Source organism: Aegilops tauschii, chromosome 7 (assembly GCF_002575655.3).
Source record: "Aegilops tauschii subsp. strangulata cultivar AL8/78 chromosome 7, Aet v6.0, whole genome shotgun sequence".
Lineage (NCBI taxonomy): Eukaryota > Viridiplantae > Streptophyta > Magnoliopsida > Poales > Poaceae > Aegilops > Aegilops tauschii.
The window spans coordinates 86317810-86389898 of NC_053041.3; the positions used below are offsets into that span (position 1 = coordinate 86317810).

General features: G+C 48.8%; 3 protein-coding genes across 17 annotated transcripts; 2 read left to right on the forward strand and 1 right to left on the reverse strand.

The window, feature by feature from the left end:
* Positions 1-24299: 24299 nt before the first annotated feature.
* On the reverse strand, positions 24300-25340 carry LOC141026865 (uncharacterized). The gene has a single exon (XM_073503738.1). It carries the CDS (start codon positions 25338-25340, stop codon positions 24300-24302), a length of 1041 nt encoding a protein of 346 aa, XP_073359839.1.
* Positions 25341-27409: 2069 nt separating this feature from the next.
* On the forward strand, positions 27410-32614 carry LOC109759006 (uncharacterized). 15 transcript variants are annotated; one of them, XR_005764438.3, is made up of 8 exons: positions 27410-28735; positions 29801-30021; positions 30187-30745; positions 30837-30911; positions 31064-31115; positions 31188-31243; positions 31501-31594; positions 32123-32614. XR_005764438.3 is itself a non-coding variant. In XM_020317882.4 (2 exons), exon 1 carries the CDS (start codon positions 27490-27492, stop codon positions 28714-28716), a length of 1227 nt encoding a protein of 408 aa, XP_020173471.1. In that variant the 5' UTR covers positions 27421-27489; the 3' UTR covers positions 28717-28735; positions 28945-29053. The 15 variants fall into 15 exon arrangements, 2 of the variants coding, with proteins under 2 accessions (XP_020173471.1, XP_020173465.1); XR_012190305.1 differs by lacking the exon at positions 31188-31243 and having other exon boundaries at positions 30187-30403; positions 30629-30745; XR_012190299.1 differs by having other exon boundaries at positions 29801-30745; positions 31001-31115.
* A 2545-nt stretch (positions 32615-35159) lies between these two features.
* Positions 35160-36584, forward strand: LOC109759044 (ethylene-responsive transcription factor RAP2-9). Its single transcript, XM_020317892.4, has one exon. The coding sequence runs from the start codon at positions 35555-35557 to the stop codon at positions 36092-36094; it is 540 nt and encodes a 179-aa protein (XP_020173481.1). The 5' UTR covers positions 35160-35554; the 3' UTR covers positions 36095-36584.
* The last annotated feature ends 35505 nt before the right edge of the window (positions 36585-72089 follow it).

A 72089-nucleotide genomic window follows, 5' to 3' on the forward strand; every position in this document is an offset into this window, starting at 1 on the left:
TCGCACGCAAGGAAGTGCCTGACAGTCGGGACCCACCTGGTCGAAGCGTACGTAGCGTTGTCATTCTTGTCGCGAACATGTACGTACATACTGGTCGATCGGTCTGTCTGCAGGCTGCAGCGATGAACCGTGGCCGTGCAAGGAAGGGCACGTGTCGTAGTAGAGGCGCGCACGTGTGGTAGTAGAGGCGCGCAGGTAGCATGTACACGTACGTACAGCGGCCAGGGTGCAAGAAAGTAAATATGGCCACGTACGTACATACGAGCGGGGTCTCGAACGCCTACTCGCGCATACGTATGGCCAGGGCTCGTGTACATGGCTGTGGCTGGGTCGGAACGAAGAAACTGCGTCGTCGTTGTGTTCATCAGGAGGCAACGGAATGCGTCGTGTTCATCGGGAGGCAACAGAACGCGTGCTGTTCATCGGGAGCCAACCGGCTTGGACGGAACAGGCGATGGAAACGAGGCCTGGCGTACCGCGGAACAGAGGAAACGGCCTTGTGTTCGACCGGCCACGGTGGAAACGGGATCCTGTTCATCGGGAGGGGTCTGGCGTACCGCAAAACGGAGGAAACGGACCTCCTACGGTCGAAACGGGATCCTGTTGATCGAGAGGGGTCTGGCGTTCCGCAAAACGGAGGAAACGGACTTGTGTTGGAGCGCTACGGTCGAAACGGGGGTCATGTTCATCGGGAGGGGTGTGGCGTACCGCAAAACGGGACTCCACGGGATACTGTTCATCTCCACCGTCGACCTCCTCCAGCCTCCACGGGCTACTGTTCATCCACCGTCGACCTCCTCCAGCATCCACCTGCGACTGTTCATCCACGGGCTCATGTTCATCCAGCCTCCACCGCGCGCTCCTCCACCGGCTACTGTTCAACCAGCCCTCTCCACGGGGGTCCTGTTCAACCACCCCACCACGGGCTACTGTTCATCCAAGCCTCCACCGGCTACTGTTTAACCAGCCCTCCACCGGCTACTCTTCAACCAACCCTCCACGGGGTCATGTTCATCCAGCCCTCCACAGGGTCCTATTCATCCACCGGCTTGATCGATCGGGGTGACGTTCATCCAGCGGCAACGGCCTCTACTACCACGGGTTCCTGTTCATCGAACCCCCACCGGAAACTGTTCATCCAAACCCCCCAACAACGCTCACTGTTCATCCAGAGGCAGCATCGATCGGCTTCAGTTAGCAGCAGTAGTGAAGGAATCGCTTGATCGGGTTCAGTTAACAGCCATCGATCGATCGCTAGGGTTCAGTAACGTTAGCCTGTAGTGCAATCGCTCCGGTTCAGTTAGAGCCTGACGCCTCGCACACACGCGCGTACGTATGAGAGAAACGCGCATCGCTCGACCCCCGACCAGCCACTGTAACCGGGAACTCCCCGATATTTTCCTCACCCTCGCTTCTACCACGGTTTTTCCGTCATGGACGGCCCAAAGAATGTCATGCAGCTGCGTCTCCGGCCCGCCCAGGACGAAAAGCCCATTTTCTGTCATGATTTTTTTTCATAGAAGTAGGACCCCACCATATCTATGATGATACCGGGTTTTGTCACAATTATTGTCATAGAAGTGTCATAAGTATGACAGAAATTTTTTTTGTTCGGCCCAAAATGTCACGGATGTGTCTTTTTTTTATAGTGTATGTTCATGATCATGCCTAGATATTCTCATAACTATGCGCTTTTCTATCAATTGCTCGACAGTAATTTGTTCACCCACCATAGAATTTGCTATCTTGAGAGAAGCCACTAGTGAAACCTATGGCCCCCGGGTCTATTTTCCATGATATTAATCTCCTTCCTACGTGCTATTTCTGTTGCCGTTTATTTTGCAATCTATACAACAAAAATACCAAAAATATTTATCTTATTATCTTTATCAGATCTCACTTTTGCAAGTGGCCGTGAAGGGATTGACAACCCCTTTATCGCGTTGGTTGCAAGGTTCTTGATTGTTTGTGTAGGTACTAGGGATTTGTGTGTAGTCTCTACTGGATTGATACCTTGGTTCTCAAAAACTGATAGAAATACTTACGCTACTTTGCTGCATCACCCTTTCCTCTTCAAGGTAAAACCAACGCATGGTCAAGAGGTAGCAAGAAGAATTTCTGGCGCCGTTGCTGGGGAGATTTGCGCCAAGTCAAGTCAAGATTTCATCTCCCGACAACTAGCCATTTCTGGCGCCATTGCCGGGGAGATCTACGCACAAGTCAAGACATACCAAGTACCTATCACAAACTCTTCTCCCTCGCATTACATTATTTGCCATTTGCCTCTCGTTTTCCTCTCCCCCACTTCACCCTTGTTGTTTTATTCGCCCTTTTTCGGTTCGTCTCTTTTTGCTTGTTTCTTGTGTGTCCTTGTGTTAGTTCGTTTGTTTCGCCGTCATGGCCAGTCCTTCTATCATTGTTAGTACTCCCGAAAATGAAGTTCTTAATTTTAAGCAAAGGGAGGGAGAAAATTTAAAAGATGCTTGGTATAGAATTTGCAATGCTCAGAAAAGATTCACCAGGAAGCAATCCACTTCCGTTCTTCTTCGCCATTTTTATGTAGGCATCACTCCTTGGAATAGATATATTCTTGATACCATTACCGGAGGAAATTTCTTGGGTAGCCATACTTTTGATTCTTATAATGCTATGATAGATTTATTTGGCCCACCACCTCTTTTGGTTAATGGAACTAATTTAACTTTGGAACATGTGATGCAAAGGCTTGAAATTATTGAAAATAAAGTTGCCACTGTAGAGATGATTGAGAATTTGAATAAAAAGATCTACAACCAAATTAGTCTGCCTTTTCTGCCATGAGAAACACTTCAAATCCTCCTACTACCAAAGTTGCCAAATTTATGTATGTTCCTAAAAATAAGGGTGAATCTTCTAGTAAGGAAAATGCGGATCTCAAATCAATAAGTGTTCACCCCAATTTTTTCGCTATCATTAAGGAACCTTTTGTTACAAATGAATTTCTTGATTTCTTGCCTAGGAGTTTGATCATCAATAAAAAGAAAGAAACTCCTAAAGGTTATAAGTGCTCAGTTGAAGAATTGCATACCAAAGATGACAATACCTAGACCTATTCTTGTTTTTGTGCCTAGCTAGGGACGTTAAACGATAGCGCTTGTTGGGAGGCAACCCAATTTTATTTTTGTTCCTTGCTTTTTGTTCATGCTTAGTATTAAATAATTCATCTAGCCTCTGGTTAGATGTGGTTTTATGTTTTAATTAGTGTTTGTGCCAAGTAAGACCTATAGGATCTTCTTGGATGATAATTATTTGATCTTGCTGAAAAAGACAGAAACTTTCTGCTCACGAAAACAATTGTTAAAAATCACCAGAAAGTTATAAAATACTGATTCCAATTGCAGTAGATCAATAATCAAATTATCCAGGTCTTCCTATTTTGGCAGATTTTTATGAGTTACAGAAGTTTGCGTTTGATACAGATTACTACAGACTGTTCTGTTTTTGACAGATTCTGTTTTTCGTGTGTTGTTTGCTTATTTTGGTGAATCTATGGCTAGTATCGGGGGGTATGAACCATAGAGAAGTTGGAATACAGTAGTTTTAACACCAATATAAATAAATAATGAGTTTATTACAGTACCTTAATGTGGTGATTTGTTTTCTTACACTAACAGAGCTCAAGAGATTTTCTGTTGAGTTTTGTGTTGTGAAGTTTTCAAGTTTTGGGTAAAGATTTGATGGATTATGGAATAAGGAGTGGCAAGAGCCTAAGCTTGGGAATGCCCAAGGCACCCCAAGGTAAAATTCAAGGACAAACAAAAGCCTAAGCTTGGGGATGCCCCGGAAGGCATCCCTCTTTCGTCTTCGTCTATCGGTAACTTTACTTGAGGCTATATTTTTATTCACCATATGATATGTGTTTTGCTTGGAGTGTCTCGTATGATTTGAGTCTTTGATTTTTAGTTTACCACAATCATCCTTGCTGTACACACCTCTTGGAGAGGCACACATGAACCGGAATTTATTAGAATACTCTATGTGCTTCACTTATATCTTTTGAGCTAGATAAATTTTGCTCTAGTGCTTCGCTTATATCTTTTAGAGCACGGTGGTGGTTTTATTTTATAGAAATTTTTGATCTCTCATGATTCACTTATATTATTTTGAGAGTCCTTTAGAACAGCATGGTAATTTGCTTTGGCTATATAATTAGTCCTAATATGATAGGCATCCAAGATGGGTATAATAAAAACTTTCATATAAAAGCGCATTGAATACTATGAGAAGTTTGATACTTGATGATTGTTTTGAGATATGAAGATGGTGATATTAGAGTTGTGCTAGTTGAGTAATTGTGAATTTGAGAAATACTTGTGTTGAAGTTTGCAAGTCCAGTGGCATGCACGTATGGTAACCGTTGTGTGACAAATTTGAAACATGAGGTGTTCTTTGATTGTCATCCTTATGAGTGGCGGTCGGGGACAAGCGATGGTCTTTTCCTACTAATCTATCCCCCTAGGAGCATGCGCATAATGCTTGGTTTTTGATGACTTGTAGATTTTTGCAATAAGTATGTGAGTTATTTATGACTAATGTTGAGTCCATGGATTATACGCACTCTCACCTTTCCATCATTGCTAGCCTCTTCGGTACCGTGCATTGCCCTTTCTCGCCTTGAGAGTTGGTGAAAACTTCGCCGGTGCATCCAAACCCCGTGATATGATACGCTCTATCACACATAAACCTCCTTATATCTTCCTCAAAACAGCCACCATACCTACCTATTATGGCATTTCCATAGCCATTCCGAGATATATTGCCATGCAACTTTCCAACATTTCATTTATTATGACACGCTTCATCATTGTCATATTGCCTTGCATGATCATGTAGTTGACATCGTATTTGTGGCAAGGCCACCATGCATAATTTTTCATACATGTCACTCTTGTTTCATTGCCCATCCCGGTACACCGCCGGAGGCACTCATATAGAGTCATATTTTGTTCTAGTATCGAGTTGTAATCATTGAGTTGTAAATAAATAGAAGTGTGATGATCATTAATAGAGCATTGTCCCATGAAAAAAAGGCCAAAAAAAGGGAAGGCCAAATAAAAAGAAAAAAGAAAAAAGGAAGGCCCAAAAAAAGGAAAAGAAGGGACAATGCTACTATCCTTTCTCCACACTTGTGCTTCAAAGTAGCACCATGATCTTTATGATAGAGAGTCTCTTATTTTGTCACTTTCATATACTAGTGGGAATTTTTCATTTTAGAACTTGGCTTGTATATTCCAACAATGGGCTTCCTCAAATGCCCTAGGTCTTCGTGAGCAGGCAAGTTGGATGCACACCCACTTAGTTTCTTTTGTTGAGCTTCCATACATTTATAGCTCTAGTGCATCTGTTGCATGGCAATCCCTACTCCTTGCATTGACATCATTTGATGGGCATCTCCCTAGCCCATTGATTAGCCGCGTCAATGTGGACTTTCTCCTTTTTTATCTTCTCCACACAACCCCCATCATTATATTCTATTCCACCCATAGTGCTATGTCCATGGCTCACGCTCATGTATTGCGTGAAAGTTGAAAAAGTTTGAGAAATACTAAAGTGTGAAACAATTGCTTGGCTTGTCATCGGGGTTGTGCATGATGAGAGCATTTTTGTGTGACGAAAATGAAGCATGGACAAACTATATGATTTTGTAGGGATGAGCTTTCTTTGGCTATGTTATTTTGAGAAGACATAACTGCTTAGTTAGTGTGCTTGAAGTATTATTATTTTTATGTCAATATTAAAATTTTATCTTGAATCTTTCAGATCTGAACATTCATGCCACAATAAACAAAATTACATTGAAAATTATGTTAGGTAGCATTCCACATCAAAAATTCTGTTTTTATCATTTACCTACTCGAGGGCAAGCAGGAATTAAGCTTGGGGATGCTTGATATGTCTCCAACGTATCTATAATTTTTGATTGTTCCATGCTATTATATTATCTGTTTTGGATGTTTAATGGGCTTTAATATGCCTTTTTATATTATTTTTGGGACTAACCTATTAACCGAAGGCCCAGTGCAAATTGCTGTTTTTTTGCCTATTTCAGTGTTTCGAAGAAAAGGAATATCAAATGGAATCCAAACGGAATGAAACCTTCGCGAGGATCGTTTTTGGAACAAACGCAACCCAGGAGACTTGGAGTGGACGTCAAGGAAGCAACGAGGTGGCCACGAGGCAGGGAGGCGCGCCCCCCACCCACCTGGGCCTCTCGTAGCTCCACCGACCTACTTCTTTCGCCTATATATACTCTTATACGCTGACAACATCCAGGGGAGCCACGAAACCTATTTTCCACCGCCGCAACCTTCTGTATCCGTGAGATCCCATCTTGGGGCCTTTTCTGGCGCTCCGCCGGAGGGGGAATAGATCACGGAGGGCTTCTACATCAACACCATAGCCTCTCCGATGATTTGTGAGTAGTTTACCGCAGACCTTCGGGTTCGTAGTTATTAGCTAGATGGCTTCTTCTCTCTCTTTGGATCTCAATACAAAGTTCTCCTCGATCTTCTTGGAGATTTATTCGATGTAATACTTTTTGCGGTGTGTTTCTCGAGATCCGATGAGTTGTGGGTTTATGATCAAGATTATCTATGAACAATATTTGATTCTTCTCTGAATTCTTATATGCCTGATTTGATATCTTTGCAAGTCTCTTCGAATTATCAGTTTGGTTTGGCCTACTAGATTTATCTTTCTTGCAATGGGAGAAGTGCTTAGCTTTGGGTTCAATCTTGCGGTGTCCTTTCCCAGTGACAGCAGGGGCAGTAAGGCACGTATTGTATTGTTGCCATCGAGGATAAAAAGATGGGGTTTATATCATATTGCTTGAGTTTATCCCTCTACATCATGTCATCTTACCTAATGCGTTACTCTGTTCTTATGAACATAATACTCTAGATGCATGCTGGATAGCGGTCGATGTGTGGAGTAATAGTAATAGATGCAGAATCGTTTCGGTCTACTTGTCACAGATGTGATGCCTATGTTCATGATCATGCCTAGATATTCTCATTACTATGCGCTTTTCTACCAATTGCTCGACAGTAATTTGTTCACCCACCGTAGAATTTGCTATCTTGAGAGAAGTCACTAGTGAAACATATGGCCCCCGGGTCTATTTTCCATCATATTAATCTCCTACCTACGTGCTATTTCTGTTGCCGTTTATTTTGCAATCTTTACTTTTCAATCTATACAACAAAAATACCAAAAATATTTATCTTATTATCTTTATCAGATCTCACTTTTGCAAGTGGCCGTGAAGGGATTGACAACCCCTTTATCGCGTTGGTTGCAAGGTTCTTGATTGTTTGTGCAGGTACTAGGGATTTGCGTGTAGTCTCCTACTGGATTGATACCTTGGTTCTCAAAAACGGAGGGAAATACTTACGCTACTTTGCTGCATCACCCTTTCCTCTTCAAGCGAAAACCAACGCATGTCTCAAGAGGTAGCAAGGGCCAGAACCTGGGTAAACCAAAGCATGCTCAAGAGGTAGCTCTGGTCCTCGATCCAGTTATCCGCGGATTCCATCTCACGCGAGTCCTCATGGACAGCCACAGTAGCCTCAATTTACTCTACCAAGGCACTGTCCGCAAAATGAGCATTGACCCCTCAAGGATCAAGCCCACCACAACTACCTTCAAGGGAGTCATACCTGGCGCAGAAGCTCATGGCACAGGCTCAATCTCACTAGAAGTCGTCTTCGGTTCACCGGAAAACTTCCGACGCGAAGACTTGATCTTCGATATTGTCCCATTCCGCATTGGCTACCACGCACTGCTCAGGCGGACCGCTTTTGCTCATTTCAATGCGGTCCCAAACTACACCTATCTAAAGCTTAAGATGCCCGGTCCACGTGGCACCATAACGATCACCGGCAAAATGGAGCGCTCCCTCCGCTCTGAGGGGCACACTGTGCCAATCATAGCTGAAGTACAAAGCGACCTCCTCATGCCGCATATCTCATCGGTCATTAAACCGTCTGCCTCTATTACACAGGACTGGTCAATTTTCGAGCTGGATTAGCAGCTCCGCCTCCGTCGTTCGCCTCTTATACCCGCGAAGTTTGCACCGCGCATACATAATTATGCACTCAAAATACCTTGGTCATCGACGGAGGCACGATACTGACAGGCCTACGAAGCGGTTCGTCCGAACTCTAGCCTTTTCTCTTTTCTAACTATTCTCTTATCTTTTTGCCACAGGTGAATCAATACTTGTCCGCCCTATGGACCTGAAAGGACTCTTTATGAGCCCGGATTTCCTACAAATAACCGGGGATTGCTCCTTTTAAGGAAGCCTTTTCGCGGAAGCACGGGCAGCGCAGACGTGCGACAGGAGGTCTAAAAGATTTTTCACAGACCAAAAACTATATTGGAAACCTGTACAGAGCCTTTTTCCTCAGCCCTCGAGCCCTGGCACGTAAAATGGCCCGGGTGGTGGTGTCATAATCTGTAAGATTACGTTCAACGTATCATCAGATTTTAGTGAACATAATCCGTCTCCAGTATTTGATTTTTCGCATACAAACATACCTTGCTTCTTCGGTTGTTTCACGCAGACACCTCGGCACAAATTGCCAGGGGCTTGATACGTCAACATATGGGTTGCCGAAAAAGTCCGAACAACTCTATAGCATACTTCGACGTCACGAGTTTGGCATTATATGCATCAGCTCCGAATCATGTCTTTGGTCAATTGTTGGGTTGCCCGGCTCCTGTGCTTGCTACCCTACGTTCCGTCCTATCGGCTAGGGTAGTAAAGGGTGAACTACTGCGATTGTGTTTCCGGTTCACCTGGTCAAACACCTCAGTAGAGAAAGCCGAAAACTGACTGTCATGATGAGGCGAGAGCTGGTCAACCACTCAGTGACTTATCACAATCTTTTGTGATTTCTTCCGTATTACATGAAGGACCGTTTTTCTGGTCACCTATTTAACGCAACCGTATTCGGATAACTGCGTACATACCAGGGGCTATATCGTAGACCCACCGTAAAACTCCTATGGCTAAGGTGCTTGGTCGACGCTACGTACTGTATGTATAGAGAGGACTCGACACGCTAGCTAGTAAGCAAAAATGAAGGAAACAGAAGATTGTCATGAACATATGCATACAGAGAGAAGTGATATCGACCTCTCCTTCTCCGAGAGATTGGTCGAACAACAAGTTTTCGTATATCTATCCGACGCTACTGGCTACATATATACAATATAATATCTCTTACAATATAATCCCCTAATTATATATGAATTCAGGGTCCACATGGTATTCTCCATCTTTATCGATCACGTGGTCAAGAAAGAATGCCGCCAATTCTTCTTGAATTGCTCGCACGCGATCTGGTGCTAGGAGTTCATCCCGCATCCAAACATCTAATTTGAAGAAGGGGTCAATACATATATATGAATGAATGAAACTCAACACAAATGATGGTAATAAAATAAAATTGTGAATATTATTGCTTACGCACTTCATATTGTTTTTTAGTGTAGCCCCGCTCACAGGTCATGTGGCGGATGGACTCGCAAACGTAGTATCCATAGTAATTATTCCCGGCTTCCTGCCACAACCACTTTACAAGAAATAGAGGTCAATCAAATTGATAAGCAAGCATGCTAAATGGTATTGATGAAACCATCACTTGAATCACTAGGAGATGCGCGGAACATGCTAGTACTACTTACTTTCGGGTGTTTAAATTGCAGCTTCTTCGGCAGTCCTGGAGCTTTTGAGGTGAATTTTTTCCAAACCCTGCCAGACAAAGAAAACAATTACTTGATATCAGGAAATGAACAAAGTTGCCGATATGGTGCGATAATGATCGATTTAACTTACTTCTCGAGCATTTGAGTCATGTCCGCATACTCCAGGGTATCTTTTCGTCTCGAGTCTAAGACGGTTACTAGTCCCTGCTCAAGCTTAATCTCTAGGAGAATATAGTGGAACCTGCGCACGCATGCATAACTCATCAATTACATTACTATAACCTCGACTAATAAGGGAAACAATATGCACAAGAAAGTAACACTCACTTGAAGTTGTAAGGAAAGAGTATTATAGCTTTGTTTTGATTTAATACCAACGATCGTAGCAAGTTGGCCTCGGTATCTCTTTCCTGAAATTCAATTGTATATGCATCTATGAGATTTGTGTTAATGAACCCAATATCACCGATTTGTCTTTTCTTCAATTCGGCGATCTTCAATCTGCATAATATAGTGAGGATAATTATAAATACATGCAATGAAAGAGCTGACCTATATATAGAGACTTAATGACAGAAGTAGTACTTACAGACAGTAGCAAGTGACCATTAATTTATCGAGGGCCTTCTGATTGAAAAACTGGAAGAACTCCTCAAATGGAACATTCAACAGATCAATTCCAACGAGGTCATGCTCCTCTTTAACTCTCAGCGTCAAAATATTCCTCCCCCCAGACTCTCTGCAGGTTTTCATGTACCAATCATGGAATCTTCGCATCATCGTTGTTAGAGATCTTTCATCTTTGACGAGAGGCTTCCCGTACTCGTATTTGTGTTCGTCCACCTCCAAGAAATCATAATGTACATCGCCGGGCAAGTAATCTCCAAGATTGGTATAACCGGGCACCATCCTCGGATCATTAGCGACGATATCGCTAGACACCTTGAGCGGGGGGCACGATTGGTTCGCTTCTTCGCCGAGCTGGGAATTTTTTTCCCAGCTCGTCGTTCTGCTAACCTTTGATCACTGATACTACTTCCCGACCGCTCCGCTTCGATAAAACTTTTCAATAATGCGATCATAGTTGCCTTTCGGCGGAGACTTTGGTGGTTTCTTCAGGGCATCCACAGTGCGCTTCGCTTTCACCGGATCTATCTTCTCCTCCGGAGGTGGATGTTTCTTTGCTTTCACCCCTTCAAAGAAGTTCGTCACTTCGGCTCGCACGATCTTCGCATTTTCCTCCAGGGTCCTCTCGTATGGTAACTTCTCTGGAGTCTTCAGAGAAGGATCGAATCTGGATTGCCTCCCGCCTCTGGCTGTACTGCTAGATGCCGGAGCAGACGGAGCGGCTGCGGCTGTCTTCTTTCCTTGCTTACGAGGCGGAGGAGAAGGACTACGACGCGCCGGAGCAGCCGGAGCGGCGGCAGGTCTCTTCCGCCCTTGTTGATGAGGCGGAGAAGGAGGAGGCTGGCTGCTCGAGCGCGCCGGCGCAGGCGGAGATGGAGGCGGAGTGCCGCCACGCGCCGGAGAAGGAGGCTGAGTGCCCTAATCACTCGCTGGAGGAGGAGGCGGAGTGCCCTGACTCGCCAGAGGAGGAGGAGGAGGAGGCGGAGGCGTCTAGTTCGGAAGGTTGATGAGCTCCTTCCGCCATAGGCATGGAGTCTTCAGAGAAGAACCCAGCCGAGTCTCCCCTTCACCCGTAGGGTGGTCAAGCTCGAGGTCCTCAAATCCATCCGTTATTTCATCCACCATCACCCTAGCATATCCTTCTGGAATCGGCTGGCAGTGATAGGTTGCGCCAGGTTCAGGAGGTGCAACAGAGCCAACAGCCGCCTTCACTTTCAATTTCATCCATTGCGTCATAAGTTGGCAATGTTGAGACTCCGTGATAGCATCCACGGGGTAGCTAGCAGGAGCCGTGAAGACAGGCTCCTGCTGAAGCAGCTCGGTGGAAGCCACGATGCTTCTCCGCTGAGATGGCGGGGTAGCTTCGGGGGAAGCTTCGGCAGGTCGTTTGCTGCGATTTGCTTCTCGTTCCACTATCACTTGTACCCTTGCGTGCAGCGCCTGCAGTTGGGTATGCTCCACTTTCTTCCTCCTCTCCTGGCATTTGTAACCGCCTGCGTCCGGAAACCCAGCCTTCCACGGAACGGAGCCTGGCGTGCCTCGTGTCCATCCAGGGTGCTCAGGATTACTGAGGGCCATTGTGAGCTCGTCGTTCTCTCTGTCTGGAACGAACGTCCCTTGCTGCGCTGCATCGATATACTCCTGAAGCCTCGTGACGGGTAGTCTCAGTTGCTCGTTCGTCCAAACGCACTTCCCTGATACAGGGTCCAAGGTTCCGCCAACCCTGAAGAACCAAGTCCGGCAACGGTCTGGCCAGTTCAATGTCTCTGGTTCGACCCCTTTATCAACCAGGTCATTCTCAGCCTTGGCCCACAACGGTCGGGCTTTGAGGTAGCCACCTGACCCCGTGCGATGGTGAAGCTTCTTCTTCGCAGCATTTTTCTTGTTTGTCGCTGACATCTTCTTACTCTTGTCCGATGCCTTGTGGGCCACAAATGCGGGCCAGTGATCTCTGATCTTCTCATACTGGCCGATGAATTCTGGTGTCTTCTCTTGGTCGACAAACGATGTTTTCAGCTCATTCTTCCACCTCCTGAATAGTTCTGCCATCTTCTTAAGAGCATGAGACTTGATCAATTGCTCTTTAACTGGCTTCTCCGGATCCTCCTCTGGCGTGAGGGTGAAATTTTCCTTCAGCGCGGTCCAAAGATCATCTTTCTGCATATCGTCGACATAAGACACCTCAGGGTCTTCCTTCTTAGGCTTAAACCATTGGTGGATGCTGACCGGGAACTTGTCCCTAACAAGAACCCCGCACTGAGCAGAAAATGCTTCCTTTGTCCGGATGGGTTCAATCGGCATGCCATCGCGCGCGATTGCTGTGATCTCAAACCTTTCATCCGAGCGCAACTTTTTCTTCGGGCCTCGTCTCTTTACCGAAGTTGTGGTCGATCCGGAGGGCCAGAAAAAAGAAGAAAGACGAGAGTTAATTAATATGTGTACATACCAAAACAATGAATGCATCAATTAGCTAGTCAGCATAGGCTTAACTAATATATATACCTGGCCGGACTCGGTTTGGTCACCAGAGTCGTCATCACGGTCTCCTTCTTGCACCGGCATTGGGTCACCGAAGCCATCATAATCATAGCCTGCTTCTTCACCCTGTCCTTCCAGACCATCGGTGTCGTTGAGAAACGACAAGACGGCATCACTTCCTTGTGCGATTATGTCCCCCAACACCGCTTCTGTTGCTCCGTCTCGGGGGTGCTCCATAGTTTCTGCAAATATTTACAACATGGCAATTATTATTCAAACATGACAGATGGATATATTAGTGGCAAACATAGAACTAGCTAGCTAATCACAATAAGGAATCATATTAGTGCCCTCGACGCTGCTTCTCTAGGGTTTGGGGTGGCCTCGGCAACACTTCAACGGTTTGGGGTGGCCTCAACAATGCTTCAAGGGTTTGGGGTGGCCTCGATGACAACGCTCTTTTAACTTGGTCAATTTGGGTGGCCTCGAGAGAGTTTGTCGTGTAGGGACGCGACGGGAGGGGGTAGGAGACCGACATTGTTTTTTCTAGGGTTTGAGTGTCCTCGAGAGTATTGGTCGAGCGAGAGGGCCGGGGGGTGCTCCCGTGGTATAAGTTATTACGGTCGAGAGGGGGTATATATATCGACCGCCCCTCATGTCGAAGTTATCCGGGAGGGGGTTATATCGACAACGACGACATACATACATGGGAAAATAATGTTATCGGGGAGGTGGTATTTATTTCTCCTCTTCTTCCTCTCCTCTTCTTCTCCTTTCTTTCTCTTCTTATTTTCCTTTTTCCTCTCATTCTTTTTCTTCTTCTTCCTTTCCTAGCTAGATATATAAAACTTTTCTAAAAATGTAACTTTTGCATATATCAAACTTTTTCTTCTTCTTCCTTCTTCCTTCTCTTCCTTCTTCCTAAATATATAAAACTTTTCTAAAAATGAAACTAACCTAAAATGTACTAAATCAGAGAACATATATAGATAAAACTTTTCTAAAAATGTAACTTTTGCATATATGAACATATATACACAGAGAACATACATACCTATATACATTTTTATAAAAAACAAATCATCATATATATGAACAAAAAAGCTGAAAAAACAGGACATATAATCTAAAAATCTAACTTTTGCAGGGCTCGGGGCGACCACGACGATGGGGACGGGCAGGGGCGTGGGTGACGGCGACGGCGACGAGAGCGACGGCGACGGCGGGGGCGGGCCGGGGCAGGGGCGCGGGCGACGGCGATGAGAGAGACGGCGACGAGAGAGACGGCGACGGCGGGGGCGGGCCGGGGCAGGGGCGCGGGCGACGGCGGGCTGGGGCTGGGGCACGGGCGACGAAGACGGCGACGAGAGCGATGGCGGCGGTGGGGGCGGGCCGGGGCAGGGGCGCGGGCGATGGCGACGGCGGACAGCGTCGGGGCAGCCTGGCGGCGTCGATGTGCTCGGCATCGTCGGGGGCAACTGGTGATGAACTCTGCAAAATTCCTAAGTGCTACTTATATACCCAGAGCTTTGGTCCCGGTTCGTGGCACGAACCGGGACCAATGCCCCCCTTTAGTCCCGGTTGGTGGCACCAACCGGGACTAAAGGTCTCTTTTCAGCAGCCCAAAGGGCGGGAAGCAGAGGCCTTTGGTCCCGGTTGGTGGCACCAACCGGGACTAAAGGGGGGCATTGGTCCCGGTTGGTGCCACGAACCGGTACCAATGCACCACTTTAGTCCCGGTTGGTGGCACCAACCGGGACCAAAGGCTCTGTGCTGCTCGCGTCGCGGCCAAAAGTTTAGTCCCACCTCGCTAGTTGAGAGAGCTCGAGAGTGGTTTATAAGCGCTACTGCGCCAACCCTCTCGAGCTCCTCTCAACTGCAGGCTTTCGGGCCTAATTTGTCACGATGTGCTTGTGGGCCTACTGGGCCTCCTGCGGGCCTGAATCCTGGCCCATGTTTGGGTTTCTAGTCGTATTCAGGCCGTGCTGGCCTAGTAGGTGGCACTTTCTTTTGTTGCTTTATTTATTTTATTTTGTTTGTACTTACAACAAAAATTTTACTGTTGCTATTTTTATTTATTTTATTAAAGTTTATTTATTCTAATTTTATAAAGTTTATTTTGTTTCTACATATTTATTTATTAAAGTTTATTTTATTTTATTTTATTTCGTTTCTACTTATTTATTAAAGTTTATTTTGCGCCTTTCATGTTTTGCAAAGAAAATACTTTGATAATTTCAGTGGCATGAATTTTATATAATTTTAGTTTAAAAAATACTAGAGGTTTATAAAAGCTTTTTTGTTGATTCCTTTTGCTATTAGAGTTTTATAAAAAAAATTAGTTAATTTTCTTTTTGCTATTAAAGAATATTATAGTTTTGTTTTAGTTGATCATAACAGAATATTTTAATTGATTATTTTTGAGCTAAATGATGTGGCTTTTTAGTTGATCAGGGTTTCATACGGAAACTCATCTGTTACAAAGGGATTTCATTTGTTATTTTTCATGCATTTACTGATTTTTTTGTGTGCTCAAAATGCACCATTCAAAGCCACATCATCAATTTTCAACCCTTTCTGACTTCATTTGTTAATTTTCATGCATTTACTGATATATATTTTTTCAGCTATAAGACCGTGAAATTCAAAAGCATTTCAAATGAACTCTGAAAAGGTTGAAAGTTGGCATGGTATCATCATTTCACCCACATAGCATGTGCTAAAAAGTTGAGAGGGTTACGGCAAAAACTAGATGCACCTCGTGTACAAACCGGACAATGTCTTCTTTCGAAGTATCAGGGTTTCGGACGGAAACTCATCTGTTACAAAGGGATTTCAGTTTTTTGAACTTATTTGAACTCCAGACTTTTTGTGTGTTCAAAATGCACCATTCAAAGCCACATCATCAATTTTCAACCCTTTCTGACTTCATTTGTTGTTTTTCATGCATTTACTGGTTTTTTTAGCTATAAGACCATGAAATTCAAAAGCATTTCAAATGAACTCTGAAAAGGTTGAAAGTTGGCATGGTATCATCATTTCACCCACATAGCATGTGCTAAAAAGTTGAGAGGGTTACGGCAAAAACTAGATGCACCTCGTATACAAAACGGACAATGTCTTCTTTCGAAGTATCAGGGTTTCGGGCGGAAACTCATCTGTTACAAAGGGATTTCATTTTGTTTGAACTTATTTGAACTCCAGACTTTTTGTGTGTTCAAAATGCACCATTCAAAGCCACATCATCAATTTTCAACCCTTTCTGACTTCATTTGTTATTTTTCATGCATTTACTGTTTTTTTAGCTATAAGACCCTAAAATTCGAAAGCATTTCAAATGAACTCTGAAAAGGTTGAAAGTTGGCATGGTATCATCATTTCACCCACATAGCATGTGCTAAAAAGTTGAGAGGGTTACACCAAAACTAGATGCACCTCGTGTACAAAATGGACAATGTCTTCTTTCGAAGTATTAGGGTTTCGGACGGAAACTCATCTGTTACAAAGGGATTTCATTTTTCTGAACTTATTTGAACTACAGACTTTTTGTGTGTTCAAAATGCACCATTCAAAGCCACATCATCAATTTTCAACCCTTTCTGACTTCATTTGTTATTTTTCATGCATTTACTGATTTTTTTTAGCTATAAGACCCTGAAATTCAAAAGCATTTCAAATGAACTCTAAAAAGGTTGAAAGTTGGCATGGTATCAGCATTTCACCCACATAGCATGTGCTAAAAAGTTGAGATGGTTACGGCAAAAACTAGATGCACCTCGTGTACAAAACGGACAATGTTTTCTTTCGAAGTATCAGGGTTTCGGACGAAAACTCATCTGTTACAAAGGTATTTCATTTTTTTTACTTATTTGAACTCCAGACTTTTTTTGTGTTCAAAATGCACCATTCAAAGCCACATCATCAATTTTCAACCCTTTCTGACTTCATTTGTTATTTTTCATGCATTTACTAATTTATTTTAGCTATAAGACCCTGAAATTCAAAAGCATTTCAAATGAACTCTGAAAAGGTTGAAAGTTGGCATGGTATCATCATTTCACCCACATAGCATGTGCTAAAAAGTTGAGAGGGTTATGGAAAAAACTAGATGCACCTCGTGTACAAAGCGGACAATGTCTTCTTTCGAAGTATCAGTGTTACGGACGGAAACTCATCTGTTACAAAGGGATTTCATTTTTTGAACTTATTTGAACTCCAGACTTTTTGTGTGTTCAAAATGCACCAATCAAAGCCACATCATCAATTTTCAACCCTTTCTGACTTCATTTGTTATTTTCTCATGCATTTACTGATTTTTTTGAGCTATAAGACCCTGAAATTCAAAAGCATTTCAAATGAACTCGGAAAAGGTTGAAAGTTGGCATGGTATCATCATTTCAACCACATAGCATGTGCTAAAAAGTTGAGAGGGTTACGGCAAAAACTAGATGCACCTCGTGTACAAAACGGACAATGTCTTCTTTCGAAGTATCAGGGTTTCGGACGGAACCTCATCTGTTACGAAGGGATTTCATTTTTTTTAACTTATTTGAACTCCAGACTTTTTGTGTGTTCAAAATGCACCATTCAAAGCCACATCATCAATTTTCAACCCTTTCTGACTTCATTTGTTATTTTTCATGCATTTACTGATTTTTTTTTGAGCTATAAGACCCTGAAATTCAAAAGCATTTCAAATGAACTCTGAAAAGGTTGAAAGTTGGCATGGTATCATCATTTCACCCACATAGCATGTGCTAAAAAGTTGAGAGGGTTAGGGCATGGACAACACATAAAACCATTCTGCTTGTTTGGCTCAGCCACTTCAAGAAACATAATTATGTGTGTCTGTCAAAGTACATCCATTGCCGGTTCATCTGCGTCCATTATATATAATTATGTGTGTCAAAAACCATTACAGGTTCACATGGATAGATAAGTGACCAAATAAATAGTAGTTCATCATCACATTAAAACCAAAGTACATACATAGTTCAAATTGAACAACATATAGCTCTCCAGAGCATCTAGTTAAACCATACATTGAAACTATGTAAAACCTTTCAATGCAACAACAAATGCGATCATAATCACAACCAAGGTAACAATTGATCCAACGGCATAACGATACCAAGCCTCGGTATGAATGGCATATTTTCTTATCTTTCTAATCTTCAACCGCATTGCATCCATCTTGATCTTGTGATCATCGACGACATCCGCAACATGCAACTCCAATATCATCTTCTCCTCCTCAATTTTTTTTATTTTTTCCTTCAAGTAATTGTTTTATTCTTCAACTAAATTTAACCTCTCGACAATAGGGTCGGTTGGAATTTCCGGTTCAACTACCTCCTACATAAATAAAATCTATGTCACATTGGTCGGCATAATTGTCATAAACAATAAATGAACTAAATAGTTATAAAAAAGATAATATATACCACATCCGAATCATAGACAGGACGAGGGCCGACGGGGGCGGGTACCAAAACCATCGCACTATATAATAACAAGCAATAATAAAAGTAAGAAAATTAGACAAGTATCTATCTAAAGTAAGAATATTTTTTTCTTTCAGAAAGAAGATAAGAACAAGAGGCTCACCACGGTGGTGCCGGCGACAAGGTCAGCGCAGGCAATCGACGGCGGTGAAGACGGGGACGGGACGTGACGGACCGCTAAACCTATGCAAATCTCGGGGAAAATAGAGCTTGGAGGTCGAGCTTCGAGAGGAGAAAGCTTAACTAGTGTGGCTCGGGCATTTCATCAAACACCTCATGTGCATAGGAGGTGAGCAAGAGCACCCAAATGCCCTCCCCTCGCCGACCAGAAAAAACAGAGCACTGTGGAGTGCTCTGCTGCGGCGGTGGGGTATATATAGGCAGCTCATTTGTCCCGGTTCATGGCTGGAACCGAGACTAAAGCTCCACCTGCTATCCCAGTTCGAACCACGAACCGGGACCAATGTATGTGGGTCGGGAGCGAGGCCCATTGGTCCCGGTTCGTGCGTAGAACCGGGACAAATGGGTCCAGACGAACTGGGACCAATGCCCACGAGGCCCCGGCCGGCCCCCCGGGCTCACGAACCGGGACGTATGCCCCCATGGGTCCCGGTTCGTGACTGAACCGGGACTAATGGGCTGGCCAGGCCCGAACCAAAGCCCTGTTTTCTACTAGTGCTATTCGACCATTGCAGCTCCCGTGTCGCCCTTATGTCTCTGTGTCCGAGTGGCGGTGGCTGGTCCGACTGGTGGTGGCTGGTCCGACTGGTGGGAGACGTCTGAGTGTCATCGGTGTATTTGAGTGGATCTTTGATGGTCCGCATCCGAATGCATCTATGGCCCGGGGACCGTCTAATGATGATGTGGGACCCTGGGTGGGTCTTAGATGCCAGGTCCTTAACCCTACCAATAGTAGTTGACCCCATCAGTCACCTAATTCTACCGACGCGTCCGCTGAAGGTGACCGGGCGGACCTCATTTCTCGTGTTCCACAGCCGCATCCCTCATATGCCCCACCCCAAATTCATACCAAACCATGCAAACGATGTTTCTACGTACTGCAACATAGAATACCCCAAATTCATACCAAACCATGCAAACGGTGTTTCTGCGTACTTCAACATAAAAACATAGCAATCCAACATAGATAAACACAGTCCGATACTCTGATACAAAAGTGCCGCCCGAGTTCATCACTTAACAGTACTAAAAATCAGCTAATATCGGGAGGGGGAGGGGATTTCACCACTTCCTCCATGCCGGACGCTTCCCCTTGGGATCTCGGCGGCTGGACTCGGTGTAGGCGCTAGAGGCTCCGGGTGCGTCGTCGTCGTCGTTGTTTGAAGCGGAGGAGGAGGACGAGATGATGATGTCCGCCATGCACCGGGCTTCGCGGTTCTGCTCCTCCCGGAGCCGTGCGACTCTCTCCGCCGTTGTCGCCTGCTGCCTCGCCAACTGCTCTGACTCCTCCAGCGCCACACGGAGCGCCATCACATCTTTGTGGTGACGAATGCAGGCGTCCGTATCTGTGGACGTGTACGAGCGATGAATGGCGGTGCGGAGGACCTCGTCATCGTCGCTGGCCAAGGGAAGTGGCTATGGTGCGGATCTGCTTGATCCTCCCTTGGAGCCGCAGCTGGTAGCCGCCTCCGCTGCCCGCTTCTTTGCAAGGCGATAGACGCGGCCCATGGACTCCGGCTGCGGTTCCGCCGGCAACAGCACCGAGCGGTGCCTCGGAGGGGCAGGTGCTGGGTGGCGCCTGGCAGGGGCCGGTAGGGACCGCGTCAGACGAGCGCGGGGCGCCGTGGAGCTGCAGATAACCACTCGGGTCGTCGCCAACGACCCGTAAGAGGAGCTGCCGCCCTGGTCCAGCAACGACTAGCGGAGGGCAATATGGAGTGCTAGCCTCCTTGCCGGGCGCCGGCGAGCCATCGAAATCCGCGACGGCCTTGAGCCACTCCGGTAGGTCGGATTCACTGTCGGACATGGCGGGCCGGGGAAGACGAAGTGGATTTGGGGGGAGAAGTGGAAAGGACGAGTGAGTACGGACTGAGTTTGACTAGGGTGCTCGTCGATTGTTGCGGGCCATAGCGGGCCAGACCTACATGGCGGACGCGCCCGAGCGCCCCCATATTCGCCCAATATTTGGGCTGGATATGAGGGTACCGGTTAGCTCGGGCATTTGAGGGCCGTTTGAGGCGTCCGGGTGGATCAAAATTTCATGACCGGTCAGTGACTAGGCACTTAGGGTCCGGGCGTTTGACGCTGACATTTAGGATTCAGACGTTTGAGGCTGATTTGGAGCGCGTGACTGTAGATGTTGTAAGTTTTCCCAAATCAACTCCTCAGCCGCAATCCATCCGAAGATGTCTACGTCTGCATCCAACGGCGCCGACGAGGAGATGCTGCCGCTCATCCCTTGCCCAGACTGCGGTGACCAGAATGCTGGGAAGTGCTTCTACAAGTGTGTGAAGAGAGAGGCAAGTTCTTGAGTGCAGCTTGTTGTCCTAATAGTTCCTACGGCATGATATATGTCTTTTGCAGGCTGGTATGTGTGGATTCATGAGATCAAATATGACATATTTGTCTTTCAAAAAAAACTGACATATTGGGTAAGGTTGATCACCACTATGGTGCCCAGCAGTCGAGGACCACACCTCCGTCAGAGGATTCGGCCGCAGCAAGCACCCGATGATCCCACCTTTGGGCTTTGGGGAAGACGAGGCTCAAAGTGCGATGCAGTTCACAAAAGTTTATTCTGAAATTTATATGGCTGGAAATGGCTGCTGCCGACGTAGGTTACTAACGATATTACTATACTACTACAATGGTAAACGCTTCCGATCAGTAGTATGAAGGGCTGGCAGCGCCCTACTACAAAATGCACGATGGCAACGACACATTAACATGCAGACATGTTTAAAGCATATCATTAGCAAATCCCTTAAAAGCTCGCCGCCCCGTTAAACTCCCGCGGATACGTAGGATGCGGGGAAAAAGCGGCCCATTCAGATACCGTAAAAATGACCCAGCCCGTAAACCGCCCTCGTTTCCGCTATATATACAGGAGTGGCCGTGATTTAGGGTTCGCATCCAGTGTTTCATCTTTCCCCTCTGCCGCAAATCATTCCCTCCGGTGAGAAATCCCTCTGCCTCCGGCTGAACTTTGCCACGCGTACATGCACACTACTCCCGTTCCGATGTCGAGCGTTGGACGCGGAGGGGTGACCGAGGGGGGCGCGGCGGCTCGACGCCGCGTAAGCGCTGCCATGATGACGACGGGAGCTCCTCCCTCCGCCGGCCGGTGGACGAGTGGCGCGGTCCTGCAAATTTTGTTTACGGCATCCTGTAAACAAAATTTGTGGTACAGCGGACACCGAGAAAGAACAGATCCCACAAACAAAGATGGCATATTCAAACTAGCAGTTCGCGTCACATATTACATCACCGGAGTTCGACATACGGAAACAGAGGGCATAAACGAAATTAAACCTAGATCTGAGGTGGTGCTCCATCAGCGAGTTGGAGAGCACGAAGGCGAGGTTGTACTCCTCCTTCAACGCCAGCACCTATGCCGCTGCAGCTTCGTCTCCGGCGGCGGTTGCCTCCTTCGCATCAAACCATGCGCGCTCTGCCGCCCGGAGACACTTGAGCGCGGGGGAGAATATACAGTCCAGCCTGTCGAAGTTGGCCCACGCTCGTGCTCCAGCGCTACGGGAGAGGGCGCCGCGTTTCCGTGCCTGCTCCTTGCACCACTCCTCCACCGACAAGTGGAGGAAGCAGCTCCCGGCCTCATCCCGGTAGGAGAAAGGGCATAAAGAGCCCTCCACCGGTGTTACAGTTACATATTGCATGCACTCAACACCTCCACGGCGATAGCCACTCTTACAAGGAACTACTCGCGGCTATTCCACGTACTCAATCTATGGAAGAAAGTCTCAACGCTACCCTTGATAAGCCCTACTCGCTGCCATGCCTGTCCTTCACACGCCACACGACCCATGACACGGGCGACCTCCGGAGTTACGCCGTCAAACACCACCGCGTTCCCGTGCTTCCAAATCTCCCATAGAACAAGAATGATAACTGCCCTGGTGGTTCTCTCGCTAAGGCCCTGCTTGTGCCTACTCTGACACCAGTCTGGTAACGTGTCATCTGGGCGTGGTGCCTAGTCCGGGATGTCCAGGGCAGTGCAAACGTGCGTCCATACCTCACGAGAGAATACGCAAGTGAGCAAGATGTGGGTTATGGTCTCCTCCTCCTAGTTGCAAAAAGGGCACGAGTCCTGGTGTGGGAGTCCTCTTCGCGCGAGCCTATCTGACGTCCAGCATCTGTTGCGAAGCGCAAGCCATGAGAAGAAGCGGCATTGCAGTGGAGCCCTTGATTTCCACGTGAAGTCAGTCGTGGGCACAACTGTCCTGCCGCGAACTTCGCTGCATATGCCGATCTTGTAGAGAACTCGCCACCTCGTTCCCAGGACCACCTGAACATGTCCGGTCTGTCCTCCTGGAGCACGACCTTGCTAGTTCTCATTCAGAGGCTGAGGTACTCCCTAATGGTGTTAATCTGTAGGTCAGGCCCCAAATCTCTTGCCCATGAATGGCCCTCCAGTGCCGATACCACCGTCTGCGATCGCCTGAGCCTAGATGGGACAGCGGCATACACCAACGGCACCAGCTCCTGGATGCGATGCCCGTCGAGCCACCGGTCCTCCCAAAACAATGCCCTGCGGCCATCCCCAAGGTTTACTCTGGTTGCCGCTCTAAAGATCTGCATGGCATCCTTTGGGACCACGATTTTAAACTCTTGCCAACACCTGGTTTGGTCCACCCGCTACAACCACGGCCACCGGACTTGCATAGCCGTATTGACCACCTCATGTCTGGGATTCCAAGGCCGCCAGCCCACTTGGGCATGCACACCGACGACCATGCAACCGCGCAGTGGCCACCCCTTGCTTCCTTCTTTCCACACCAAAGAAACCCTCGGATGATCTTGTTGAGCGCGTTGATCGTTCTTGCTGGCAGGTCCAGGGCCATCATCGCGTGGAGAGGCATTGCGCTGAGGACTGACATCACTAGGAGGAGACGTCCGCTCTTCGGCAGCACAGAGGCCCGCCAAGACGGTAAGCATGCGCCAAGGCGATCCACCAAATATTGCAATTGCGCTGCAGATTGCTTCCTGAGAGTTAGTGGCAAGCCAAGGTATTTGCAAGGAAAGTTTCCCAACGCACAGCCAAGTGTGGCGACAATCCCCTCGATCTGGTCCTGGGAGCAGCGTATAGGTATGACCGCGCTCTTCCTCATATTCACTTGCAACCCCGAAGCCACTCCAAAGGCTTTGAGCATCATCCCACATCGTTGCATGTCCTCCATGCTTGGCTTCAGAAAGAGCATCACATCATCAGTGAATATGGACATGCGATGTCCCATTCCATGCGAGGCGAGGGGGGTGAGGAGGCCATTTCTTCCTGCCTTATCAAAGAGCTTCTGCAGCGGCTCCATTATGAGGATGAACAACATTGGCGAGAGGGGCCCTCCTTGGCGAAGCCCACGGCAGTTGAGGATTGGTTTGCCTGGGACGCCATTCACCATGATGCGATTCGATGAAGTTGCCAGCAATCCACTCACCCATTCAATCCATCGCGAACCAAAACCCATGCGTTGCAGCACCTCCACTAGAAAAGGCCACTGGACAGAGTCGAAAGCTTTTGAGATATCTAGCTTCAGCATGACTGCGGGATCCTTCATCGCGTGCAGGCGCCGAGCCATGCACTGCACCATCATGAAGTTGTCATGCAACAATCGGCCTCTAATGAATGCCCTCTGGTGCATGCCCACCAGGTTGGGCAAGTCATTAGCCAACCTCACTGCCATTGCCTTGTCGAAGATCTTCGCAACCCCATGTACCAGACTGACTGGATGGAAGTCTCTCAAGTCCTCAGCCCCATCCATTTTTGGCAGCAGAGCAACCAAGGCTCGGTTTATCGATCCCAGGCCACGCATGTCCCCATGAAAGAAAAGCATTCATGGCCCTCATGAAATCCGTCTTTATGATATGCCAACAGCTTGCATAGAAGCGGCCTGTGAACCCATCCGGCCCCGGCGCCTTGTCCAGGGGCATGCCCTTGACGATCTTCTCGACCTCGTCCTCCATGAACGGCCTCTCCAGATGCGACAACTCCAGTCGTGGTAGGTCCAGGGCGTCGAGGTTTATGGTATACGCGCGCTCTGAAGCAGAGCCAAAAATGCTCTCATAGTACTCATCCACAGCCGCGGCGATGGATTCATGTCCCGTCAGATATTCCCCCTCCTTCTTGATGGATGTGATGATGTTCCTCCTCTGCCGTTGTCTCGCATGCCGGAAGAAGAACTTTGTAGTCACGTCCCCTTCCTTGAGATACAGGAGCCTTGATCTCTGCCTCGCAATCGTTCTCTCTAAAGAACAAAGGCCGAGCAGCTTCCGCTTCAGAATCCTCCTCAAATCTTGCTCCCCTCGGGAAAGCTGCCTGGAATCCGAGGCCACGTCTAGTCGCAGAATGACCTCAAGCGCAATTGTGATCTGAAGCTTCACATTGCCAATCCACCTATCGCTCCATGTCTGCAACCTCTTGGCCGTGGCTCTTAGCTTAGCATCCAAAACCACAAACGGGTTGCCAAAAGAAGGAACGGAGTTCCACGCCAATGCAACAGTGTCCATGAAGCCTTCCGCCTTCGGCCAAAAGGATTCAAATCGGAACCTCCTCCCCATGTGGAAATCCGCATGCAAATCCATCAGAAGTGGGCAATGGTCCGAGATCACAGACCCAACCGCCGATAAGAAGCTTGCGGGATATAAATCCTCCCAATCCGAAGTCATGAAGACGTGGTCAATCTTCTCTACGGTCACATTCTCCCTCTCGTTGGACCACGTGAATTTTCTGCCGTTCAAGTACATCTCTTTCAGCTCCAGCCGATTCAGCTTTGCTCTAAAGCGCCCCATCATTCTCCTGTTGATGGACGAGTTACTCTTGTCTTCAGGGTTCACGAGGAGGTTGAAATCCCCGACGACGGTCCACGGTCCGGCATGTAAGTCTCTGATCTCCACTAGCTCGTCCAAAAACTCAACTTTGTCCGGGTTAGATTGGGGCCCGTAGACTCCTGTGATCCACCATTCGGGCGCCCCGATTGGCTTAACCAACGCAGTTAGGGTATTATGCGTACGATGCGGGTGAGATATGGAAACGAGCAGGGCATCCCAAGCTATAAGGATCCCTCCACACGTGCCCTGAGCAGGCAGGTAGTAAAAGTTCTCATACTTGTTACACAAGCAATGTTTTACAAGATCTACCGAGACGGACTCCAGCTTGGTTTCCTGGAAGCATATGAAACTGATGTTTTACAAGTACTAGCCAATATTAAAACTGATGTAGTACCAAGAAAACGACGGGGTAAAGAGATCTTCCGAAAATTGATTGGTGGTAGAGAATGAAAACTCACATGTGTAATCAAGAAACCAACAAACAATGAAAAAACGTGTGCCTACAAGGCAAATGAGGGATTCTTCGGCAATGTTTCAACTGCACAGAGATCGCCGATTTCGAGTTGCTGCGAAACTGGAGTAGAAAACACCTGTAAAACAATAGCTATTGTAGGGGAGGTGAAGCGATAAAGAGGAGTCACGAACGACCCCGAGACTTTGACGACGGCGGCGTCTCTATGCACGTGCCTGGCTACGTGCTCGCTGTGTCTAGCCGCTCCCGTCCTGCCTCCCCGCTCCCTCCTTGTGGCATAACTGCACCATGTTCGTTGTGTCCCTAGAGTGACTCGGCGTCGATACCGTTGGTGCCTTATACAGCCCGGCCCTGTGTTTCCCTGTGTAGGGGACGTTGATCGGTCCAGAGCGATGGCCAAGGCTGGCGCTGGCGGCGGAGCTGCAAGACGGAGGGGAGCCGGCTGCGGGGCGATGATTAAGGCAGACATGAGAGGCAAGAAAACCCAGGGCCGAATTTTTATATAAAGAAGATCATGTGTGCGCCTGCTTGGAAAAGCAATGGGATCAAAGAAATCCATTTGTTAAGAAAAGTTCCTAAACATAATTTGATGCAGAAAGGGGATCACTTGCGCCCGCATGGAAAGACAAGGCGATCAATGAAATCCATCCATCAAGACAAGGAAAGTTGTGATCTGTTAAGATTTTTGCAAGTTATTTGTTTAGAGGGAAGGTTGAGAAATCGATGTAAAAACCGGGAAGGTGGGGTTCAATTGAAAAAAAAAATCAATTGAAATGTGCAGAGGAGAAAAAATCAGCGTGGAGAGGGTGGTGGGAGATGAGGCGAAATTAAACTAATGGGATGTGACTTTTGTGGTGATGGGTCAGCATTAACCGGGTTAGGATCCTCTGTAGTACTGTACGGTGCAGTACAGTCACTGCCATGTGGGACCTAGCCCCATATGTCATACATCCACATTATTGCACCATACGGTACTGCAGAGGATCTCAACCCAAATTAACCGGAGTGGAGGAGACACTTCCACCTCCTCTTTAGGAGTAGAGATTAATAGTGTAGATGCATCCTGATATTGTATTAGCACACTGTAATTATGTTATCATGAAATTAAACTCAATATTTGAGGTGAGAGAAAAATAATGTGGTGTATGTACTTGTGAGCTTATATGCTCTTGAATGAGCAGTAAATTTGAAAAAAAAATGAATAGTATTTTTTTTATAAAATTCTAAAGTTTCTGTGGCAAACTTTATGGAATGTTTAGAGTGCTTGCAAGGTTTCATCGAGAAATCACCTTCACGGAAGTTGTGGAACAATAAAATCGATGCTCTGAAAATGATATTTTTTAACACATTTTGAAGCACAGATTTTAAAAAAATTGCCACCACTTTCACCAATGTGATTTCATGACGAAATTTCACAAGCACTCCAAACATTCCTTAAAGTTTGCCCAAAAAAATTCAATTTTTTTGAACTTTTTTGATTTTACTGTTTTCATCATGAGCATTTGAGAAAGACACTTTCGTTGATGGGACTTTTTTTTTTGGACGCTCCGCTCTCCGGATTTTATTCATTTCTTCCTCCCTCTTGAGTCTCCTCCTATCCACCTCTAGCCTCGCGCGACCTGCCCACGCTCGCCGGCCATGCCGCCGCCACTCTCCTTCCTCCACCCACCGCCCAACCCGCCAGTCCTCCACCCCTCCCCCTTCCACCACCGCGCCCCCCACCGCCTCTCCCTCCGCGCCGATCCCCCACTCCGAGCGGCGGCGGCGACGGCGGCAGCGGCCGAGAACCCGTACTCGGCGGCGCCCACTGCGGCGGACGTCGAGATGTTCCGCGGCGGGGACGGCGTCTGGACGGCGCGGAGCCCGACGGTGGTGGTGCTGTGGGACCTCGACAACAAGCCCCCGCGCGGGCCGCCCTTCGAGGCGGCCACCTCCCTCCGCGAGGCGGCGTCCCTCCTCGGCCGCGTCGACTCCGTCTCCGCCTTCGCCAACCGCCACGCCTTCACCCACCTCCCCGCCTGGGTCTCCGCCGACCGCCGCGAGCGCCGCGCCCTCGACCGCGCCGAGCGCACGGGCGCCGCCGCCCCGCCCGTCCCCTACTCCTGCGCCGTCTGCGGCCGCCGCTTCCCCACCCGCCCCGACCTCGCCCGCCACTTCCGCCAGCTCCACGAGCGCGAGCGCAACAAGAAGCTCGGCCGCCTCCGCTCCCTCAAGGGCAAGAAGCGCCAGAAGTTCCGCGAGCGCTACATCTCCAACAACACCAAGTACCAGGACGCCGCGCGGGAGCTCCTCACCCCCAAGGTCGGCTACGGGCTCGATTCCGAGCTCCGGCGCGCCGGCGTCCATGTCCGCACCGTCCCTGACAAGCCGCAGGCTGCCGACCAGGCGCTCAAACGCCAGGTGAAGCACGCCATCGCCTGCGGCGTCGACTGGGTCGTGCTCGTCTCCGATGACTCCGACTTCACCGACACGGTGCGTAATGCACGCGCTGCCGCCCTGAGGATGGTCGTGGTTGGGGACGGGTGCCGCGCTCTCGGGAAGGTTGCTGATATCTGGCTGCCTTGGGACAGCGTGCAAAACGGGGAGGTTGATGAGGAGATGATGCGGAGTGGGAAGGTTCCAGAGTTTAGATACGAAGAGCACGATGAGCAATATGATGATGATGAGTTTATAGTGGATTGGGATACGAATGAATTGGATGATGTTGTTGATGACATTGTTACAAGCAGGACCAAAGTTTTTGGTTCTACAACAATGTCTGCATTTGCCGAAGAGGACATTGTTGATGGTATATTGGGGCTTAGACATAAGGAGGATGACATGCTTTGGAGTAGCGACGACGAGGATGAGGACGGTTATTTGTGAGATTTACATGGATTGGCAGGTAACAATTGGATGTGTCTGCGTATTTCTATTGCTTTCAACTGATATACCATGGCAGTTGCCAGTTGGCCCTCTAGATAACTACTGTAGGATTAGTAACAAGATATTGAGCGGTGCACACAGTTTGCTTCAGCCTATAGTTACGCCTGTACGATGTGATGTGGTCTTTGTGCATATGTTTGATAACAAATATTCCTTTCCATTTTTCAGACTCAAACTGTCTGCGTTGTTAGGATACAGTGATTATGCTGGTTCATTACAACATCCTTCTGACGCAAAATGTCTGCGTTTGTTAGTATACACTGATTACGCTGGTTCATTACAACATCCTTCTGAATGTTAGGACCAACATATGACCAAGTAGCTAGGTCATTAGCAGCAATTCAGTCCCACTGCTCAACTTCGCCAACTTGGTGACACCTCAATTCTCAGACTTGCTAGGCAGCATGTTTTGTGGGGCGATAGGAGAGAAGTCTCCCTACCACATGATCAATTGATCAACAAGACAATACCACTGGCATCTGTCCTTGAGTTCATGTCATTTGTACATCACAGTCTAACTCCTGAACTAACTTCACCCGAAGCTTGATTGCTTTCCTCAGTGCTCTGCTGCAGGCAACTAGTCAGTAATATCAGTATCTGTCGTTTACTCGTTTTTTCACTTCAGCTGTTGCCACTTCAGTTTTTCCTGTTTTGTCTCGAACGATTATTCATCCACCTTTATAAAGAGAGCATCATCACCCAAACCTTCTTCAGTTGGTGTCCATTTGTCTGGCAAGTAAATAGTACCTGTAACTTAACCCCTCGCTAATCTACTAAATTGAAATAGCAAGGTCCTTTTTGCCAATTCCATCTTGTCACCTCCATAAGCAACACTCTCTGTTCACCATATTCATAAAAACCCTCCTCAATGTTCATCATGTCAGCATTGTTCAGCCTCTAAAAGCCTCTCTCTACAGTTGTTCTCGAACCAATGTCATCTGCTAAGCGATCTGCTACTTTTCCGCAATTGGTCTCCTTGATTTCTGTGACTACTTTATATTGCCAATACTCTGTAGCTTTGCAGAACTATTATGCGAGGGCAAGGCTGTCTAGAAATTCCCTTCCCCAGACCCCACCTTGTGCGGGAGCTTTCAGCACTGGATGCACCACAGGTAGTATCTGCATTTTCCGAAGAGGACACTGTTGATGTTATGTTGGGGCTTCGACTGAAGGAGCACGACATGCTCTGGAGTAGTGACGTCTAGGATGAGGACAGTTATTTGTGAGATTCACATGGATTGGCAGGTAAACAATTGGACATGTGTGCACATTTCTTTTGCTTTCGATGCATATACAGTGGTCTGTCGATCCTGTAGAAAACTGATGCAGGGTTAGTAATAAGATGTTGAGCGTTGCACACATTTTGCTTCAGGCTTTAGCTATGCCTATACTGTTTGTCAGTCTTTGCAGATATGTGTATGACCAAGTAGTTAAGTCATTATCAGCAATTCGGTTGCACTGCTCAATTTCACCAACTTGGCGACACCTCAATTCTCAGAACTGCTAGGCAGCAGATTTTGTGAGGCGCTAGGAGGGGCCTGGCGGAGTGGTGAAGTACTCCCCACTTGTGCCAAGAGGCAAGAGGTCCTGGTTTCGACGCCGCCTCTCTGCATTGCAGGTTGCAGGGGTAAGGCTTGCTTCGTATTATCCTTCCCCAGACCCAACCTGGTGTGGGAGCTTCTAGCACTGGGACTGTCCTTTTTGGAGGGAACTCTCGATACCACAATCATCAACAAGACAGTACCACTGGCATGTGTCCTTGAATTATTGACACTTCAACAGCAGTCTGACTTCTGAACTAACTTTAGTACCTCAAACTTGATTGCTTTCCTCAGTACTGGTCTGCACGCAGGTATCTCTTGTTTCTTAAGTTCAGTTGTTGGCACTTTGATTTTTCCTGTTTGGTCTCGGACGATCATTCATCCACCTTAATTAAAATAAAGAGACCATCATCACCAACCTTCTTCAGGTGATATTCTTTCTTTGGCAAGTAAACAGTACTTGTAACTTAAGCCCTAGCTAATCTGCTGAACAGAACACCGTGTCCTTTTTTTTGTCAGTTCCATCTTGCCATCTCCATAAGCAAACCTGTCTGTTCATCACATTTCATGGAGACCCTCCTCTATGATCATCAGGTCAGCATTGTTCAGCCTCTGAGTTTCTTACCAGGCCACCTCTTCACAGAAATATGTACAACATGTCTGGCAGCCATTTCCCGTTTCAGTTGGAAAAGGCAGTCGGGTGTTTGGGGTACTATAGGTGATCAAGTGGTGCTATCATATTACAGGGGGCTTTACACAAAGTTGCGTTACAATTAATACGTGTCTTCGAGATTTCCTGTGAGCACAGACACCGCAAGTCATTCAGTCTTATGGTTCTTCATTATCTACATATGGTCTTTTTTTTCTTAGGTGCTCTTTTGTCTGGGCCTTCAGTTTATGTTTTTATTTGGCAGCTGTGTTTATCGGTAAGAATTCATTCAGTCTATCCTTTGTGCTCATAACAAATAAATGTTTCTCCTGCTAGTCAGTCTAGAGCCTTGAGCATGATACAAGGAACCCATTACCTTTATGGTGGAATTGCCACAACATAGGCATCCTTGCTATTTTTTTAGAGCATGCTTATAATTTATTGGAGCAGTGTTGTAATGGAAAATAGGTTCGCAATACATGTTTTATTTGTGTGTTGGGGGAAAATGGCTAACTTGAGGTGCAAATTTTGCAGCATACTGAGCTTAGGAGCACGTGCATTGTTCAGCGGCTGTTCAAATTCTTCGATGTCTTATGTTCAAGAAGTTTCAAATACCATTTGAGAAACAGTAGGTTACTCAAAGCGTTTATTTTCATGAAGTTTTAAATGCTCCTTTTTGAAAAATGGAAAACAGAAAGGAAGGGCCAGAATACTTATTTTAGAACTGCAATTCTGTTGAACACAGAAACATGATTAAAAGAATTGTATTAACGTATCTGCTCAAATCTTGTCTTATTTTATGAGAATTGTTTTGCTTGGATTCATTTAAAATTTGAAAACCAAATAACCCTCATTTAGCGATGGGTTTAATCCAGTGAAAAAAATATGTGCCTCGGTGACAACAGAACGCCTAGTGCTTAATCACGCTAGGCATGTGCTTAGGTGTGAGAGGCGCTAGGCAAAGTGAAAATGCACGATTAACACCTGACGCTTTTCTTTCATTGATTTAACCGCCCTTTTTGTCCCTACCAAACTCTTTTTGCTAATAATTACTCCAGCATTCTATAATGTGTGTCTGGTGGTACTGATTGTTGTGCAGAGAAAAGTTCAGTTCGGCCACAAGATCCTTCACTCACTCGCTTATTTTGCTTTTCAGGATAGTTGGTTCCCAAAAGACCACCGAATTCAGATCAGCAGAACAAACAGCCATCGCCTGACATTCATGATGCAATTTGTGGATAGCAATCACCCCGCTAATGCAGTAGCTGGAAGCGAAAGAGAGAGCTTCATAGTTGGAGAAAATCTTAACCAGGACACAAGTGCACCCTCGAGGCAGTCTGAAGGAACAGAAAACAGTGTACACGTGGATGGTGGGCTGGCCTCGGTTGCAAAGATGCTACTTGAAGAGTGTCTGAAGGCTTGCAATGGCATGCCCTTCAAGGGGTGGGTGGCAATGTGGCATGCTGTGGTGTGAACATTTTCTAAAATTGTGGATGCACTGTCATGAATGTGTGCCTTGAAGATTAACCTGAAACTGTTAATGCCGTGGGTCAAAGACAAGCTGACTGCCTGCGTGCTGTTTACAGACATGCTCTATGTTCTCTCTGTTCTTTCTGCATTATACATGTGCTGTAAGTTTCTGAGGAAAGATGTATACGCAGTTGCTTTTTTTCCGGCGGGGGGGTACATGCAGTTGCTTGACTGAAGTGCACCTCTTTGTACGGCCTAGCGACCAATGGCTGTGCTCATGAGAACAGAGCAGGTTTGGGCAGCCTGAAGCAGCAGTGGAAAAAAAGAAGGAAAATCATGATCTTCCAGGGGTTGATTGACAATAGTTCCAGCCTTCCAGGGGTTCTTAGAGCATCTCCAGCCGTTGGAGCCCAAAAATACCACCGTACCTAAAAAGTTGATGCCAAATGCTTCATCCGGCAAAATACAAGTGCATGGGAAGGGTATCTTTCTAGCCACACCCCATCCCAACTAAAAGTTTGTGAAGGAAATGATCTAGTGGGCCAAGAAAAAAAACATGTGGGGAGACTTGATTCGCCAAAACTTCCGCCGGCGCTCCCAAGAGCCCGCCCCCACGCACTGGGTTTCGCCTGGGTTTGCCGGCGCTGAGGGTGTTCCTGGACCGTTTTTCGGCAAAAGGCGTCGTCCGAGCCTAAAACCAAGCCTAAGCAAAGCCTGGAACCGGAAGGCGTCACGCCAGCGATACCGGCCAATCGCCAGTGGGACGATGGTTGCTACTACCAGCACCAAGAGAATGCGGCGTCCTGGGTAATGGGAATGAATGATTAGTCCATTTTTGCAGCTGTAGGAGAACACACACCATGAACAGTACGAGAATCCAGCGCCTGACGGTGCACCTGACCTTTTTTATTTTTTGAATAAGACGGTGCACCTGATTTCCTTGCGGTACTGGAATACCTGCGAGTTGGGATGGGGACCTATTTCCTGATTAATGACCAGGAGCAACCTGAACGGTCCTTGCTGAACCTGCTGTAGATAGCCAGAGTGAGGTTATCGACCGACCGAGCAGCGAGTTCTGCATGACGGAGAATTTACGTTGGCTGGTACACCTGTGTACCCAGCCACGCTAGGGATTCTCGTGCCTCCTGAAGGCGCCATTGTCGGTCTACCTTCTCTCTCGTGGTCTTAGGGTGTATTTGTTTGGGCTGCAGCTTCTCCGGCTGCGGCTGCAATGGCTCCGGCTGGAAGGAGTGGCTGAAAGGTTGAAGCTGAGGTGCAGCCGTTTGGTGTTTTTGCTGTAGCACCTGTGGCTGTTGCTGAAACATGTTGAAATGACCAAAGCGCCCTATGTTCTTCTGTAGATTGGGTCCTATCGAGAGGGCTCTGTTTTTTCAAGCTTTTTTGAATTTTGTTACGGTTTCTGTCCTGCTCGAGGAGGCAAGGCGACGGCGGCTCTCCGAAGATAAAATAAGATTCTCCCTGCTTAGCTCCTGTTTCTAGCATTGTCGAATGGTGTGTGGAGGTTTGCCTTCGGCGGATTTCACGGGATTCGGTTGGTGTTTGTCTTCGGTGGATACATGTGGATCATGTTTTCATTCATCTATGTTTATGTGTCTACAGGTCGGATTCTTCTGATCTATACTTCTTTTTTTATTGGCGGCGGTTGTTGTTCTGGTCTTTGCACGACGACTTTTTGATTGTCTATAACAATAAGATTTGTCTGAATCAGATGAGGGAGTGGTGAAGACGATGCCACACCGTCCAACGGCAGCCGCTCAAGCAATAAACAACCCCGGGCCGGGACAAACCAAACCGTTCGCCCAAAGTTGACGAGGCAGGCGGAGACGAATCGCCCGGGCCCCACCCGCATAAGCAGGCGCCACCACCAACCCAAACAAACCGAGCGGGGCCGATGGGTGGATAGCAACGCCGTCGCGGTCGCCGTCTTTGTCGGGGACCCCAGCGGCGCGACACGGCCCCGCGCGGGCGCCACCTCGCCTCGCGTGAGCTGCCGTATCCCGGCCGCGAGCCTCCCCCTCGTCGGCGCCCCCCGTCCGTCCACGTGGCCGCCGCGCGAGCTAGCTCCTCTCTGCGCGTAGGTCAGATGGGTTTCGTTTCTCGTCGTGCCGTCCGACGCGACGCCACACGTGGCCGCCGCCGCGGGCCGACATGGAGATCCACGGCGCTCGTTCACCTCTACTAGCTGCCCAGACTTTTTCCCGCTTCGTTAGACGGTGGTGGGACCGGGCCCACGCGACCGGCTAGTGCTGGCTAGCGCGGCGCGCCACGGCACGTACCGTGCGTCGAGTCGTCTCGCGGGGATATTTGCGATCGACCGATCGAGGCTCGTACAGTACTGTCAATCACGACAGCTTGTTAGCGTGCGTGCGTGCATGATTTCGTGGAGCGCAATAGCTCACACCTTGTCAATTAGCTCGATCGCGATCAGAATCTCGTTGCGTGGCGTGGGTATCCCCTAAGTCGCAGTGACAGTTCGTACACATCCAAGTCATCCACACCCTTTGGCCTCTGCTACTAAAATAAATCCCCCGGATAAGTCACAGGACCGATCGGACACAACACCTGACTCGACCGAGTACCGCACAAGCTGATAGCTCAAGACGAGACGATGCCAATCCAAGAATCTCAGAGCTGCATGGCCAGCGCGGACCTCCGATCGCTACTTTTTACGGAGCACACTTCCGTGTTACAGACGGCGAGGCGGTCGGGTGCACCCTATCCCACCGGCGTCACACCAAAAGCTGTGTCTGTCGCTCACTCACGACACGCACCGGCTAGAAAGACAGACAAGAAATCCATCCAGCGCCTTCGATGGATCACCGCACCACTGGCCCTAATCCCAAATCGCCCACCCACCAACTCGACGGACACCGCCTCGCCGCCCGCTAATCCCCACCGCGCCGCGCCGCGCCACGCACTTAATCGCCTCTATTTATAACCCCACCCCACCACCCCTAGGCCCAGTACCAGTGGAGAGAGAGGCCGGGCCGACACACACACAGCGGCAGAGCGCCCACGCCTCAGGCAGGCGCCGCACCAGCAACCAACCAGCCCATCCCCTAGGAGCCGCCGCCGAATTGGGTGCGCGGGCGCCGCCATGGAGAGGGAAGCCACGGTCGCCTTCTACCCGCCGGCGCCGGCGCCGCAGCAGCAGCGCCCCACGGCCGCGCAGCCGCTCTCGGCCCGCGCGCCTGCCGGCGGCGTCCACGCGGGCCGGGGAGGAGGGGGCAGGCAGTACCGCGGGGTGCGGATGCGCAAGTGGGGCAAGTGGGTGGCCGAGATCCGGGAGCCCAACAAGCGGTCGCGGATCTGGCTCGGCTCCTACGCCACCGCCGTCGCCGCCGCGCGCGCCTACGACACCGCCGTCTTCTACCTCCGCGGCCGCTCCGCGCGCCTCAACTTCCCCGACCAGCTCCTCGACGGCACTGCCCCCGCCGCCGCGCCCGGGGACCTCACCGCCGCCGCCATCCGCAAGAAGGCCGCCGAGGTCGGCGCGCGCGTCGACGCGCTCCACTCCGGCGGCATCGGGGTCGGCATGGGCGCCCCTGCGGCACCGCCGTCGCCGTCCCAGCGCCGCAGGGCCAAGAACCCCGACCTCAACCGGGAGCCCACCCCCGACACCGACGACGACGAGTGAACCGCTGTAAACCCCCGCCAATTCTTCAGTTCTTCTCCGACCACCATCACCACCTACATACCTAGTACTAGTGCGTCTTAATTAGTGGTTAGCAACCAGCAGCGAGGTAGCTAGCGGTAGCAGAGCATCAACCATCTCAGTGAGCAAGCAGATACTAGTTCAGTCAGTTCAAGAAGACATGGGGAAGCAAGCATGGATCGGACATGCAAGGTGTTCGGTGAAATGCCGGATGAGCTCGGGGACCAAACCCGACCAATAATGGAGCCGCGACGTCGCAGTCAGCTCGGCCAGGGGGTTACTAAGTAGGGCCTGGGCTATCAGCGACGGCGAGCTTGGTGGCAGTAGACTCAGGGTGTGTGAGTGCGTGCTTGGGCATGGGCATGCACCTAAGCAAGGTGCATGGCCATGTACCTACCTGCATCAGATATAAGAGTGTTTGTAAAGAGAGATACCGGCGAACAAACAAAAGCTTCAAGAATCATTCCATGCACGCACTCTCTCTTTCGTCTCTGTTTCTTCATCTTGATTCCCACATCATCATGGCCCGATTCCAGGAAAGCAGCAGCGGCAGTGCAATTCCGTGTGCTTTTTCGAGAGGAACACCGAACACGGCGGCCAGGTCCCAGTTCCCACCCGCCTCAAAAGCAGCAGCAGCAGCCGCCACCGCCGTAGCGTCTCGTGGTGCGCCTCCCCTCGTGTCGGCGTGCCGTGGCCGTGGTGGGCCGCCGACGTGGCCCGTGGCGTATCGTGGTGCGTCTCCCCTCGTGTCGGCGTGCCGCGGCCGTGGTTAGCCGGTGGTGGGCCGCATCCTCCACCTGCGCCGGCCACCGCCGGGCGAGTCAGGCGTACTGCCTCGTGTGTACGGCATATGATGATGGGTGTCAGTGGAGTCTGGAGTGGACCGGTGGTGCTAGGTGCTCACGAGGTTTGGGTTTAGCGCGGGCCCCGTGGGGGATTAGTGCGTGGCGTGGGTGATGCTGCGTCTTATCGGGCTAATGATAATGATGCGCGTGTGTCGGCACTTGATTACGCCGCTTACGAGCCGCCCTGGAAGATTCGTGTGGAGTCGGACGTCGCAGTCAGTCCATGGACATGGACGGACCAGGTGTCGACCGGCCGCACCAGCACCACCAGGACCCAGGAGTACTTGTTTCCTTTTTCTTCTGGATGGAATTGTGCATGGGAGTCCATGAAAATCCATGGAGCCAATCATCAGTCGCCGAACTATCCGGATCGAGCGCGGGAGGGCGCCAAATGACCTCGTATCACTCCCCGTTGAACTGGGTGACAAGTTTAGTTAGATTGTGAGAAGTTTCATAGGATCTGAGAATTGCCGTTCGAGTCGACATCAATCAGGTTTTGTGCAACTTGTAGTGAAAACAAAACAAGTGGGTGGTGAGTGAGCAAGCAAGCTGCCAGGGAAACTCTGCGGATTTGGAGAAACAAAACAAACAGGTAAAACAACCTGCCGGCCGGGACCATGCATTTGATTGATTGATTGTTTGACCGGCTCGGATCGGAGGCGGCGTAAACTTGCATTTCCGAGCTGTCGAGAGCATAAAAAAAACAAATTGGGATGCTGAGATTCCGAAAGCAACATGTGTTGTATATATATGAATTCAGAGATCCGCGTATCATCTAACTTAACATTCGGCGTTGACGCTCGAATCATGTTCTCTTTTATATACGGGCTGGGTCTGTTGATTGTCAATACTGTAGGATTTGCATGGGTGCACGATCGAGACTGGTTCTGGCAGTAACCAGTGCCAATAATCAGACATTAAACACACCGTTCCAGCGCTGTGCAACTGTATCTCTGTAAACACAAAAGGGTTAAAAAAACAGCTGCATCTTGTTGCGTATAGCCAGGGCTAAACGACCAAAAGACACGTCCATTACTCTGAAGATGAAGAAGAAAAACGAGGCGCGTCCACCGGGCGTCAAGTCGGTTCGTGCTCTTGCGACGGCACACCGCACGTGCCCGAACGAACACCGACTTAGTCGGTCGGTCGGTCGGCGTCACGCACCCAACGCAAGCACGGCCCAGATCGAGCGGTCGTCCGGCCGCTCGGTACGTGCATGCACCTGCCCGGCTCCGATCGATGTGACGTTTTCTGTAAGTGCCCAGTTGGAACCGCACTGCATCTTTCTTTGACAGAGAAGTGTGGCGCATCTCACATTAGATACATCGATGCAGCCCATGAGCGGCGAGCTGTGGCGATCGGAGACAGGGATGTTTGTACAGCAATAGTACACAGATTCGGTTTACTTGTTTATCTTTCGAACAGTTCTGCCGGTCACGTTTGCAACCAGTCGTCCCGAACAGAACCGAACAGTCCGGCCTTCCGTTAGAAAATGGCCACTTGTGCAAATTAAAATGTGACATAGTACTGCATAAAGTTTAGAGCATCTCCGGCCGTTGGCCCTAGGGGGCTCGCAAAATCGCCTTCTGAGGGCGAACCAGCGCTAAAAATCGGCGTGAGGGGCTTTCGGTTCCCCGGCCGCCGGCCCCAGGGTCGCCCCCAGAAGGCGTTTTTGATTTTTTTAAGGGATTCGGCTAAAATTCAGCAAACGGGGCAAAGATTCGGCTAAAATTCGGCAAACATGACATTACTTAAGCGACTTAAATAGTTTTTTACATAGGAAAACGAAATACTTAAAAAAGGCCCCAACTACAGGAAGACCGCGGTGAGCGCGGCGCCGTCGCCGCCATTACCGTTGTCCTCGTCGTCCTTCTCCTCCTTCACGCGGCCGCCCCTGCTGGACCCTGCCCGGGGTCGCCCGGGCGGACCGGTGGCGGCGTGTCGTCGTCGTTGTCGTCGTCGAGAATGACGACACCTCCCTCGTCGCGGCCACGGCGCCGAGCGGCGATCTGCTCTAGGGCGCGGCACTGGCGCTCCAGCTTCGTCCGCGCCCAGTCTTCGCGCGCCCACTTCAAGGCCGACGTGTCGGAGAGCCCCGGCTCCGTCATCACGGTGGCGGCGAGTCCTGGGTCTGTCTTCACGGAGGCGAGCCCCGGGCTCTGTCTTTACGGCGGCGGCGAGCCCTGGCTCTGTCTTCGGCTTGACGAAGCGGGGAGGAGCCGAGGAGGAGGCGCGCTGCCCGCCCTCATTCATGAAGATGCTGGCGCTGCGGGTGCGCCGGCCGAGCGGCGTCTCCGCGGGCTCTGCCTTGACGCTGAGCAGCGCCGGCGACTCGAAGGAGTGTGAGGAGCGGGAGGATGAGGAAGAAGAGGACGCCGTCCTCCTCGGCATCCATTTGTTGGAAATATGCCCTAGAGGCAATAATAAAATGGTTATTATTGTATTTCCTTGTTCATGATAATTGTCTATTGTTCATGCTATAATTGTATTAACTGGAAACCGTAATACATGTGTGAATACATAGACCACAACATGTCCCTAGTAAGCCTCTAGTTGACTAGCTCGTTGATCAATAGATGGTTATGGTTTCCTGACCATGGACATTTGGATGTCATTGATAACGGGATCACATCATTAGGAGAATTATGTGATGGACAAGACCCAATCCTAAGCATAGCACAAGATCGCGTAGTTCGTTTGCTAAGAGCTTTTCTAATGTCAAGTATCGTTTCCTTAGACCATGAGATTGTGCAACTCCCAGATACTGTAGGAATGCTTTGGGTGTACCAAACGTCACAACGTAACTGGGTGGCTATAAAGGTGCACTACAGGTATCTCCGAAAGTGTCTGTTGGGTTGGCATGAATCGAGACTGGGATTTGTCACTCCGTATGACGGAGAGGTATCTCTGGGCCCACTCGGTAATGCATCATCATAATGAGCTCAATGTGACTAAGGAGTTAGCCACGGGATCATGCGTTACGGAATGAGTAAAGAGACTTGCCGGTAACGAGATTGAATGAGGTATTGGGATATCGACGATCGAATCTCGGGCAAGTAACATACCGATGGACAAAGGGAATTGTATACGGGATTGATTGAATCCCCGACGTCGTGGTTCATCCGATGAGATCATCGTGGAACATGTGGGAGCCAATATGGGTATCCAGATCCCACTATTGGTTATTGGCCGGAGAGGTGTCTCGGTCATGTCTGCATGGTTCCCGAACCCGTAGGGTCCACACACTTAAGGTTCGGTGATGCTAGAGTTGTTATGGGAAATAGTATGTGGTTACCGAAGGTTGTTCGGAGTCCCGGATGAGATCCCGGACGTCACAAGGAGTTCCGGAATGGTCCGGAGACGAAGATTTATATATGCGAAGTCCTTATCCGGTCGCCGGAAGTGTTCGGGGGTTTATCGGTATTGTATCGGGACCACCGAAAGGGTTCCGGGGGTCCACCGGGAGGGTCCACCTGCCCCGGAGGGCCCTATGGGCCGAATATAGAGGGGAACCCGCCCCTAGGTGGGCTGGGCGCCAAACCCCCCTAGGGCCCTGTTGGAAATATGCCCTAGAGGCAATAATAAATTGGTTATTATTATACTTCCTTGTTCATGATAATCGTTTATTATCCATGCTAGAATTGTATTGATAGGAAACTCAGATACATGTGTGGATAAATAGACAACACCATGTCCCTAGTAAGCCTCTAGTTGACTAGCTCGTTGATCAATAGATGGTTACGGTTTCCTGACCATGGACATTGGATGTCGTTGATAACGGGATCACATCATTAGGAGAATGATGTGATGGACAAGACGCAATCCTAAGCCTAGCACAAGATCGTGTAGTTCGTTTGCTAAGAGCTTTTCTAATGTCAAGTATCATTTCCTTAGACCATGAGATTGTGCAACTCCCGGATACCGTAGGAATGCTTTGGGTGTACCAAACGTCACAACGTAACTGGGTGGCTATAAAGGTGCACTACAGGTATCTCCGAAAGTGTCTGTTGGGTTGGCACGAATCAAGACTGGGATTTGTCCGTGTAAACGGAGAGGTATCTCTGGGCCCACTCGGTAGGACATCATCATAATGTGCACAATGTGACCAAGGAGTTGATCACGGGATGATGTGTTACGGAACGAGTAAAGAGACTTGCCGGTAACAAGATTGACCAAGGTATCGGGATACCGACGATCGAATCTCGGGCAAGTAACATACCGATTGACAAAGGGAATTGTATACGGGATTGATTGAATCCTCGACATCGTGGTTCGTCCGATGAGATCATCGTGGAACATCTGGGAGCCAACATGGGTATCCAGATCCCGCTGTTGGTTATTGACCGGAGAACGTCTCGGTCATGTCTGCATGGTTCCCGAACCCGTAGGGTCTACACACTTAAGGTTCGATGACGCTAGGGTTATAGGGAATAGATATACGTGGTTACCGAATGTTGTTCAGAGTCCCGGATGAGATCCTGGACGTCACGAGGAGTTCCGGAATGGTCCGGAGGTAAAGATTTATATATGGGAAGTCCTGTTTTGGTCACCAGAAAGTTTCGGATGCTATCGGTAACGTACCGGGACCACCGGGAGGGTCCCGGGGGTCTACCAGGTGGGGCCACCGGCCCCAGAGGGCTGCGTGGGCCAAGTGTGGGAAGGGACCAGCCCCTAGGTGGGCTGGTGCGCCTCCCACAAGGGGCCCAGGGCGCAGGAAGGGGGGGGGAAGGGGGAAACCCTAGGCTCAGATGGGCCTAAGGCCCACCTAGTGGTGCGCCCCCCTCTCTCCCCCTTGGCCGCCCCTCCAAGTCCCATCTAGGGCTGGCCGCACCCCTTGGGGGGAACCCTAGATGGGGGCTGCCCCTCCCCCTTCCCCTATATATAGTGGGGGTTTGGGGCTGCCATAGACATGAGAACATCTCTCTCTTTGGCGCAGCCCTACCCCTCTCCCTCCTCGTCTCTCGCAGTGCTTGGCGAAGCCCTGCTGGAGTGCCACGCTCCTCCATCACCACCATGCCATTGTGCTGCTGCTGGACGGAGTCTTCCCCAACCTCTCCCTCTCTCCTTGCTGGATCAAGGCGTGGGAGACGTCACTGGGCTGCACGTGTGTTGAACGCGGAGGCGCCATGGTTCGGCGCTTAGATCGGAATCAACCGCGATCTGAATTGCTACGAGTACGACTCCTTCATCCGCGTTCTTGCAACGCTTCCGCATCGCGATCTACAAGGGTATGTAGATGCACTCCCCTTCCCCTCGTTGCTAGATTACTCCATAGATTGATCTTGGTGATGTGTAGAAAATTTTGAATTTCCGCTACGTTCCCCAACAGTGGCATCATGAGCTAGGTCTATGCGTAGTTTCTATGCACGAGTAGAACACAAAGTAGTTGTGGGCGTCGATTTTGTCAATTTACTTGCCGTTACTAGTCTTATCTTGATTCGGCGGCATCGTGGGATGAAGCGGTCCGGACCGACCTTACACGTACACTTACGTGAGACAGGTTCCACCGACTGACATGCACTAGTTGCATAAGGTGGCTAGCGGGTGTCTGTCTCTCCCACTTTAGTCAGATCGGATTCGATGAAAAGGGTCCTTATGAAGGGTAAATAGAAATTGGCATATCACGTTGTGGCTTTTGCGTAGGTAAGAATCCCATAGCAGCCATGTAAAACATGCAACAACAATTAAAGGACGTCTAACTTGTTTTTGCAGGGTATGCTATGTGATGTGATATGGCCAAAAGGATGTGATGAATGATATATGTGATGTATGAGATTGATCATGTTCTTGTAATAGGAATCACGACTTGCATGTCGATGAGTATGACAACCGGCAGGAGCCATAGGAGTTGTCTTAATTTATTGTATGACCTGCGTGTCAATGAAAACGCCATGTAATTACTTTACTTTATTGCTAACCGTTAGCCATAGTAGTAGAAGTAATACTTGGCGAGACAACTTCATGAAGACACGATGATGGAGATCATGGTGTCATGCCGGTGACGAAGGTGATCATGCCGCGCCTCGAAGATGGAGATCAAAAGGCGCAAGATGATATTGGCCATATCACGTCACTTTATGATTTGCATGTGATGTTTGTCATGTTTACATCTTATTTGCTTAGAACGACGGTAGCATAAATAAGATGATCCCTCACTAAAATTTCAAGGGACGTGTTCCCCCTAACTGTGCACCGTTGCGAAGGTTCATTGTTTCGAAGCACCACGTGATGATCAGGTGTGATAGATTCTAACGTTCGAATACAACGGGTGTTGACGAGCCTAGCATGTACAGACATGGCCACGGAACACATGCGAAACACTTAGGCTGACTTGACGAGCCTAGCATGTACAGACATGGCCTCGGAACACAAGAGACCGAAAGGTCGAACATGAGTCTTATAGTAGATACGATCAACATGGAGATGTTCACCGATGATGACTAGTCCGTCTCACGTGATGATCGGACACGGCCTAGTTTGACATGGATCATGTATCACTTAGATGACTAGAGGGATGTCTATCTGAGTGGGAGTTTATTAAATAATCAGATGAACTTAATTATCATGAACATAGTCAGAAGGTCTTTGCAAATTATGTCATAGCTTACGCTTTAGTTCTACTATTTAAGATATGTTCCTAGAGAAAATTTAGTTGAAAGTTGATAGTAGCAATTATGCGGACTGGGTCCGTAAACCGAGGATTCTCCTCATTGCTGCACAGAAGGCTTATGTCCTTAATGCACCGCTCAGTGTGCTGAACCTCAGCGTCGTCTGTAGATGTTGCGGAACATCTGACATACACGTTTTGATGACTACGTGATAGTACAGTGCGTAATGCTAACGGTTTAGAATTGTGGCAACAAGACGGTTTTGAAATGTCGCAGAACATATGAGATGTTCCGAAGACTGAAATTGGGATTTCAGACTAGTGCCCACGTCAAGAGGTATGAGACCTCTGACAAGTTTCTTAAGCCTGCAAACTAAGGGAGAAAAGCTCAACCGTTGAGCATGTGCTCAGATTGTCTGAGTACTACAATCGCTTGAATCGAGTGGGAGTTAATCTTCCAGATGAGATAGTGATGGTTCTCCATAGTCACTGCCACCAAGCTATTAGAGCTTCGTGATGAACTATAACATATCAGGGATAGATGATGATTCTTGAGCTATTCGCGATGTTTGACACCGTGAAAGTAGAAATCAAATAGGAGCATCAATTGTTGATGGTTGGTAAAACCACTAGTTTCTAGAAGGGCAAGGGCAAAAGGGATACTTCATGAAACAGCAAATCATTTGCTGCTCTAGTGAAAAATCCCAAGGTTGAACCCAAACCCGAGACTAAGTGCTTCTGTAATGAGGGGAACGGTCACTGAAGCAGAACTACCCTAGATACTTGGTAGATGAGAAGGCAGGCAAGGTCGACAGAAGTATATTGGATATACATTATATGAATGTGTACTTTACTAGTACTCCGAGCAGCACCAGGGTATTAGATACCGGTTCGGTTGCGAAGTGTTAGTAACTCGAAATAAAAGCTGCGGAATAAACGGAGACTAGCTAAAGGTGAGATGACGATATGTGTTGGAAGTGTTTCCAAGGTTGATGTGATCAAGCATCGCATGCTCCCTCTACCATCGAGATTGGTGTTAAACCTAAATAATTGTTATTTGGTGTTTGCGTTGAGCATAAACATGATTGGATTATGTTTATCGCAATACGGTTATTCATTTAAGGAGAATAATGGTTACTCTGTTTATTTGAATAATACCTTCAATGGTCTTGCACCTAAAATGAATCTCGATCGCAGTGATACACATGTTCGTGCCAAAAGATATAAAATAGTAATGATAGTACCACATACTTGTGGCACTCCCAGTTGAGTCATATTGGTATAGAACGCATGAAGAAGCTCCATGTAGATGGATCTTTGGACTCACTCGTTTTTGAAAAGATTGAGACATGCGAACCATGTCTATTGGTATGAAGAAACTCCATGCAGATGGATCGTTTGGACTCACTTGATTTTGAATCACTTGAGACATGCAAATCATACCACATGGGCAAGATGACTGAAAGGCCTCATTTTCAGTAAGATGGAACAAGAGAGCAACTTGTTGGAAGTAATACATTTTGATGTATGCAGTCCAATGAGTGCTGAGGCATGCAGTGGATATCGTTATGTTCTTACTTCACAGATGATTTGAGTAGATGCTGAGTGTATTTACTTGATGAAACACAAGTTTGAATTATTGATAGGTTCAAGTAATTTCAGAGTGAAGTTGAAGATCGTCGTGACAAGAGGATAAAATGTCTGTGATATGATCATAGAGATGAGTATCTGAGTTACGAGTTTGGCACACAATTAAGACATTGTGGAAAGTGTTTCACAATTAATACCGCCTGGAACGCCACAATGTGATGGTGTGTCCGAACATCATTGGATATGGTGCATACCATGATGTCTCTTATTGAATTACCACTATCGTTTATGGGTTAGGCATTAGAGATAACCGCATTCACTTAAAAAGGGGCACCACGCAATTCCGTTGAGACGACACCGTTTAGAGAAACCTAAGTTGTCGTTTCTTAAAAGTTTGGGGCTGCGATGCTTATGTGAAAAAGTTTCAGGCTGATAAGCTCGAACCCAAAGCGGATAAATGCATCTTCATAAGAATACCCAAAACAGTTGGGTATACCTCCTATTTCAGATCTGGAAGCAAAAGTAATTGCTTCTAGAAACGAGTTCTTTCTCGAGGAAAAGCTTCTCTCGAAAGAATTGAGTGGGAGGATGGTGGAGACTTGATGAGGTTATTGAACCATGACTTCAACTAGTGTGTAGCAGGGCATAGGAAGTTGTTCCTATGGCACCTACACCAATTGAAGTGGAAGCTTATGATAGTGATCATGAAACTTCAGATCAAGTCACTACCAAACCTCGTAGGACGACGAGGATGCGTGCTACTTCAGAGTAGTACGTGATCCTGTCTTGGAAGTCATGTTGCTAGACAACAATGAACCTACGAGCTATGGAGAAGCGATGGTGGGCCCATATTCCGACAAATGGTTAGAAGCCATGAAATCCGAGATAGGATCCATGTATCAGAACAAAGCATGGACTTTGGTGAACTTGCCCGATGATCGGCAAGCCATTGAGATAAATGGATCTTTAAGAAGAAGACGGACATGGACGGTAATGTTACCGTCTATGAAGCTCGACTTGTGGCAAAGAGTATTTTTCACAAGTTCAAGGAGTTGACTACGATGAGATTTTCTCATCCGTAGCGATGCTTAAGTCCGTCGGAATCATGTTAGCATTAGCTACATTTATGAAATCTGGTAGATGGATGTCAAAAAAAGTTTCCTTACCAGTTTTCGTAAGGAAAGGTTGTATGTGATACAATCAGAAAGGTTTTGTCCAAAGGATGCTAAAAGGTATGCTAGCTCCAGCGATCCTTCCATGGACTAGAGCAAGCATCTCGGAGTCAGAATATACGCTTTGATGGAGTGATCAAAGTTTTTGGGTTTATACAAAGTTTGTTAGAAACTTGTATTTACAATATAGTGAGTGGGAGCGCTACAACATTTCTGATAAGTATATGTGAATGACATATTGTTGATCCGAAATGATGTAAAATTTCTGGAAAGCATAAAGGGTTGTTTGAAAGGAGTTTTTCAAAGGAAGACCTGGATAAAGCTGCTTACATATTGGGCATCAAGATCTATAGAGATAGATCAAGACGCCCGATGATACTTTCAAAGAACGCACACCTTGACATGATTTTGAAAGAGTTCAAAATAGATCAGCAAAGAAGGAGTTCTTGTCTGTGTTACAAGGTGTGAGTATTGAGTAAGACTCAAGACCTGACCACAGCAGAAGAGAGAGAAAGGACGAAGGTCGTCCCCTATGCTCTAGACGTAGGCTCTACAGTATGCTATGCTGTGTACCGCACATGAAGTGTGCCTTGCCATGAGTTGGTCAAGGGGTACAATAGTGATCCAGGAATGGATCACATGACAGCGGTCGAACTTATCCTTAGTATCTAGTGGACTAAGGAATTTTCTCGATTATGGAGGTGAAAAGGAGTTCGTCGTAAAGGGTTACGTCGATGCGAACTTTGACACTAATCCGGATGACTCTGAGTAGTAAACCGGATTCGTATAGTAGAGCAGTTATTTGAAATGGCTCCAAGTAGCGCGTGGTAGCATCCACAAGATGACATAGATATTCGTAAAGCACACACAGATCTGAAAGGTTCAGACCCGTTGACTAATAACCTCTCTCACAAGCATAACATGATCAAACCAGAACTCATTGAGTGTTAATCACATAGTGATGTGAACTAGATTGTTGACTCTAGTAAACTCTTTAGATGTTGGTCACATGGTGATGTGACCTGTGAGTGTTAATCACATGGTGATGTGAACTAGATTATTGACTCTAGTGCAAGTGGGAGACTGTTGGAATATGCCCTAGTGGCAATAATAAATTGGTTATTATTATATTTCCTTGTTCATGATAATCGTTTATTATCCATGCTAGAATTGTATTGATAGGAAACTCAGATACATTTGTGGATACATAGACAACACCATGTCCCTAGTAAGCCTCTAGTTGACTAGCTCGTTGATCAATAGATGGTTACGGTTTCCTGACCATGGACATTGGATGTCGTTGATAACGGGATCACATCATTAGGAGAATGATGTGATGGACAAGACCCAATCCTAAGCCTAGCACAAGATCGTGTAGTTCGTTTGCTAAGAGCTTTTCTAATGTCAAGTATCATTTCCTTAGACCATGAGATTGTGCAACTCCCAGATACCGTAGGAATGCTTTGGGTGTACCAAACGTCACAACGTAACTGGGTGGCTATAAAGGTGCACTACAGGTATCTCCGAAAGTGTCTGTTGGGTTGGCACGAATCGAGACTGGGATTTGTCACTCCGTGTAAACGGAGAGGTATCTCTGGGCCCACTCGGTAGGACATCATCATAATGTGCACAATGTGACCAAGGAGTTGATCACGGGATGATGTGTTACGGAACGAGTAAAGAGACTTGCCGGTAACGATATTGAACAAGGTATCGGGATACCGACGATCGAATCTCGGGCAAGTAACATACCGATTGACAAAGGGAATTGTATACGGGATTGATTGAATCCCCGACATCGTGGTCCATCCGATGAGATCATCGTGGAACATGTGGGAGCCAACATGGGTATCCAGATCCCGCTGTTGGTTATTGACCGGAGAACGTCTCGGTCATGTCTGCATGGTTCCCGAACCCGTAGGGTCTACACACTTAAGGTTCGATGACGCTAGGGTTATAGGGAATAGATATACGTGTTTACCGAATGTTGTTCGGAGTCCCGGATGAGATCCCGGACGTCACGAGGAGTTCCGGAATGGTCCGGAGGTAAAGATTTATATATGGGAAGTCCTGTTTTGGTCACCGGAAAAGTTTCGGGTGCTATCGGTAACATACCAGGACCACCGGGAGTGTCCCGGGGGTCCACCAGGTGGGGCCACCGGCCCCAGAGGGCTGCGTGGGCCATGTGTGGGAAGGGACCAGCCCCTAGGTGGGCTGGTGCGCCTCCCACAAGGGGTCCAGGGCGCAGGAAGGGGGGGAAGGGGGAAACCCTTGTTGGGGAACGTAGCAGAAATTCAAAATTTTCTACGCATCACCAAGATCAATCTATGGAGTAATCTAGCAACGAGGGGAAGGGGAGTGCATCTACATACCCTTGTAGATCGCGATGCGGAAGCGTTCCAAGAACGCGGATGAGGGAGTAGTACTCGTAGCGATTCAGATCGCGGTTGATTCCGATCTAAGCACCGAAGAACGGTGCCTCCACGTTCAACACACGTGCAGCCCGGTGACGTCTCCCACGCCTTGATCCAGCAAGGAGAGAGGGAGAGGTTGGGGAAGACTCCATCCAGCAGCAGCACGACGGCGTGATGGTGATGGAGGAGTGTGGCAATCCCGCAGGGCTTCGCCAAGCACCGCGGGAGAGGAGGAGGAGGGAGAGGGGTAGTGCTGCGCCGAAAAGGAGACGTTCTCATGTCTTGGGCAGCCCCAAACCTCAACTATATATAGGGGGGGAGGGGCTGCGCCCCCTCTAGGGTTTCCACCCCCAAGGGCTGGCGGCCAGCCCTAGATCCCATATAGGGGGGCGGCCAAGGGGAGGAGAGGGGCGGCGCCACTAGGGTGGGCCTTAAGGCCCATCTGGACCTAGGGTTTGCCCCCTCCCACTCTCCCATGCGCTTGGGCCTTGGTGGGGGGGCGCACCAGCCCACCTAGGGCTGGTCCCCTCCCACACTTGGCCCACGCAGCCTTCTGGGGCTGGTGGCCCCACTTGGTGGACCCCCGGGACCCTCCCGGTGGTCCCGGTACATTACCAATATCACCCGAAACTTTTTCGGTGACCAAAACAGGACTTCCCATATATAAATCTTTACCTCCGGACCATTCCGGAACTCCTCGTGACGTCCGGGATCTCATCCGGGACTCCAAACAACATTCGGTAACCACGTACATACTTTCCCTATAACCCTAGCGTCATCGAACCTTAAGTGTGTAGACCCTACGGGTTCGGGAACCATGCAGACATGACCGAGACGTTCTCCGGTCAATAACCAACAGCGGGATCTGGATACCCATGTTGGCTCCCACATGTTCCACGATGATCTCATCGGATGAACCACGATGTCGGGGATTCAATCAATCCCGTATGCAATTCCCTTTGTCCATCGGTATGTTACTTGCCCGAGATTCGATCGTCGGTATCCCGATACCTTGTTCAATCTCGTTACCGGCAAGTCTCTTTACTCGTTCCGTAACTCACATCATCCCGTGATCAACTCCTTGGTCACATTGTGCACATTATGATGATGTCCTACTGAGTGGGCCCAGAGATACCTCTCCATTTACACGGAGTGACAAATCCCAGTCTCGATTCGTGCCAACCCAACAGACACTTTCGGAGATACTTGTAGTGCACCTTTATAGCCACCCAGTTACGTTGTGACGTTTGGTACACCCAAAGCATTCCTACGGTATCCGGGAGTTGCACAATCTCATGGTCTAAGGAAATGATACTTGACATTAGAAAAGCTCTGAGCAAATGAACTACACGATCTTGTGCTAGGCTTAGGATTGGGTCTTGTCCATCACATCATTCTCCTAATGATGTGATCCCGTTATCAATGACATCCAATGTCCATGGTCAGGAAACCGTAACCATCTATTGATCAACGAGCTAGTCTCCTAGAGGCTTACTAGGGACATGGTGTTGTCTATGTATCCACACATGCATCTGAGTTTCCTATCAATACAATTCTAGCATGGATAATAAACGATTATCATGAACAAGGAAATATAATAATAACCTATTTATTATTGCCTCTAGGGCATATTTCCAACAACCCTAGGCTCAGATGGGCCTAAGGCCCACCTAGTGGTGCGCCCCCCTCTCTCCCCCCTTGGCCGCCCCTCCAAGTCCCATCTAGGGCTGGCCGCACCCCTTGGGGGGAGCCCTAGATGGGGGCGCAGCCCCTCCCCCTCCCCCTATATATAGTGGGGGTTTGGGGCTGCCATAGACATGAGAACATCTCTCTCTTTGGCGCAGCCCTACCCCTCTCCCTCCTCGTCTCTCGCAGTGCTTGGCGAAGCCCTGCTGGAGTGCCACGCTCCTCCATCACCACCATGCCGTTGTGCTGCTGCTGGACGGAGTCTTCCCCAACCTCTCCCTCTCTCCTTGCTGGATCAAGGCGTGGGAGACGTCACCGGGCTGCACGTGTGTTGAACGCGGAGGCGCCGTGGTTCGGCACTTAGATCGGAATCAATCGCGATCTGAATCGCTACGAGTACGACTCCTTCATCCGCGTTCTTGCAACGCTTCCGCATCGCGATCTACAAGGGTATGTAGATGCACTCCCCTTCCACTCGTTGCTAGATTACTCCATAGATTGATCTTGGTGATGCGTAGAAAATTTTGAATTTCCGCTACGTTCCCCAACAGGCCCATGCGCCTAGGCTTGGGGGGAAACCCTAAAGGGGGCGCCCCCTTGGCTTGGGGGGCAAGCCTCCCCCCTTGGCCGCCGCCCCCTCTAGATCCATCTGGAGGGGCCCGGCCCCCCTCTCCCTTGCCCCTATAAATAGAGGGGGGGTGGGAGGGCAGCCGCACCCCTTGCCTGGCGCAGCCCTCTCCTCCTCCTCCGTAGTGCTTAGCGAAGCTCTGGCGGAGAACCACGAGCTCCATCGCCACCACACCGTCGTGCTGCTGGAGTTCTCCCTCAACTTCTCCTCTCCCCTTGCTGGATCAAGAAGGAGGAGACGTCCCCGGGCTGTACGTGTGTTGAACGCGGAGGCGCCGCCCGTTCGGCGCTAGATCGGATCTTCTGCGATTTGAATCGCCGCGAGTACGACTCCATCAACCGCGTTCTTGTAACGCTTCCGCTTAGCGATCTTCAAGGGTATGAAGATGCACTCCCTCTCTCTCGTTGCTAGCATCTCCTAGATTGATCTTGGTGACACGTAGGAAATTTTGAATTATTGCTACGTTCCCCAACAGTGGTATCAGAGCTAGGTCTATGCATAGATTCTATGCACGAGTAGAACACAAACTAGTTGTGGGCGATGATTTGTTCAATTTGCTTACCGTTACTAGTCTTATCTTGATTCGGCGGCATTGTGGGATGAAGTGGCCCGGACCGACCTTACACGTACTCTTACGTGAGACAGGTTCCACCGACTGACATGCACTTGATGCATAAGGTGGCTAGAGGGTGTCTGTCTCTCCCACTTTAGTCGGATCGGATTCGATGAAGAGGGTCCTTATGAAGGGTAAATAGCAAGTGGCATATCACCGTTGTGGCTTTTGCGTAGGTAAGAAACGTTCTTGCTAGAAACCCATAGCAGCCACGTAAAACATGCAACAACAATTAGAGGACGTCTAACTTGTTTTTGCAGGGTATGCTATGTGATGTGATATGGCCAAAAGGATGTGATGAATTATATATATGTGATGTATGAGATTGATCATGTTCTTGTAATAGGAATCACGACTTGTATGTCGATGAGTATGACAGCCGGCAGGAGCCATAGGAGTTGTCTTAATTTATTGTATGACCTGCGTGTCAATGAAAAACGCCATGTAATTACTTTACTTTATTGCTAACCGTTAGCCATAGTAGTAAAAGTAATAGTTGGCGAGACAACTTCATGAAGACACGATGATCGAGATCATGGTGTCATGCCGGTGACGAAGGTGATCATGCCGCGCCTCGAAGATGGAGATCAAAAGGCGCAAGATGATATTGGCCATATCATGTCACTTTATGATTTGCATCTGATGTTTGTCATGTTTACATCTTATTTGCTTAGAATGACGGTAGCATAAATAAGATGATCCCTCACTAAAATTTCAAGAGATGTGTTCCCCCTAACTGTGCACCGTTGCGAAGGTTCGTTGTTTCGAAGCACCACGCGATGATCGGGTGTGATAGATTCTAACGTTCGCATACAACGGGTGTAAGCCAGATTTACACATTCGAAACACTTAGGTTGACTTGACGAGCCTAGCATGTACATACATGGCCTCGGAACACAAGAGACCGAAAGGTCGAACATGAGTCGTATAGTAGATACGATCAACATGGAGATGTTCACCGTTGATGACTAGTCCGTCTCACGTGATGATCGGACACGGTCTAGTCGATTCGGATCATGTATCACTTAGATGACTAAAGGGATGTCTATCTAAGTGGGAGTTCATTAAATAATCAGATGAACTTAATTATCATGAACATAGTCAAAAGGTCTTTGCAAATTATGTCATAGCTTACGCTTTGGTTCTATTGTTTAAGATATGTTCCTAGAGAAAATTTAGTTGAAAGTTGATAGTAGAAATTATGCGGACTGGGTCCGTAAACCGAGGATTCTCCTCATTACTGCGCAGAAGGCTTATGTCCTTAATGCACCGCTCGATGTGCTGAACCTCGAGCGTCGTCTGTGGATGTTGCGAACATCTGACATACACGTTTTGATGACTACGTGATAGTTCAGTGCGTAATGCTAACGGTTTAGAATTGAGGCGCCAAAGACGTTTTTGAAACGTCGCAGAACATATGAGATGTTCCAAAGACTTAAATTGGGATTTCAGACTAGTGCCCACGTCAAGAGGTATGAGACCTCTGACAAGTTTCTTAAGCCTGCAAACTAAGGGAGAAAAGCTCAACCGTTGAGCATGTGCTCAGATTGTCTGAGTACTGCAATCGCTTGAATTGAGTGGGAGTTAATCTTCCAGATGAGATAGTGATGGTTCTCCATAGTCACTGCCACCAAGCTATTAGAGCTTCGTGATGAACTATAACATATCAGGGATAGATGATGATTCTTGAGCTATTCGCGATGTTTGACACCGTGAAAGTAGAAATCAAATAGGAGCATCAATTGTTGATGGTTGGTAAAACCACTAGTTTCTAGAAGGGCAAGGGCAAAAGGGATACTTCATGAAACAGCAAATCATTTGCTGCTCTAGTGAAAAATCCCAAGGTTGAACCCAAACCCGAGACTAAGTGCTTCTGTAATGAGGGGAACGGTCACTGAAGCAGAACTACCCTAGATACTTGGTAGATGAGAAGGTTGGCAAGGTCGACAGAAGTATATTGGATATACATTATATGAATGTGTACTTTACTAGTACTCCGAGCAGCACCAGGGTATTAGATACCGGTTCGGTTGCGAAGTGTTAGTAACTCGAAATAAAAGGCTACGGAATAAACGGAGACTAGCTAAAGGTGAGATGACGATATGTGTTGGAAGTGTTTCCAAGGTTGATGTGATCAAGCATCGCATGCTCCCTCTACCATCGAGATTGGTGTTAAACCTAAATAATTGTTATTTGGTGTTTGCGTTGAGCATAGACATGATTGGATTATGTTTATCGCAATACGGTTATTCATTTAAGGAGAATAATGGTTACTCTGTCTATTTGAATAATACCTTCAATGGTCTTGCACTTAAAATGAATGGTTTGTTGAATCTCGATCGTAGTGATACACATGTTCATGCCAAAGGATATAAGATAGTACCACATACTTGTGGCACTGCCACTTGAGTCATATTGGTATAAAACGCATGAAGAAGCTCCATGTTGATGGATCTTTGGACTCACTCATTTTTGAAAAGATTGAGACATGCGAACCATGTTTATTGGTAGATATGCATGAAGAAACTCCAAACAGATGGATCGTTTGGACTCACTTCATTTTGAATCACTTGAGACATGCAAATCATAACACATGGGCAAGATGACTGAAAGGCCTCGTTTTCGGTAAGATGGAACAAGAAAGCAACGTGTTGGAAGTAATACATTTTGATGTGTGCAGTCCAATGAGTGCTGAGGCACGCAGTGGATATCGTTATGTTCTTACTTCACGGATGATTTGAGTAGATGCTGAGTATATTTACTTGATGAACACAAGTCTGAATTATTGGAAGGTTCAAGTAATTTCAGAGTGAAGTTGAAGATCGTCGTGACAAGAGGATAAAATGTCTGTGATATGATCATAGAGATGAATATCTGAGTTACGAGTTTGGCACACAATTAAGACATTGTGGAAATTGTTTCACAACTAATACCGCCTGGAACACCATAGTGTGATGGTGTGTCCGAACATCATATCTGCACCCTATTGGATATGGTGCATACCATGATTTCTCTTATCGAATTACACTATCGTTTATGGGTTAGGCATTAGAGACAACCGCATTCACTTTAAATAGGGCACCACGCAATTCCGTTGAGACGACACTGTATGAACTATGGTTTAGAGAAACCTAAGCTGTCGTTTCTTAAAAGTTTGGGGCTGCGACGCTTATGTGAAAATGTTTCAGGCTGATAAGCTCGAACCCAAAGCGGATAAATGCATCTTCATAGAATACCCAAAACAGTTGGGTATACCTCCTATTTCAGATCTGGAAGCAAAAATGATTGTTTCTAGAAATGGGTCCTTTCTCGAGGAAAAGTTTCTCTCGAAAGAATTGAGTGGGAGGATGGTGGAGACTTGATGAGGTTATTGAACCATGACTTCAACTAGTGTGTAGCAGGGCACATGAAGTTGTTCCTGTGGCACCTACACCAATTGAAGTGGAAGCTTATGATAGTGATCATGAAACTTCGGATCAAGTCACTACCAAACCTCGTAGGTCGACAAGGATGCGTACTACTTCAGAGTGGTACATAATCTTGTCTTGGAAGTCATGTTTCTAGACAACAATGAACCTACGAGCTATGGAGAAGCGATGGTGGGCCCATATTCCGACGAATGGCTCGAGGCCATAAAATCCGAGAGAGGATCCATGTATAAAAACAAAGTATAGACTTTGGAAGAACTACTTGATGGTCGTAAGGCTGTTGGGTGCAGATGGATTTTAAAAGGAAGACGAACAATGATGGTAAGTGTCACCATTAAGAAAGCTCGACTTGTCGTTAAGATGTTTTCCGACAAGTTCAAGGAGTTGACTACGATGAGACTTTCTCACTCGTAGCGATGCTAAGAGTCTGTTGGATTTATATTAGCAGTTACTGCATTGTTTATGAAATCTTGCAGATAGGATGTCAAAACATTGTTTCCTCGACGATTTTCTTGAGGAAAGGTTGTATGTGATACAACCAGAAGGTTTTGTCAATCCTAACAGATGCTAACAAGTATGCAAAGCTCCAGCAATCCTTCTAAGGACTGGAGTAAGCATCTCGGAGTTGGAATATACGCTTTGATGAGATGATCAAAGATTTTGGGTTTATACAAAGTTTATGAGAAACTTGTATTTCCAAAGAAGTGAGTGGGAGCACTATAGAATTTTTGATGAGTATATGTTGTTAACATATTGTTGATCAGAAATGATGTAGAATTTCTGGAAAGCATACAGGGTTATTTGAAAAATGTTTTTTAATGGAAAACCTGGATTAAGCTACTTGAACATTGAGCATCAAGATCTATAAGGATAGATCAAAAACGCTTAATAGTACTTTCAAATGAATACATACCGTGACAAGATTTTGAAGGAGTTCAAAATAGATCAGCAAAGAAGGAGTTCTTGGCTGTCTTACAAGGTGTGAGTATTGAGTAAGACTCAAGACCCGACCACGGAAGAAGAGAGAGAAAGGACGAAGGTCGTCCCCTATACTTTAGACGTAGGCTCTACAGTATGCTATGATGTGTACCACACCTGAAGTGTGCCTTGCCATGAGTTAGTCAAGGGGTACAATAGTGATCCAGGAAGGGATCACATGACAGCGGTCAAACTTATCCTTAATATCTAGTGGACTAAGGAATTTTCTCGATTATGGAGGTGGAAAAGGAGTTCGTCGTAAAGGGTTACGTCGATGCAAACTTTGACACTAATCCGGATGACTCTGAGTAGTAAACCGGATTCCTATAGTAGAACAGTTATTTGGAATAGCTCCAAGTAGCGCGTGGTAGCTGCATCTACAAGATGACATAGAGATTTGTAAAGCTCACACGGATCTGAATGTTGCAGACCCGTTGACTAAAACCTCTCTCGTAAGCATAACATGCTCAAACCCTAGAACTCATTGAGTGTTAATCACATGATGATGTGAACTAGATTATTGACTCTAGTAAACTCTTGGGTATTAGTCACGTGGCGATGTGAACTTTGAGTGTTAATCACATGGTGATGTGAACTAGATTATTGACTCTAGTGCAAGTGGGAGTCTGTTGAAATATGCCCTAGAGGCAATAATAAAATGGTTATTATTGTATTTCCTTGTTCATGATAATTGTCTATTGTTCATGCTATAATTGTATTAACTGGAAATCGTAATACATGTGTGAATACATACACCACAACATGTCCCTAGTAAGCCTCTAGTTGACTAGCTCGTTGATCAATAGATGGTTATGGTTTCCTGACCGTGGACATTTGGATGTCATTGATAACGGGATCACATCATTAGGAGAATGATGTGATGGACAAGACCCAATCCTAAGCATAGCAAAAGATCGTGTAGTTCGTGTGCTAAGAGCTTTTCTAATGTCAAGTATCGTTTCCTTAGACCATGAGATTGTGCAACTCCCGGATACTGTAGGAATGCTTTGGGTGTACCAAACGTCACAACGTAACTGGGTGGCTATAAAGGTGCACTACAGGTATCTCCGAAAGTGTCTGTTGGGTTGGCACGAATCGAGACTGAGATTTGTCACTCCGTATGACGAGAGGTATCTCTGGGCCCACTCGGTAATGCATCATCATAATGAGCTCAATGTGACTAAGGAGTTAGCCACGGGATCATGCGTTACGGAACGAGTAAAGAGACTTGCCGGTAACGAGATTGAACGAGGTATTGGGATACCGACGATCGAATCTCGGGCAAGTAACATACCGATGGACAAAGGGAATTGTATACGGGATTGATTGAATCCCCAACATCGTGGTTCATCCGATGAGATCATCGTGGAACATGTGGGAGCCAATATGGGTATCCAGATCCCGCTATTGGTTATTGGCCGGAGAGGTGTGTCGGTCATGTCTGCATGGTTCCCGAACCAGTAGGGTCTACACACTTAAGGTTCGGTGACGCTAGAGTTGTTATGGGAAATAGTATGTGATTACCGAAGGTTGTTCGGAGTCCCGGATGAGATCCCGGACGTCACGAGGAGTTTCGGAATGGTCCGGAGACGAAAATTTATATATGGGATGTCTTTATTCGGTCGCCGGAAGTGTTCGGGGGTATATCGGTATTGTACCGGGACCACCGAAAGGGTTTCGGGGGTCCATCGGGAGGGTCCACCTGCCCCGGAGGGCCCTATGGGCCGAATATAGAGGGGAACCAACCCCTAGGTGGGCTGGGCGCCAAACCCCCCTAGGGCCCATGCGCCTAGGGTTGGGGGGAAACCCTAAAGGGGGCGCCCCCTTGGCTTGGGGGGCAAGCCTCCCCCCTTGGCCGCCGCCCCCCCCTCTAGATCCATCTGGAGGGGGCCGGCCCCCCTCTCCCTTGCCCCTATGAATAGGGGGGGTGGGAGGGCAGCCGCACCCCTTGCCTGGCGCAGCCCTCTCCTCCTCCTCCTCCGTTGTGCTTAGCGAAGCTCTGCCGGAGAACCACGAGCTCCATCGCCACGACGCCGTCGTGCTGCTGGAGTTCTCCCTCAACTTCTCCTCTCCCCTTGCTGGATCAAGAAGGAGGAGACGTCCCCGGGTTGTACGTGTGTTGAACGCGGAGGTGCCGTCCGTTCGCTCTAGATCGGATCTTCTGCGATTTGAATCGCCGCGAGTACGACTCCATCAACCGCGTTCTTGTAACGCTTCCGCTTAGCGATCTTCAAGGGTATGAAGATGCACTCCCTCTCTCTCGTTGCTAGCATCTCCTAGATTGATCTTGGTGACACGTAGGAAAATTTTGAATTATTGCTACGTTCCCCAACACCATTAGCCGCCGCACCGGGCCGGGGCGGCAGGGTACCTCAACAGCGGGTCGTTACCGCCCTCGAGGTGCCGGAGAACGGCGTGGAGCGTGCGGCCGGGGGTGCCCCACCACAGGCGGCAGCCCTCGCTGTTCTTGGTGCCCCGCACCACCGGCGCCCCATTGGTGCAGGCCAGCCGCTGTGCCTGTCGGTGCTGGAAGTACGCCGCCCACGCCTCGTGGTTGTCGGCGGCGTACTACGGGAGGGCCAGCTGCTCCTCCGTCAACGACGCCCGCACGCGGTCGACCTCGTCGGCGAAGTAGTCGGCTCGTGCGGCGACGTCGGGCAGCGGTGGGATGGGGACGCCACCGGCGCTGAGCCTCCACTACCCCGGCACGTGCATGTCGGGCGGCGCCGGGATGTTGGCCTCAAACAGCAAGTGGGCTTCCCACTCGTGCAGCGAGCGGCGGCCGAAGCCATTGGCTGGCGCCCCATCGCCGGGGAACCTCTCGCCCATCGTCGCGGCTGGGCACGGGGAGAGAGGCGAGGAACTTCGGCCGCGGCGGCGCACGGGAGAGAGAGAGAGAGAGAGAGAGAGAGAGAGAGAGAGCTCGGCGGCTGTGGGCGGGGTGCGGCCAGAGGCGACGTGAGGCGCTGCTTATATAGCGGACGGGGGCGTGGGCACCGTGTGTACGCGTGGCGGGAGGTGGTGCGTCGCCGCGCCGCGCCGCCCGTGAGAAATCAATGGAAGGCTAACCGGCGGTAGCCTTGGCATTGATTCCCCGCCGGGAAACCGAGGCGATGACGACGACGAGGCACGAGGGTCGCTGACTCGGCAGACCCGCCTTTCTTTCGGGCCAAAACCGATTGCCTCGGCGTCCCCGGACGCCCCAGCGCACCGGGTTCGGTCTGGGTCCGTCGGCGCCAGTTTAGATCCAAATCGACGAAAAACAGGCTTCTAAAGACGCGACTGGACCGATTTTTAGGCGTCGGTGCTAAAAAATTACATAAAGAGGGCTTGTTGGGCGCGGCTAGAGATGCTCTTAGTACTGCGCTGGTACTACCTGCGTGCACTCAACATCTTCAGAACAGTAGCAGCACTGACAACCTTTTATTTTTTGCATTGAAGTAGCAGCACTGACTGTATATGTATGCTGAGCTCCGTACGCAACATGTACAGAACGGTGGAAACGGAAGAAAGAAAATTTCCCACGCTTTCTTACACCCTTTAAAAAATGAGGCGTGCTTCGGTTAGGGCTGCAAGAAAAGCTCGAGGCTCGTGAGCCGCTCGAGATCGACTTGTTTTTTGACTCGACTCGAGATCGACTCGAAAAGAAATGAGCTGAGTTTGAACACTTTATGTAGCTCGACCGAGAAACGAGCCGATCTTGAGCCAATGTTGGATCGCTCGATTTTAGCTCGATAGCTCGACAGAATATTATTATGTTAAATGATCATGCCATATATTAAATGGGAATAAGAAGATTTATTATCATATATGTTGTCCATAATTTTTCTCCATTTTATTTACCAACGAACATGAAAACTTAATTGAGTGCAGAGAAGATTTAGGCCTAATTATGGCACGTGGTCGACTATGTGTTAAATATCCTATATTTTTGGCAAAGGTTCCTAGCATATTCACCTTAACTTTTTTGTTTTTCATTCATAGATTTATAATTTTTACCGTCTCATTTAGCTCGAAACTAGCTCGAGATCGTTACAAGCTGAGCACGAGTCATGTTCTACAGCTCGATCATGAGCTTCACTCAGTTTGAGCTCACTCGAATTTTCATATGAGTTGAGCTGAGCCTACTCCAACTCGCTCGAGCTCGATTCGTTTGCAGCCCTAGCTTCGATACACCCCCCTTAAAAAAAGTATAAAAGGGTATATTTGTCCTTATACTAATTCAAATTAGTTGCCTAATACGCCGGTTGCGTCCCTATTATCTCGGCACAAAATTCATCACCTCCAATCCAGCTATGCAACGGCCGGCCGGCGCCAGCATCGCGTCCAAGAAGCCCATGGACGAAGCTCACCACACGGGGCTTCAACCTCCAAGTCCCTGACGTGCTTGCTCTTCAGGTCATTTGCGCAGCACCGCGGCGGCGGCTGCTCGCCGGACGGGTCTGGCCATGCGTAGGCTCGCTGCTCGTCTTGTACTTCATGGCCATCTCTGTCCGGGGTCCCGACCTCCTCGTCGCACAGTTCACCTTACACGTTCTCAGCGGCAAGGGACGAGGCGCCCGGAAGAATCAATCTGATCTTCACCGCCGTCAAGCATGTCTGTTAGGAGGGAGAGAGAGTCTATCTCCTCTTTTCTAATAAACATTATACTCAACATCCCCTCGCAGTCACAACGGTAGCGACGCAGAAGGTAAGACTGGAGAAGAATTCGAAGGCAAACCGACGGGCCCCCCCCCCCCCCCCCCCCAAGTCGTAACGGTCGACGCATCACGGAGTCGTGGCTGGAGTGAAAACCGACGAGGTTGCTCAAGCAGGCGGTAGCCCTTTGTGCCGTTTGTCGATGTAGCCGAGAGCGTGGGTGGTGGAGCCGTGGTCAAGGTAGCCGTGCGAAGAATGCCGTGATCGATGTCGAGTCGGGGTAGCCGGTGTCGAGAAAGTCGCTGTGGAGCCACGGGCGCAAGGGGGCGCCGAGTTAGCATGGGCGCAGTGATGTCGAAGTAGGGGTGCGCCGGGAAGAAAATGTTGTTGACGACGCGTCGCGGCGGGTTTGCCAAGCCCGGGGACACATCGTGGACGAAGGCACGCACCGGTGTTGCCAGCACCGGGCATGCGTAGACGGACGAAGACGAAGTTGACGAAGCGCCGACCAGGCTTGCCAGGCCCGGGGACACGTCGTGGATGAAGGAACGCATCGGTGTTGCCAGCACCGGGCATGCGTAGACGAGGGACCTGCACGAGCTGTACGCCATATCGGAGAAGTCGGAGGGGCCAGCAGAGAAGAACTCGACGATGATTGCGGCGTCCATCGGCGCGGGGCCGATGTCACCAACGGTGGTCGGAGTAGACAAAGTGATCGGGGTTGATGACGGCAACGCTAGCGATGGGCTGGTGCTTGGACGAAGACGAAGGGGGTGGACGGGCGGCGGCGGCTATGTTAGGAGTGCGGCGGCGGTGCTCGAAGTAGGCGAAGAACCCTGACAGCGTGACGAAGACCGGTGCGGACGGTGGCGTTCCCGCGCCAAGGAAGACGGTCCAGCGCATACCACGGGAGGTCGACGCGCGGTGACGGCAGAGCGGACCGCGGGCCGCGGCGCTACGGCCCGAAGGGGCGACGCAGCGGCGGCAGGCGGGTCGGGGCAACGACGGGAAGACCTCTGGGCGGCGGCGGGGACCGCCGGACGCGACGCTGCGGCCCGAAGGGGCAACACAACGGGAGTTCGCGAGTCGGTGCAACCGCGGGACGGCCTCGGGGCGGGGGCGGGGACCGCGTATCGCAATACTACGGCCCGAAGGGGCGACGCAGCGGTGACGCATGAGTCGATGCAGCCGCGAGGAGAACCACGGGAGTCCGAGATGAAGCCGGCGACGACGGACGGCGTGGGACGTCGTGCGGACGAGCTTGTCAGCACTGGCACCCGGGCTGCCAAAGCAACGCCGGCGCCCGGGCAGCGAGGCTAGAGCGACCAACGGAGCAGCAGCGCCCGAGCTGAGGCAGCCGACGAGCCTGACACAGCCGTCCCGACGCAACCGAGGACGAGGCCGGCGAGGTAGATCGCCGGGCCGACGTGCAGACGTGGCGGAGGCGGGTGATGTGGATCGATGGGCGGGTCGGCGCGCGAGTGACGGCTATGATTGGCCGTCGCATGGCGCGAGGCCACCGGGTCGGGTGATGCAGGTGTCCCGGTCGGAGCAGGGCGGTGAAGGCCGGCGCGAGTCGACGGGCGGACCGACGCGCGGACGGCGGCTGGCCCTGACGGGTCGCCTCGGCGCGCGTGACCGCCGGGTCGGAGGAGAGGCCGGCTGGTCGCGCATGGGTCGGAGTAGAGGCGCTCGGGGTCGACGGCGGCGGTGGGCAACGCAAACCGATCAAGAATAGATCGGAAAACCAAAAAATTCCGCGCGATCAAGAGGGCCTGCGGGAGAGAGAAAACCCCGGAGCAAGGCTCGGGGAAAAGGCTCTCTAAGGCAGCCGGTCAACATGACCGGCGGACGAACCCTAGGTACGGGCGGCGCGGCCTCCAGCGGCGGTCATGGAGGCCGACCGCCCCGGGGGCGGCGCACGGGTGCGAAAGCGGCGGCGGCTAGGGCTTGAATCGGTTAGGCTGATACCATGTTAGAAGGGAGAGAGATGGATTGATGGAATCGTTGTTTTTATTGCTTAAGCCTAGTGGGCATATATATAGGAGTACAATCATCTACTTGAAATACAAAACAAGCCAGAACAAATCCTAGTCTATCTTTTTTTTAATAAATATTATACTCAACCATGTCCACCGTCCATGCGGTTCAAGTTAAAACTGTGAATAAATCTCAGCATGTCAAGATATACGAATTGACCAAGCTTGAGATGCCGCTAGTCATGGCCGCCGTCACAACCCAATGTCCATCGCCAATACTTAGATGGCACGACGCTTGACCGCGATGCCGCACTGTCACTGTTCTTCGTCGTCCTTGCCATCTTCCTAGCGGTACATGTCCTCGGCGTACACGCGTCGCCAGCGGCAAGATGGATGTTACTGGCCAAAGGCCATGAACTCGTGGATGGTGGTTGCGTTCACGGCGTTATCCACGTTCTTGAGCTGCGGGTATATATGAACGCCACTGGACATCCCGTTGCAGCTGCTGCTCGTGCTGCCCAGGATCTGGACGCGGGGCGTTGTGCCCCCATTGTTGGCCGCGTGTGGGAGAAGAAGTAATACGTGTGAGAGGGATAGAGAGTACAGGGGATATTTACATCTTTTTCTAAGTGCCCATCATGTCCTTGATTATGAAGGGGTATAGACCAATATTGACCGTTGATGTGTTTAGTGGGTTGTACCGAAACAGAAATGATAAAAAATTACAAGAGCGTTTAGAGCATGTCTAACAGAGCCCTCAAACTGGTCAAACCCTAAAATAACTGCCAGTTTGAGGGTTGAGCAGAAAAAAAGGCGCAGATCAGCACCCTCAAATCCTTAAACCTTCAAAAAAATTCCAGACCGAACCCTCAACTTCGAGTCCAACCTGCACTAGCGAGGGTTGGGGCCAATTTTCCAGGCCGAACCCTCAACTTCGAGTCCAACCTGCACTAGCGAGGGTTGGGGCCAATTTTCCAGGCCGAACCCTCAACTTCGAGTCCAACCTGCACTAGCGAGGGTTGGGGCCAATTTTCCAGGCCGAACCCTCACTCGGTCAACGTCCGCGCGGGAGGGAAATTCCCCCCAACCTTCCTCCCTCCTCCTCCACCCGACCTCGACCCGCTGGCGCCGGCATCGCCGATTCGGCCGCCACCGCCGCCGCCCTTCAAAACGACAATTTCTCAACCCTCAAACTGGTTTTGAAGGTTGAGTTTTTGAGGGTTCTGTTAGACATGCTCTTAGATCACAGAGCACCGCAAGTGCAAGAGTGATGACCGATATAATGTCCATCTCCATCGTGCTTCATTATTTGAAGAAACCGCCAAATACACGTACAGGGAGGAAGCGTAGGTACAAAACGTAAATTATTCGGTGAGCTCGATCCTCAGTCACACGCCTGCAGATCGATTGATCACGGGCAAAATTAGCACAGGCAGCGGGTTTACGGGAGTATCTTGAGCCGTTTTGGCCGACCTCGCAAAGTCTCTGCAGCTGATTGAAGAAACACCGTTGTCAGTTCGATATACTACTAGTAGGACAGTATATAGATGCATGTGGTAAAAATAATAATCCTATTGTTCTGATGTCAGGGCACGTATGCATCTATGAGAATGAATCAACCCAACCCCCCATTGCACGTCACCGACGAGCAGCCGGTACACATCACCGTCCACCCCCACCGCTTCCGGCCCGCGGAGTTGGGTGGCGCAAGCCCCAGCTCCAGCTCCATGGCGCCGATGTCTCCTTCAGTTCACTGTGTTCCGCTTAGGAGGTGTTTGGCAACAAAAATGGTAACGTAATCAGATCGCGGCGTTTTAGGAGGTGTAACGAGTTATTTCTCAAATTGTTTGGTTGGCCTAGGTGACGTAATTGGATAATGTCGCTCCTCCTCTTCTTCCCCAGTGCGTCTGTCTCCCCGACTCAAGACTACCGCCGTCGCTCGCGAGCTATGCTCCTCCCGCGCCGCCTGCTCAGTTAATCTAGGGCCGCCGGCCGCTGGATCTTGCGCGCCGCCGACCGCCGTCTGACCCAAAGCATGCGTGCCGCTAGCTGCTTGGATCTCGCACTGCGACAGACGCCGGCGAAGCATGCCGATGGCTGGCGAGCTGCTCTTTTTCTCTCGCACCCTTTGAGCGGCTTGTGCGGCTGCGGGAACAGAAGACGGGTCCCGATACAGCCGATTTGGGGTGTAATCAGTTTTGTATAGCGATGGGACCTGATTACACTGTATCTGATTACAGTCGTGGCGAAACAAACACGATTTGGCGGTAACTGATCCCGCTGTAATTAGATTACGTTACAATCTCAGTAACCAAACACCTACTTAATGTGACCAGATACAGTTGAAGACCTTGAGCTAGCTGCTCCGGCAACACAGTGGGATTGATGCGCGACGTATATACAGTATGCACCCGGGCCGACGGCGGCACATGGTGACCATGGTCCGTGTATCGAAGATCGAACAAACAAGCGGGACGGGGGGCCATGGGAGGGAACACGGTGTCGGGGATCAATCAGCGGCAGCCGCATTCCCTTTCGTGTGCCGAACCATACGAGGGCGTGCCCGTGGGCGTAGGTTGGGGTTGTGTCTCTCTGCCGTGGTGGTGGCGGTGGTGGTGTGCGTAGTGGCCAGTGGGGGGTGTGTGACCGGTGAGCCGGTTGCTGTGTCGATCGTGGTGCTCGGCTAGTGACTTTGCGAACGCGCGCGCCGGTCGTGGACCGTGTCACACGCATGGACACCGTGCTTCCCCGCGCCGGGCCCCTGCCGGCTATGCTCTACCACGAGTAACTTCATCTCCTTATCTCAGTGCGTGGTGGTACGTACGTAATCTCTATCACGCGTCCACTGTTTCGACACGTATGTGTATGCGTGTGCAAGCGCAACTTGTGACTGGAGGCAGGGTAACTACACAGGCTGGTCCGCTTGTCAAAAAGTTGGGCGTGCTCGCAACGTCAATTTCCACCAGGCTTAGCTAAAGGTGAAATGTGTCTGATACAACATACGACCAAATGAGCGCCCTGGCTTGTCCAAAGTACCATGGACAGTTTCCGTGTGACACGACACGATGTCACGATCAATCCGCGCGCACAATCGATGCTACCGCGAAAGGAGCACAAAATGATACTGTACTACTACTACCTTACTCGGAATTTTTATGCAGTAGATGGCGTGGCTTAGTTGACGCGCGGCCGGGTGCAGCTCATCATCAGCAGGTGCATGTGGCATCGCGAGACCAAAGGTCCAAGGCTTTCTTTTCTTTTTGCGAGACAAAGGTCAGGCCTTCGCTGGAGAATCAAGAGAGGGACACATGATGCGCATGCAAGACCACCCGAGGAAAAACAACCAAAGATACACTTTAGAACGCCCATGCGGGCCAGGATAGGGTTTTCAACTATAATGGATTGACTTGTTTTGTGATTAGCAGCAGCTCGGTCCATTGAACCTTGCATCCGTGCAGAAGGGGCCGTGTCGGTACGACCGACCACCGACACCAGCAAGTTCGGAGGTTCTCGGAATCGACAGTGATAGATCACTAGCCGGGTACAACGAACGAACGAAACCGACCCACCCGCTCATGAAGAAAAGACCGGCCCGTCGGTTCGTGTCCACAAGAAAGCACGCACGACCTGCGCTGGCCGGAGTCCGCGAGACCTCTGTTTGGAAGCTCAAAGCATTTGAGCAGTGCGCAGTGACCACACCACACTGACAAGCTCCTGTCGTTCGATGCGTGCAGTGCACCTCGCTTCCTAGAGACCGTGCGTTGCACCGAGCCTCTCCATGGAGCGGAGCGATGGATCGTAAAGATGCGGTCGCCAGGTTGACGTGCGTGTAAGTGCCGGTTGATTGGCTCGTCCGGCCGCCACACCAGCTCTCGTTCGCTCCGTGCGTGCTGAAGATACGGTGCTGGATCCTGCCTTCAGTATGCGCGTAGCTTTTCAAGTTGGGTTGTTTGCGATGAAATTAGTGCCGTTGACTGTTGGCGAGGTAGATCGAACATGCGTTGTTTTCGGAGACGGAGCCGCGTGCCGCACCGGCAATCGGCATGTGATGTGCCCCCGCGGTCGTCCCCCGGTCGGTCGTCGATCTCTATCTGGCTACACTGCAGGGTGGTCGCGTCATGGTCGTGGGCGAATCCTGTTTGCCTCTCATTGTCGGATCAAACACACAAAGCGAGCTCTTAGAGCAACTCTAGTAGACCCCGCATCCGTCCCCGACCCGCAAAATAACCGCCAAAATACGGGTACGGACCGGAAAGCCTGCCTGACCAGACCCCGCATCCCGCCCCGGCCCGCATAAATTTTTAGGGAGCGCGGCAAATTCCCGACCCCAACCCGGAAAAACGCGGGTTTCCCCCTCGCGGCTGCGGTGTCCTGCATCACAGAGTAGCAGTTGGCGGGAGGGACATTTCAGCCCCGCGCTCTTTTCCCCCTCCTTCCGCCGCCGCCCGCCCTTGCTTCCGCCCGCCCGCCGCCGGCGATTCCGGCCATATTTGCGGGCGGAATCGCTCCGCGGGGCCGCCCCACACCCTCGCGCGCCGAGCCGCTGCACCGCCCCTCCGGATCCGGCGAGAAGAGCCGCCCCCCATCGCCGCCGCCGCTGGGATCAACCACCGCCGAGCGCACCCCCCTCGTCGCCGCCTGGGATCACTCGCCACCGGTTAGTCCCTTTTTGTGATTTTTGCGAGCTGTGTAGTAGATTGACGCGCTGGTGTGCGTGTAGATGGAGTTGACCCCGTGCGAGAAGTTCTTGCTATCTGATTCGTCCGATTCGGACGACTCGGATGTGGAGACCATGCTTGCGACCTTTCGGCAGCAAACATTAGTCATGGCGCTTGCCGTGAAGGAGCATGAAGACGAGTACCGGAAGAGGAGGCGAGGATCTACTGTCGGGCGTCTGTGCATTCCTCGAAATCGCCATCTTGGGAACGAGATGTTGATGCAAGATTATTTTGCGGAGAATCCCACATATCCTGCACACCTCTTCCGCAGAAGGTACTGAATGCGCCGATCCCTCTTTGTGAAACTTGTTGAAGCTTGCAAGGCAAATTGCAGGTATTTTACTCAAAGAAGGAATGCCGCGGGCTTAAAGGGATTTAGTGCATATCAAAATATCTCCGCAGCTATGCGGGTGATTGCATAAGGCGTTCCGGCTGACTATGCCGATGAGTATCTTCGCATTGGTGAAGATAGCACAATTGAGTCTGTGCGTAGATTTGCGAAAGTGATCGTCCGTGTTTTTGGTCCCGAGTATCTTCGGGCACCAAATGAAGATGACACAAAGAAATTGATGACAGCTAATGAGAGGAGAGGTTGGCCTGGCATGCTAGGTAGCATTGATTGTATGCATTGGAATTGGAAAAATTGCCCCATGCAAGGCTTGGCAAGGAATGTATTGTGGCAAGTCTCGTGATGCAACAATTGTGCTAAAGGCCGTAGCATCCGAGGATTTATGGATTTGGCATTCCTTTTTTGGTATGCCCGGCACTCTCAATGATATCAATGTGTTGCAACGCTCTCATTTGTTTGCTAGGCTTGCTAGTGGTGATGCTCCTGCTTGCAACTACACTATCAATGGGCATGAATACACAAAGGGGTACTATCTTGCAGATGGTATATACCCTCCTTGGTGCATATTTGTCAAGAGCATCAAAGAACCCAAAACAAAAAAACAATGTGAATTTGCAAGGGTGCAAGAGGCAGCCCGAAAAGACATTGAAAGAGCATTCGGTGTTTTGCAATCTAGGTTTGCCATTGTTCGTGGTCCTGCTCGTTTTTGGGATAAGAAAACCCTGAAGAACATCATGACTTGCTGTGTTATCCTGCACAATATGATTCTTGAAGATGAGAGAGGAATGAACTTAGAATTCTTTTACGACAATGTGGGTAACCGTGTCAAACCAACTAGAGACCCAAACCGCATTAGAGCTTTTCTTCAGACATACAAGGAGATTGGAAATGCAGACACACACTTTCAACTTCAGGAAGATCTCATTGAGCATCATTGGCAAAGGGCTGGACAGTGACTAATTTTTGTATTCATTCTGTATTTGTATTCATGACAAGTTTTGTATTGCATTATTAAGTTTGCTACGGTGATTTGAATAATTATTTATAATGCGGATGATTATTGTATTATGTTTGATTTGAATAATTCAGTTTGTTTTTCATTGTTGTATTATGTTGAATTTGATATTTACGGGCTGATGATATGCGAGGATGCAGCGGCACAAAGAGCATAACCCGCATAGCCGACCCGTAAAAAAGCATATTCCGCGGATATACTTTTTTACGGATCTGTTTGGGGGGTCTGCATCTGTGGCAGCCCGCGCCGGCCCACAAAAGCTGTTTTGCGCGAACTGCAAATGAGTTTTACGGGCCGGCGGGATGCAGGGTCCGCTAGAGTGTTGCTCTTACAGCGCTACACGAGGGAGCTACCACTGTGTACAACATTGCATTTTGGTTTTGGGAAGGTTCCAGTTTGAGTTCTTCCGGTTTTGGCAAGCTATCAGAGGGTTTCCTGTCTAGTCTCTTTTTCTTCCTTTTCTATTGTTTTCTCTACCGTGTTTATTTCAAATTTCTTATTCATAAATTATTCACAGTGTTTAAAAGATGTTGCCAAAATTCAGAAAAATGTCAACAAATTTTAAGAATGTTTACAGATTTTTTTTAATATATTCACAAAATGTTTTAGAAAATCTTCACATTTTTCAAAATTTTATCAAAGTTTCTAAAATCTTCACTATAAAATATAAATCATGTTTTTCTTCTTTATAACAAAAATAAAAACGGTTCCAGAACTAGTAAAATCGATTTAAAAAAAAAAGAACTAGAGCAATTGCTCGCTGCAATACAAGTGCTAGATGGGATGACCTGTCTAATTGCTCCCGGTGCGAAAGCTCGACTACTTTTGCACCTCTGGTCCTTGTTACTCCACATATAAGATTTGCCTGAAGTCAAACTTCGTAAATTTGACCATATTTAAATTAAAAAAATTACATATAAAATAATAAAATTATATCATATGAAAGTTAAATTCACTAGACATCTAGTGATATTGATTTCGTATTGTTGATATTTTTTATATAAAGCTGGTGAAACATTGCGAAGTTTGACTTCACACAAATCTTATATGTAGAGTAAAAATGACGGGAGGGAGTAATTAGCGTCAAATAGGATATCCGGATGGTCGTGTATGTAGCGGGATCCTATATGCTGCCCGGGCGGTAAATACTGCTTGCTTCGCTGAGAGCGAGCCGAGAGCAACTAGTTAACGAGCGCTCCTTCGGGAGCCTCGCAACGATCAACGCCACTTGGCGCGCTCTCAGCCATTCGCCACGTGTCGCGCTCTGGACGCTCCCTCCGGATTTTTTTTATTTTTCCGCACGCGTTTTCGGCTTTTTAAACGGTTTTTCTGGTTTTTTCGATGTTTTTGTTTTCCCCCAGTCTTCCTTAGCTTTTCGATAAAAAAATATCAGAATTTTTTTGCACGATATGATGCGTTTTCTTTTTTTTCGCGAGAGTCACGATTTTTCTTCCACGAGAGGCACGGTTGTGCTTTAGCGAGAGTCACGGCCGTAACTTTCGGAAACGAAAAAAAACACGTTTTCTGTTTTTTTTTCTTTCGCGAGAGTCACGGTTTTGGTTCCGCGAGAGGCACGGTTGTGCTTTCGCGAGAGTCACGGCCGTGCCTCTCGGAAAGGGAAAAACAAAACGCGTTTTCTCTTTATTTTTTTCTTTCGCGAGAGTCACGGTTTTTCTTCCGCGAGAGGCACGGTTGTGCTTTAGCGAGAGTCACGGCCGTAACTTTCGGAAACGAAAAAACGCGTTTTCGGTTTTTTTTTCTTTCGCGAGAGTCACGGTTTTGGTTCCGCGAGAGGCGCGGTTGTGCTTTCGCGAGAGTCACGGCCGTGCCTCTCGGAAATGAAAAACAATGCGTTTTCTGTTTTTTTTCCTTCCACAAGAGTCACGGTTTTGCTTCCATGAGAGGCACGGTTGTGATTTCGTGAGAGGCACGGGCGTGCCTCTTTCGGAAAGGGAAAAAACCCGTGCTCCTGGTTTGGCTTTTTCGTCTGGTTTTTTCGTGAAAAAAAAGTTTGTCAAAACCTATCAACATGGGATCTAGTTTTGAAGATCTCGACGCGAGGAATCCAACGGTGAACGAGATTTGGACGCACGGTTTAAGAGATAAAACGTTTTGAATAAACGGATCTACGAGAAAAGGGAAAACTCTCAGGTTGCGACAAGTGGCGCGCTGCATGTGCGCCATTTGTCGCGACCTGGGAAGGTGGAGTGTTGTTTGCAACGAGTACTCCTTAATTAGTGATTTTGGAGCGAGCCTCCCGACGCTTCCAGTTGGGCTGGCCCATGTTTCCTTTTTTTAACCTTTTTTGTTGTTGTTCCATTTATTAGGTGTTTTTATTTTTTGTTTCTATTTTCTATTTTTCTCTTTTTATTGTATTATAGAAAAAGTTCGCCGTTCATTACAAAAGTGTTCATCGTATATTTAAGGAAGTGTCACGGTATATTACAAAAAAATTTCACCATGCATTATAAATTATTCAACATATTTTTGCAAAAATATTCAACATATTTTTACATTATTTAAAATGTGTACAACAAAAAGAGTTCAATTTATTTTAAAAATGTCTACCATATATTACAAAAAAGTTCTGCATGCATTACAAATATGTTCATCATGTATTTAGAAAACATTCATACATTACAAAAGTGTAAATGTGTATTTAAAAATGTTGGGAAAAAACCTGTCTGCTACAGTGTTCATTTGATATACTGTTGGGTTGCTACAGTGTTGGTTTCATTTCCTAGATGAAAAGGAATACTTATTTCTAATCAATTCCTATTATGTAAAAGCATTCCAGATAGACTGCACAAAAAGTGGTTTCATTTGGATTCCCCTATTTAAAAATCGCATATAATTCCCTTCATATGAACAAAAAAACAAGAAGACTTAAAGAAATTCTCTACGAGGGACTTTGTATCACGCCATGACTTAGCACAAGTAGAAACTAAGAGTAAGACAAGATAAAGATAGCAATCACTAAAAAGTATTCGTCGGAATAGCGGAATATAAAATTAAGAAGCACAAAATTGTAAAATAAAGATAAATCTAATATCATCAATCTTTTATGCTGTGTCACAACGTACATGGAGGTACGTCGAGGCAAATAACTATACTACGTCACCCTGGGAACCCACACAATCTAGGGTTTGGCGTCCCTAGGGCGTCGTCCCTGACGTTGCCGCCGGCGCCTGGCCCTGGCCGCACGGTCGCCGGCTAAGTTGCCATGTACGCCGTCCCGACGTACTATGGCCCCGTTGCGGCTCCGGCCGCCCGTTTGTCGCTCGAGCCGCCGCCTGGCCCTGGCCGCGCGGTCGCCG

Bases quoted from the DNA above. Each gene is read 5' to 3' on its own strand.
- LOC109759006 (XM_020317882.4), top strand. From the start codon at position 27,490: ATGCCGCCGCCACTCTCCTTCCTCCACCCACCGCCCAACCCGCCAGTC.
- LOC141026865 (XM_073503738.1), bottom strand. From the start codon at position 25,340: ATGGGGCGCTTTAGAGCAAAGCTGAATCGGCTGGAGCTGAAAGAGATG.
- LOC109759044 (XM_020317892.4), top strand. From the start codon at position 35,555: ATGGAGAGGGAAGCCACGGTCGCCTTCTACCCGCCGGCGCCGGCGCCG.